The following is a 72,089-nucleotide window of genomic DNA, read 5'->3' as shown; positions in this document are numbered from 1 at the left end:
AAATAGTTTTAGGATTAATGGAATCAATTAAAAACATTCTCTGTTCGTGCTTAAACTGAAACTTATCAGTATGTTTTTTATGTTTTGTAAAACTATTTAAAACATGATGTTTGCTTACATAAATCTCTATTTAAAGCCATGTATGTAATGTTAACTGAACTTAAGCATGGATTGGGAATGTATTGGGATCAGGTTGCAGCCTCTGGAAGTCATGGCGTGAGGTTGCAGAGGTGTAAAATAGAGACAGAAGGCGAAGAGACGAGGCAGAGAGGGGGAGAGCTGGCTCTCCTTTGGAGAGAGCCGGCTCCCTTTGATGGGAGGTGGCTCCCAAGGATGTGGGAGCCGGCTCCAAGGGCAAAGAGCCGGCTCCACACTCGTTTAGAGCAGGCTCTTGCTCCAGTGATCTGTTATTTTGATTTTTCCGTGTGTTTTCCTTCAGACAATGAATGGGTTTGAATTTTCTAGGATGTTCAAGGATTGTAAGTGGAGATTTAGATGAGTTCGCTGGTGGTATCAGAATTTTAGAGGATGTAGGAATGAATATTAAGTCACTTAGGATTGCTACGTGGAACATTAATCAGTCTCTAGCAAGTTATGCAAACTGTTGTGACTGCAGGTTGTTCAAATTGTTTAGGTTGTTCTATGAACTGTCTGTGAATGGTTATTAAATATTAATCATGAGGGGTATCTGAATTACACTTGTTTAGAATATGTTGGTGTTGAAGAATAATAATTCTTAAACTTAGCACTAATGGGATTTTGTAAAACAACCTAAACAAAGCATGTATATATGCATACTGTAATTTTGTCTTGATGCTTGCATTAATACTGTTAGTATCAACTGTTGGAGGAATGGACTTTATTGATGTTTACTCTAAAAGTCTGTAATATCAACTGCTGAGTGTTGAATGATAATTTGAAATAATCTTATCATTATATCAGATTTAATGAAACAACCTGAATTGAGTAGGTTTGTATATATATGGTGACAATATTTCTTGATGCTTACATTATGACTGTTAGTATCAGTGTTGGATATACAACTGAGCATGTTTATGTATATAGCTGATTCTGTTTATTGATGCCTACACTGTGCTTGTTAGTATCAGTGATGGAGATATGGATTTAGTTGATATTTTCTTTAATTGTTGATATTATCAACTGCTGGATGATTGGATAGTATACACTGGTATGGGACGGTGGGATACTAAGGATGGTTTGGATTCAAAATACCAAAACCTACCTACTCTGGATTTGGAAATGGATTAACTATAAGTTAAGTCCTTTTAAATTGTAGTGTCATGGGAACGACTAGTTGAGCGGCACTACTAGGGATTCTAGACGGATTTTATATATATTATTATAGTACCTCAATATGGGATTGAGTCTCAGGATCGATGGTTAGGGAGCGTATATGCATTAGGATGCATAGATGGATACGATGGTCGGAGGTGTACCTTGTTTAGGTTTTGGTACACATGCCCACTTCGTGTGCATTTTAGCATGTTACCTCTATTCAGGTTAAGACTGGCCTGTAGTCCAGTGAGAGTCCTGTAGTGTGACTATATATATATTTATGGACTACTAGGTATTGTTGAATTGTTTAGGATGTACGTGCGTATCGGAACTCTGTTCGGATTGTAGTAGTATAGAACTTTGCGCATGGGCCTAACCTACTTCTATTTTTCAGGTATACGATAGTTCCAGACTTAGATGTATTCGTGCTGAGTAGAGGTTTCTACTCACTCTACCGATGACGTAGGATTTCTCTCCATAGCTTATATGAGGATGTTCTTTCAGTTGTTTTATTTCAGTTTGGATTTTTATTAGGGGTCCACTAGAGTTGGATTCCCGAGTTGTTAAGATTATGGAGTTTTAGATTGTCAGATTTTCAGTATTCAATTTTTAAAGGATTTATATTTAGTTTCTTTCAGCTTTTAATATTTAATTTTATTTCATTTTGTATTCTGTGTTCGTTTTAAAGTATTAATTGTTTGATATCCCTCGGGTTTGGGCTTGGGCCTGATCAACCCGTGTCTCGAATCCGAGGGGTATCACAAGGTTCACCACTAGATCCTCCACTCACCACATTTCACCTTATCTTTTTCATTTCCTTTGTTCTCAAAAACCCTAACCTAGCCACCATTTAAGAAAAGCTTGGTTTAGAGCTTATTGTCTCATTTTGGCCTCCTTCCACTCACCTTAGACCTTTAACCTTGGAAAGTAAACGTTTCCTCTCACTCTCCTCTACAAAACCCTAATTTTGTTTTCCATTTTAAGCTTGGTTGCTTTAGAATATAGAGATTCAATTCTCTATTGAGGTAGGGGTGGTATTATGTTTATGCTTTAAGTGTTTTATTGTCCTTTGGGGTTAATATATATTGTGTACATGCTTTTAATGTTATAGTCTTACATATTATAGGAAATCCTCAGATTTAGCTTAGGGTTTGTTGATTAAAGCATGTATGATATATATTTCTCTTGTTTAGAGTTATTAATGGTATATACAATTCTTATTGACTTGAATTGCTATGCTTATTATGATTATAATTCTATATATCCTTGTTGATTACTATTTATGATTATTTTAGAAGTGCATTACTAAAATGTTAAGATTTAGTGTCTATAAAGCTTATTATTGAGGCATGATTTAAATTGATAAGTTAGTGGTATTGTATTGTACATTATATCATGATGATGACTTGTCATTTGGTAAGCCATTTTAGACTTGGAACCCTAAGACATGGTTTATATGGTTTCAAAATACTTGCACATGGAAGGTGGTTTATATGCCTTAATTATAGTGTATAAGTTTTGAATTTGATTATGATTTTGGATTCTCTTGACATTGTTACAATTGACATGGCTAGAGTTTGGCTCTAGTGCGGGAGGTACGAGTTCTCCTCACTTTTAGTGTGCACTAGGGTGGTATTCCAGCGGGTTAATGCCCGAAATAACCGTTTAGGTCTTGGCTTTATCCGAGATTTGATGTCCAAGTTTTCCACTAATTGATTTCGCATTCAATTCCAAGTTGACAACCAATGTTTAACTTTAACTTGTAATTTTTGTTATTGGTGAATTGATGTTGTTAAGTACATTGATGTCGATATTGTGTTGTTAAAGAATCATTTAAGTTAGCTTAAGATGATCCCTTAGAACACCTTGAACATTGACGTTAAGTGGAATGATCTATTGTATTCGTCTATATTTATCTTGCAATGATGTTGAAACTTTAGGGTATACACATATGCTTCTTCCTACGAGTAACTTCATTACTTACCCTAGTTGGTTGGGTTATTTTACAGGTAAGGAGACTATGTTCTCGGATGCTCATCATCTTTAGTGGCTTACAAGCAATTTGGAACATTTTTGTATATTAACATGCACTTGTTTAACATGCTTTACTTTTGGATGATATATTTTGTGTACCATGGATGTATGGTATTTTAGAAGCTACGATGGCTTCCTTGATGTGTAATGTGTATCTAAGTACACTTTTTGATGCATATTTTGTATGTATAACATGAGGCCAAGGGCCATTAAACTTAAAGTTCACAAGTATGTTTTTAAAACTCAAGTTTAGCCATAATAGCCTATTTTGTGGAAATTGGAGGGTTGGTATGTCAAATTTTGTAAATGGATTGCGATGAGGCCGTAGGCCATTGTAGCGCGTCTAAAATATCATTTTATGTTTGCGGGCATGTTAACTTCTCATAAAACTCTTAAGTTCTAACTTTTGAACTATTTTTGGACAATTTATGGATTTTATGCAAAAATTCATGCATTTGAGTAAGCTTCAAGCTTCCTTTTGGTTTAACATGTGGTTTATGCTTGATTGAGGCTAGGAAATGTGTTTAAACTTGTTTTAGATCAATTAGAATGCATGTATAGCTTTAAGGTTGGACCGAAAACCTTCCTCATGCATTGCAGCAGCAGCTTTTGCTGCTATCTGCTACGTCGGTTGGTTGATAAGAGCCATCAGCTGGCTGACACATGCTCGAGACTAATTCCAGTAGCCTTTTTGTGAAAAAATGTCATTTTGGCCAGCTGATGATTGGGGTTCAGTCGGTTGATAATCGAGTTTCAATCGTCTGGTCTTTGAGTCGGTTGGCTGATCCTCCCTGGAGCTTTCCCTTTTCAGTTTTCCTTAGACAACTTTCTTGCACCAACTTCAGAGGGCCATAACTCTTTCATTCCTAATAAAAAATAGGTTGTTCTTGAGTCTAAATTTAAGAACTTGAAGTTAGCTTTCCAATGGTACCAACCACATATCAAAACTCCAACCGTAGTGAGGGTTAATACAGTTTTAGTGAGATAGGTTTGTGGAATCTCTTAAACGGAGAATGCCACTTTGTTCCATTTTCATATCTTTTCCGTCCGGACTCCGAATTAGGTGATTGTTGAGTCTAACTTCATTCATTTTTCATTGTATTTCTAATGGTATGCACGGTGGTATCCATTTTAGTTTGAAATGACCATTTTACCCTTGGTTTATTTCTTATCGAGTTTGAAATCCTTGTTTTAGTACTTGTCTCATTTGAGTTCCGTGGCTTCATGGAGAGTCATTTTGGTGCCTTAGGGGTGACATACATCTTTAGAGACCATTTTACATCTTTTGCTTCCGCATTTCAGATCCATTATCAGGTCATCTTTTGGTCAGTACTGACGCACCGGGTTTATAAAAACTTGGGCCGTCACAGAAGCCAAGGAAATTATCTGTGAGGAACTTCGATCGATCGAAGGTAATCCTGATCGATGGAAGTTAAGGCAGGGCCAACTCAGCCAAGTGGATAAGGTCAGAAGATATTTTTGATGCCATGTCATCTTCGATCGATCGAAGTTAAATGTTTGATCGATCAAAGATCTTCGATCGATCGAATAGTGTGCTGTCTAATTCCTGAGTGCGTTGAACCTCACCTAATTTTTATAGCTGCGAATTTCCTCCAATCATAGGTTATTTTTCTAACTTGGTGGCTACTAAAAAGAGGAATGTAATGAATGAATTGAACATCTATCTTATAAGATTGAAGGAGATATTTTATATTTTTCTCTCTAGAACTAGAGTTTTGGGGAGAAAAACAAGGATGAAGATGATGATGCCAACCTCAATGCTAGCCCTTGAGGGTTCTATGACCACTATAATGAGTGGCTAAATCCTTCACTTGGGGCTAGAGATAGTCCTTAGGCTTGCTTCCTAAACCTAGCTTTTGTACATTTTTGGGGATTTTAGTTGTAATAAATGTTTTGAACTTGAATAAATATATATCTTGTGATTTCTACTTGATTTGTATGGATTAATGCTTTCAATTGATCATTTATTTCTATTCATCTGTCTATATATGTTAGAATGAATGTTCATGTACTCTTCTCTAGATTTAATGAAATTAATGCATGTCTATATGTATTGATGTTGTTAATCTAGTGATGGTCAAAACATAGTGCTTAATTGAATACCCTTGTAGTTTATTTGATGGTTTATACTTGTTTCTTGATGGATTGTGCCACATCTTTAGTTTAATTAGTTTAATTTTCATGTCTCTAGCCTAGATGTAGTATAATTGCTTAAATTTCTTAGATAGGTGGACAATCCATTCTTGTTTCTTGATGTTCCATGCTTATGAGTGCAAATAGTACATTTCTCTAGAATATGGTGTATGTTCTGATTGTGGTTGAATTGAATAGGTTATGATCTCATTTGGTAGGTTGTGCTATTCACTAGATTGACTAGACAATCTATACTAATTTGCCATCCATGCTTAGCTTTCAATTAGTGACACACACACTCACACACACATTTTACAACTTAAATGTCCCCATTAATTTACAATTGCTAGTGTTTGGTGAAGTGAACTTAGTGGTGAACTCTAAGCCCCAAGACCTCTTTCACTTTTTTTCTCTCTAATTTCTAGATTGTTAATTGCATTGTTTTAATTGAACATTAGTTTAATCAAATCACCCCTCTTTTGATCATTCAACTTACTACTCCATAATTGATTCCAAAGCACGACTACTTTCCCTTAGGACGATCCTACTCACTCTTGCTATGTTTTAGTTAAAAGTGGTAGCAGCATTCTATAAATTTAAACTTGGCCACACTTTTATGCAACTCGGTTTAGGCGACACCAAACTGATTTATGTTTATAAGCCAATCCATGAATAAATATTCAACTACCCTAGTTCTTGGGATTGATAATATAAATTAAATTGATTTTATGTTTGTAGTAGTTGAGATTTTATGTACGTACTTCTTTTATTTTGTTACGTATTTATTGGGATGTTGTGTACAATACATATGTGTAATTTTAGGTAAAATGAAGTAGTTGTCTTGTTAGTCTCATATCCTAAATATATAGTCTTTATTTTATATTTCATTAAATTTTATATCTAAATTTGAAGAAAATAATTTCGGACATATTTTTTTTCAATTGATATAAGTTGAATAGGTTTATGAACTTATATCCTTGCCTTTCATTTACCAAAAAATTTTAACAAAAGGAGGTATTTTAGAATACCTCCTTTTAGAGGTTGGCAACCAAGGATACTGAGACTGAAACCTAGGGCAAAGGGTCAATGATTCATGTCATTGATCCATGTAGGTAAAACAATGTAGGAATGTTTTCTACACATTAGTTTATTTTTCTCCTACCTTGTCATGTTTTCTATAAAAAAATAAAAAAAATAAAAACAAAAGGGAGGTATTTTAGAATACTTCTTTCCCTACTTGCCACTCGATGGTATTGAGAGTCGAACCCAGAATAAAGGGTCAACATTTACCAACTCCTAAACCAAGAGTCTATTGTTGCTCTCAGTGTTCGATTGGTTCATTTTTTATCCTTTAAGTAACATACAGACTGTTGTGCAAAGGTGAGTGTTTAAATTTGGTCGATCATATATCTGGCTTTATATTTATGGCTTGACTGCTCTGTCATATTCACCCTGCGCCCTTATGCATATTTATGGCTTAATGAGAAAGACTACAATTATGACGGGTTTAACGGTAGAGTTTTTCGAGTGACTGTGAATTAACAGCCATTTCCAATCAATTTAAGTACCAAATTATCACCATTTAACTCCCTATTTATGGTAGTTTAGTCACAATTTAAGCTATCATACATATATAATTTTTCTTTCCTTTTCCCTCATCACTTGTCTAATATTGTTCTTATTCATCATTTTTTTTCACACTGCCCCCATGCATATATATAGTAAGGTGAATTTATACATATATATGGCTTTATATTAATGACTTCATATAGTAATGTTCACATTGCATAGCTAGTAACGTTCATTTCTAAATATATATGGCTTCATATATCATTTAATATCATACATCATACACATAATTCTTACACAAAAAACATACAAAAAAAAAAAAAAAACACCATCATATAAACATACATAGAAGGTCCAAAACTAACACAGCAAAATAGAGAACCTTCCAAATACTCCTTCACACCAAACTTCCGCACATCGATAAGGGGTTCTTCACAACCAGCTGCCTCCAAAACAGGCATCCTTCCTCAAGTTCCATCGTCGCTTGTGGCATCATAGGAGTTGAGAACTTCCAAGACCTGGTTGTTAGACTCATCCTTCCACAGCGCTTCAAGCTTTTTCATGCACCGATCCACCCTCCTTACCATACTCAACAGGCGAGTCAGGTCACTCCAAAAATTATCTATGCGCATAATAAAGTATTGTAGGGTAGGGGGAGGATCTGGAATAGAGGGTGCTTGACGCATAAAAATGGGACAGAAGGTGGGGTAATTGGGTTGGTTGTGCATCTTCTATGGTTTGGTAGTGCACCATTGGTTGATAAGCGTTAAATATTGCATATTTAAGCGCCTTTAATTGCATTAGTTAAGCCCATTATTTGATCTGTGTATATAGATTAACTACATTTTTATGTTTATATGTTTTTGTAGGTTTTATTGCTAAAAAGGAATAAGAATAAGGTTTGAAAGGTTTTTAGCACAAGTCATATCAGGCCTACATATCAAGTCATTTTGAAGGAGAAATGACCTAAATAGGCCATTCCTTACGTCTGGACGTAAGACCACTAAGTCTGATTTTGTTCTGTCTTGAGTGAAAATTCGAATTTTGAACGAGATTTTGTATTATGAAACTAACGTAAGGATAAAGGAGGGGGAAAGACTTGAAGAAATTCAGTTAGTTTTGGTTTTTGAAAAGATATTGTGAGGGAGAGGATTTTCTTAGGGTTCTTATGCTAAGTTTTGCAACAACGGTGAGATGAGAGATTTTCTTCTCTTCTTCAATCCTAGAGGTTGCTGCCATATCCATGAGAGGCTAATTCCTTTTCTAGGGAGTTGATGTAACCTAGACCAAGTAAACATGTGTTAAATTATATTTCAATTTGGGGATTCTTATTGTATATATTCAATTTCATAAATTAGAAGTGTTTACATTGAATTAATGTATTTTACATTGAATTGATGTATTTGATTATCATTTGAATATATAATTTTGTTGATTTGTTTATCTTGTCTTAGAAATCACATTGACACAATTATACACTTGATTTCCTATAGTGACAATGGGAAAGAATTTATGGAATGGTTATATTGGCATGTAATTGAGTATTTAGATAGGTTATACTTAAGGAAGATAGACCATGCTACACCTTTAGATTAATGTAGTTAGGTAGATAGTCTATACCAACTGAAGATAATCTATGATATTTAATTAATTTCATGTCTTGCAACATACCATTGAAAGACCTTGATAGGCTATGCCTAAGGAAGATGGTTCATACCATAACCTAGTTTAGGTGGATGAACCATGTTAACCAAAGATGGGTTATGCTTAGTTTGTATGATCTTCTTGATGATGTTGTGGTAGTTTTATGCTTCTACACATCATTTTTTATATATAATTGTCTATCCCCAAGTTGAGTGCAATTTACCATGTTTATGAGATTGAGGTAAAGTCAATTCCATAGCCTTCTCTTTATAAGTTCAATCCATTATAATCACATTATTTACTGTTTTATGAAATTTAAATTTGTAGGTTAAGTGACAAACTAATCAAACTATCATCTCTATTATCAAATTAGGAAATAATTTTACAATTCTATTTGTCATAAACTAGCAATCCTTGTGGTTCGACAACCCCCTACTATAGCATTAATTTGCAATAATGAATGTGTTGTTGTTATAAGTGTTATTTTTAAGTGGTACATATTTGTGCGCATCAACTTTTGGCACCGTTGCTGGGGATTGCATACGGTTTTGTAATCAGAATTTAAAAATTACTTTATTGTTTGATTGTATATATATTTTTATGTTTTTGATGTTTTTGTGTTACTAGGGAATAAGAACTTTTCAGGAGATTTAATTGTGAAATTTGAAGTCTTAAAGACTTTGGGTAAGTTTTTGAAGTTCCAAGTTTATTCCTTGTTTGGCCTTTGTCGAGGCTATTGCAATTTCTTGTTTTATTCAGAATATAGGTCCTTTTCGTGACCAATTTAATCTGTTTGCATTATTGTTGAATTGAGGAGAAAGGGATCAATGTATGTGGATGTATTAGTGAAGGGGTGTTATGATTGTTGTGTTTGATAGTTGATGGTAGGTCGTAGATCATTGTCTTTACCACATCTTGAGGAACCAATTGATATTGCTTCACTTGAAAGAACTCTTAGACAACAAAGAAGGAACCTTAGGGATCCCAAAATTTTAAGAGAACTTGAAATTTAAGTAGACAAAATGGCTAATGAACAAGATAATCTCAAAATTCTTAGAGTTGAAAATGAAAATTTAGCCCCAATGACTCTAAGGGATCATTTTGTACCTTCTACATATACATCTCCTTCATGCATTGTCATGCCCAATGTTAAGGCTCATCATTATGAGATCAAATCTACCACAATTCAAATGCTTCCAACATATCATGGATTTGATAATGAGGATCCTTATAAACATCTTGATGAGTTTTTAAAAATCTGCTCCACAATCAAGATGAGGGATTTCCCCCAAAATGCACTTCATATGCTTCTCTTTCCATTTTCTTTGAAAGATAAAGCAAAATATTGGTTGAACTCTCTTGTTACAAATTCCATCACTTCATTAGTCCAATTGCAACAAGAATTTCTTAAAAAGTATTGTCCTGTGAGTAAGACCAATCAAATGCGTTGATCCATTCTTATCTTCTCCTAAATTGATGGGGAAATATTCTATGAGACGTGGGAAAGACTTCAAGATTTTCTAAGGAAGTGTCCGCACCACCAAATTTCAAAATGGCAATTGGTGCAAGCCTTCTATAATGGTTTAACAGAACCACATAGACAATTACTTGATTCTTCGTGTGGAGGTATGTTCATGTCCAAAAATCCAAATGATGCATGGACTCTACTTGAGAACATAAGCGAAAATTCTATGCAACATAGTTCTCGTAGAGCCTCTACATCTAATGTGGTTAAACCCTCAAATCCATGTCAACCACGGACTCTTAGGGAAGAATCTTCTCAAGTGGATGCCATAGCGCACAAAGTTTTTTAGCTTGTGGCACCCCATCTCTCATCTTCTCAGGATTCTTCATCAAGTGCCATGTGTGCACATTGCACAAGTACTTTTCATAATGCAGAAGATTGCCCCACACCGGAGCAATTTTATGAAGGTATGCCAGAATAGGCCAATGCCATGTTCTTTCGCCCAGGAAATAATCATTATTCCAATATATACAATCTGGGTTGAAGAGATCATCCAAATTTCTCGTGGAGGCAACAAGCCCCACAAAATTCATCATTTCAAGGTCCTGGGTAATCAAATCAATCTAATTCTCAGTCCACGAACCAGCCATTTCAAGCTTCTTCAAGCTATCATCCTCTTTCATATAATGCGAATTTTTCCAATCAAAATCCTGTTCTTTCTCAACAGTCTTAATTGGATGAGCTAGTAATCTCCAATAAGCAGATAATGGCTACTCTTCGTGGTATGCAGTCAACTGTGCAATTGGTTAATACTCATTCCCAATCAATAGCCAATATTGAAACCCAACTGGGACAAATGGGTAATTCAATAAATCAGCTTCATAAGAAGGATACGGGAAAACTTCCGGCCTAACCTGTGGTGAACCTGAAAGGGCAATGTATGATTGATGAGATCACTTCTCCGAGTGGATCAAATCTTAAGCAAGTTCAAGCAATCACCACACTTCGGAGTGGAACAATTGTGGACAATAAGGTTGATGAAAATATTGAAACTCTTGCTCCCAAGGATTCAACTTCTTCATCCAAGAATCTGAAAGATAGTCCAGAAATTCCAAATCCGCCAATCCAAAATGTTGAGACATCGTACGAGCCCAAGGCTCCTTTTCCTTAACACTTCATAGAGTCCACACATTTTGGGAAAAAGGGCAATAAAATTCAGGAAATGTTTGAAGTCTTTAAGCAAGTAAAGATCAACATTCCTCTCCCTGATGCTATTAAGCGAATTCCACCTTATGCAAAATTTCTTAAAGATTTATGTACTAAAAAACGCACTTCTAAGAGCAATATTCTTAAAAAGGTGAGGCTAACTGAGCAAGCAAATGCTATCATTCAGCATAATACACCTCCAAAGTTTAAGGATCCGGATGGCCCGACAATCTCGTGTGTCATTGGAGACAATGAGATAAAAAAGGCCCTCCTTGACTTAGAATCAAGTGTAAAACTGATTCCTTACTCAGTATACTTGCAACTTGGCTTAGGATAACTCAAATCCACTTCGGTTGTCTTGCAACTTGTGGATAGATCTGTAAAATAACCTCGTGGAATCATTGAAGATGTACTTATCAAGGTGGATAATTTCTACTTTCTGGTAGACTTTGTGGTTCTAGATACTGAACTAGTCCATAATCCAATAAAACATATTCCTGTGATCCTTGGTTGGCCTTTCTTAGCTATGGCTAATGTTTCAATTAATTGCCGAACTGGGGTGATGGATATTTCTTTTGGAAATATGAAGGTGAAGCTTAACATCTTTAGTGCTTCTCAACATCCTCAAGGGGAATATGAGTGTTTCTCTCTTGACATCATTGATGAAATGGTTGAAGAATTTTTCCTATTTATTTTAAGTGAAGATCCTCTTGAAACTTGCTTGGCTCATTTTGACTTCGAAAATTTTGATAATGATTAATCTATTCGTGAAGTCAACTCTTTGCTCGAAGCTAATGTAATCTTAGACTTTCCTTCTTGGAAAGTGCCAAAGGACCCTCTTCCATTAATTTCCAGCACTCTTCCTGTCCCTTCATTGAAATCTCCACCTCAACTTGAGTTAAAGCCACTCCCGGTTAATCTCAAGTATGTATTTCTTAGTGTAAACAAAACTCTTTCGGTCATTATTGCATCGGATTTTTCTCAAGACTAAGAAAATAACCTTTTAGTGGTGCTACAAGAGCACAAAGAAGCTATTGGTTGGTTGATGGCTGATTTAAAAGGAATTAACCCTTCCATTTGCATGCACCGTATTCTTTTGGAGGAAGAAGCTAAACCTTCCCGAGAGGTGCAGTGTCGGTTGAATCCTAATGTGAAGGAGGTTGTCATGAAAGAGGTAATCAAGCTATTAGATCCGGGGATTATCTACCCCAACTCGAATAGCAAGTGGGTAAGCCCCACTCAAGTTGTTCCAAAGAAGTCCAACCTCACTGTTGTTGAAAATTCAGCGGGAGAACTTGTGCCACAACGCATCACCACTGGTTGGCGTGTGTGCATAGATTACCGAAAACTAAACTCTGCAACTAGGAAATATCATTTTCCACTCCCATTCATTGATCAAATCCTAGAAACGTTAGTTTTCCAAAGTTACTATTATTTTCTTGATGGTTATTCTGACTATAACCAAGTGGCTATAGATCCTCAAGATCAAGAGAAGACCACCTTCACTTGTCCTTTTGGAACTTTTGCTTATCGTCGCATGGCCTTTAGGTTATGTAATGCACCAGCCACTTTTCAGAGATACATGATGTCCATATCTTCTGATATGGTTGAAAATTTTCTTGAAGTATTCATGGATGATTTTTCTGTCTTTAGATCGTCTTTTGACTCTTGTCTCCATAATTTATCACTCGTGCTTCAAAGATGTAAAGATACAAATCTGATATTAAGTTGAGAGAAGAGTCATTTCATGGTACAGAAAGGGATTGTCTTGGGACACATTATCTTTAAAAGAGGAATTTAGGTCAATAAGGCAAAAGTTGAATTAATTCATAGCCTTCCTCCTCCATCTTCGGTGAGACAAATTCTATCTTTTCTTGGCCATGCTGGCTTTTATCAACGTTTCATCAAGGATTTTAGCAAGATATCTCGGCCTTTATGCCACCTTCTTGAAAAGGACACTAATTTCAACTTTGATAAAAATGTTTTGAAGCTTTTAAGAAGCTCCGTTCACTACTCTCTTCTGCCCCAATCATGAAACCACCTAATTGGTCTATTCCCTTTGAGATCATGTGCGATACATCCGATTATGCATTAGGTGCTATTTTGGGCCAGCATGTGGATAAAACTCCTTATGTTATTTACTACGCTAGCAAGACTCTCTCAGATGCTCAAATGAAGTATACAACAATTGAGAAAAAGTTGATAGCAGTTGTCTATGCCTTGGATAAATTCCGTTCATATCTTCTTGGATCCTAGGTCATCGTTTTCACGGATCATGCTGCATTAAGACATCTACTTGCAAAGAAAGAGACCAAACCGCGACTCATTCATTGGATACTCTTACTCTAAGAGTTCAACATTGAGATTAAAGACAAGAAAGGAACTGACAATATGGTCGCAGACCACCTCTCTAGGCTTCTTATTGAGAACACTTCTGATTTTTCTCTAGTTCATGATTCCTTTCCGGATGAATAATTGTTCCAGATTTCATATGTGTCATCTCCTTGGTTTGCTGACATTATCAACTATCTTGCGGTTGGAAAAATTCCACTAAAATGGTTTAAGCAAGAGAAAGATCAGTTTTTCGCTCAAATCAAAAATTTCTTTTGGGAAGACCCAAAATTGTTCAAGTATTGCTCGGATCAAATAATCCGGAGATGCATTCCTGAATCTGAAGTCCAAAATATCTTGAAATTCTGCCACACTCTTGAATATGGAAGACACTTCAGTGCCAAAAAAACTTCATCGAAAGTCCTTCAAAGTGGATTTTATTGGCCTTCATTATTCAGGGATGTTTATAACTTTTGCAAGTCTTGTACGCGATTTCAAAAGCTTGGGGCCATGTCTAAAAGGGACATAATGCCAATGAACTCCATTCTAATTATCAAAATCTTTGATGCATGGGGAATAGATTTTATGGGACCATTTCTATCTTCATATGGCTATGTTTATATGCTCTTAGTGGTGGACTATGTATCTAAATGGATAGAGGCTGCGGCAACTATAACCAATGACTACACTGCAGTGGTCCAGTTCATTCAAACGAACATATTCAATCGGTTTAGTAAACCTAGAGCACTCTTAAGTGATGGAGGGTCTCATTTCTGTAATCGTTATATTCGATCTGTTTTACTTAAGTACTCTGTTACTCACAAGGTTGCCATGCCTTACCATCCTCAATCAAGTGGTCAAGTGAAAGTCTCAAATCGGGAAATCAAAAATATTCTTGAAAAGATGATTCGACTGGACCGCACAGATTGGTCTTTATGACTGAACGATGCGCTTTGGGCCTACCAAACTTCATTTAAGATGCTAATTGGCATGTCACCATACCGGCTTGTTTACGGTAAGGCATGTCACCTTTCGGTTGTATTAGAGCATCGTGCCTTTTGGGCCATAAAAAGGTTTAATTTCAATCTTGATCAGGTCGGCTCTAACAAAAAATTGCACCTCAATGAGCTAGAAGAAATCCGGAATGAGGCTTATGAAAATGCCAAAATTTATAAAGCAAAGACTAAAAAATTCCATGACAAACATATCATCATTAAGTCTTTTGCTTCAGGTCAAAAAGTTTTGCTTTTCAATTCCCAATTGCAACTCTTCCCAGGGAAGCTTCGTTCACACTGGGAAGGACCTTTTCTAATCACTTCTGTCTTCTCCTATGGTGTAGTTGAGCTGTAAGACCCAAAGAATGGAAATCTTTTTAAAGTCAATGGTCAGCGGCTTAAGCCTTACATTGACAACCTAGTCTCGGTCGGATATATGAATTACATCATATTGACAAATCTAATTAATGAGGACTAGAAAGATTCCCATTTCATCTAGCTATCGACATTAAATTTAGCACTTCAAGGAAGCAAATTCTTTCCATTCTAAGCTTCCTTATATACTTGTTACCATGAACCAAAATTCTCTACAAATGGCTGAATAGAATTTCCACTTCGCATTCTTCAAGAATCATTTACATGTCCATTCAAGTGGCTATAGTGGGTTTTTATAGTCATACAAAGGTTTGGTAACATTTTTGGGCGTCTTTGATCAACAATTCATTAAAGCAACTGAAACATCTCGTGTTCGAATGCCATTTCTTACGTTCGAATGCCAATTACTGAATACCCCACATCCTGACGCCAAATAGTGTGTTCGGACGCCACCACCTGGAAGCACTCGCGTCTGGACACCACCATCGGCGTCCGGATGCTAACTCCTGCTACTATACACGTCCGGACGCCAAAATGTGCGTCCGGACACCATTCTGTCATCATCAGTCCCCAGTGCGCATATATTCCTCATTAAGAGCCCCGCTACAGTCCATGTCCGGACGTCATGTTTCGTACTTGGACGCGAAAGCCCATGAAGCTAACCCGAGCCTAGCTCGGGATTTTATAAATTTCATTCCTTCATTCCTCATTCGTAACCTACACCTCCCAACTTCTAACCCTACCTTCCCATACCATCTCAAAATCATATTTCACTCTCTCCATCTCCATTTTTCATCAATTGATCATCTTTAATTATCCTCTTCCATCATCATCTTTCAATCAAAGAGGGCAAAGTTTCAAAGTCCAAATTGAGGTAAGTTCTTTTCTCTTTTATATTTTAACTTTTGGATATTTCATAGAGATTAGAACTTGATTTTGTAGGCGATTAGTTTATTAAGTGAGAAATTGTTGTGCTTTAATTCTAGATTCATGTTTGTTGGATTCAAATAATCTAATCTTCACAAGTGTTCTTTACTTTTCAGTCTTGCAAACCACGTGTTCGACAAAAGTCCTGAACCAACTTCAATCACTCACATAGCCTCTTCCTCCGCTTTTAAGCATCCTTGCAGATCTAAGGGATTTTCTGAGGAAACTACCGATCCGGATTGGTCTAAATGGCCCCTTCAATTTAAAACTACATTCGATGTTAGGAATGTCTTTCGTAGGCATGCTGACATAGACTGGGCAGTCAAAAATCTCAGGAAACGTGACCTAGCATCCATATTTCAGCCATGTCATAATGAGGTTCATCCTCGCTTAGTTCGTCAATTTTACCAGAATCTTTCATACAGACCTCAGGAACCAACCATGCTTTCAACTATAATTGATGGCACCATGCTTTTGTTTACATTGGGTGATATTGCAGTTGCATGTGGATGTCTCATTAATTCCCTAGTTGATGTGGATGGTCAGCCTCTCTATGCTTCCCTCCCGGACATTCTTAATTTTTTGGATGACCTAACAGATATTTTAGAAGAAGTAACACATAACAATCTCAAAAGGTTAGGTAGCACCTTACCTAAAAGGTCCTTTGTACCACCCCGCATTCGGTTCATTGAGGTTTTACTAGCTACGAATGTTCGTTCAATTGGCAAACCTACAGTACATAACATCGTCCTCTTGGATTCTCTCTTTTTAGTGGAAAATGACTTTTGGATTTCTGTTCCAACTTTGATTATGAATCAAATTTTAAAGGTCTATAACAAATTGATTGTTCGTAAAAAGGAAAGCTCCTTGGCTTGGTCATTTCTATTTCCTTATCTAATCATGAAGATGATTAAGGACCAAGGGTTTGTGATTCCATGTAATGAGAAACGAGAAAAGTAATACCCCTCGATTCTAGAGCCACGGGTGATCAAGTCCGAGCACAGATCCGAGGGATATCAGACAATCAATATGTAAACAAGCAGGAATAAAACTGAAGTAAGATTTAAATAATAATAAACAGAAAGAATACTAATATGAAAATCCTCAAACCTTAAATAATAATTTAATATAATTTAAATCTGTACAACTCGGGAATCCACCTGGTGGACCCCTAAATACAAATCTTTAGATAAATTTACAGAATTAAAATCCAAAACCTTAATAGGAAGGAAATCCTATGTAACCGGTAGAGTGAGTGTCTGTATCTGCATCAACACGATCAAACTCTAAGCTGGAACTGGTGAATACCTGAAAAATAAGAGTGGGTCAGGCCCACATGCAAGTTCCAATCTACTACAATCCGTACATAAACCCGATACGCAGATACATGCTAGATAACTCGGCAATATCTACAATAGTCCATAGATATATAAATACACACTATAGGATGCTCACTAGCCTATAACATAGTTCAGCCTGGGTAGAAGGTGACATATTAAGCGCTGAATATTGTATATTCAAGCGCCCTAAATTACATTAACAAAGTCCAGTTATTAATTATTTTATGTAGATTAACTCCATTTGCATGTTTTTATGCATTTTCAGGTTAAAGTGCAAAAAGGAAGCAAAAATGATGCCTTGTGGAATTTTGAGCAAAAAGGATGCCATTACTGAATTTCTGGCAGCAGTGATCCTGACTTTTGTTGCCATTTTCGACCTAGGAAACTCAAGAACTAGACTTCCATCATAACATGAAAGATTTAGATCTCTGAATCAGCTTTCCAAATCTTCAAGTGGTTCATCATTCGGAGTTCGGAGCAGAGAGTTATGATCTTCGTAACAGAGGTGAGCAGAACTGCCTGGCAGCACTGAAGTACTGCCTTTCTCCCCATTTTCGACCAACCAGACTTGAGAATTGGGTCTTCATCAAAACATGAAGTTTTTAAAACACTGAATCAGCTCTCCAAATCTTCAAACAGATTATCATTCGGAGTTCGGGGCACAAAGTTATAGCAGTTTTCCCAAAATAGGTCAGCGCTGAGCAAGAGGAACATGTTGCACATTGCACTAAGTTAGAGTGCTCGAGATCACTTTTCGAGTGCTCAAAAATCAGGCAGATTGCACTCGGAAATGGCTCAATTTCAGTCACTTGCACATTGGTTTCCTCAATGCCATCTTCCTTCTTTATGAAGTGGTTGGAGGTGTTCCTTGGAGGAGAGAGAGGGTGTGTTGGAGAATAAAAAGCTACCCAAGGGCCACACATTATTTATCTTTGATTTTTGCAAGATAGAGGAGGGAGAAGAGAGCAAGAAAGGAAGGTGTTCTTGAAGCTAACAAAGGGGAGCTCGAAAATTGGAGATGGAGTTCAAGCTTCTTCTTCATTCTAAGGCTCCAATGGGTAACTAACTCCTCTTCTAGGGAGGTGATGAAACCCCTCCCTTGTAAGCATGTGTTAGTATAGTTTATTTTTGGGGATTACAATGTATTTTTGATAGTCTTTCCATGGTCAAGAGCCTCATTTTTGTTGTAATGAATGTTGAATGTTTATAAATGATTATTGTGAGTTATTCATCTTGTCTTGGATGGTTACTTTTCGTAATCATATTGCTTGCACTTCCATGGTGACAATGGAAGTTAGATCATGGAATGGTTTCAATGGCATGGAGTTGGAGAACCTAGATAGTTCATGGCTTAGGGTTTCCCTTTGATGGTCTATACTTGATTCTTTGCTTTATGTGCATTCACCATTTAAATTAGGGCTTGATAATCCTTGACTTAGTAAGCATGTTCTAAGCTACATTTTAGTTTAGGTAGTTGATCATGTGAACCTTTGATAGTTTATTCTTGCCTTCCTATTTAAATGAACTTCTTGAGGATATTATAGCAACCTAGTATTGTTATGTATCATGACTATCATATATGTTGTTTTTCCCTTAAATTATTCTTAACCTAGCATGTGTATAGGGATGGAGGTGGATTCATTTCCCTAGCCTTCTTTACTTGTACTTCACTCCCTTGAATTCTTGCAATTTATTGTTTTATGCACTTTTAATTTCCTAGCTTAAGTGACATCCAACAAACCTCTATAAACCCCTTATCATTCTAAGAACAATTCTAGACACTTAGGTTGCCATAGACTAGCGCAGTCCCAGTGGTTCGACTTACCCGACCAATAGCCCTATTTTACAATGATTCGTGCTATTGCGAAGGTTGATGTATAGTTGATCAACCGATCATTTGAGTTCGTAGCCTAACCATTCCGAGTCATTATGTCCTTAGGAGTGTCTTTACACTTAATGCCCTAAGGCCATATGGTTTTGGAGTCGTTGGCTCAACGCTCGTTACATGGAGTGGTTAGAAAGCTTAAGGAACTTAGACATTGCAAAAGGTCATGCAAAAAAAAAAAAAAAAAAAAAAAAAATTGTGTTCAAATAAATTCATGCCTTGGATTATGATTTCAAAAGATAAATTAAGGATGTGGAAGACATTGTATGAGCCATAAAAGGGTTAAAAGTGCATTTTTAAAAGAAAATAAAATTTCGGTTCACTTCTAAGGAACTTGAGATGAAAGTCTATTATAAATAGGATGTTGAAGATCATGTATGTGGACTAGTCTGTTGATGCATGAATGCTGGGAATTGAATTCTATTTTGAGATATTATTGTATGCATACTTGTTGTAGTCTTCGTGATAGAGTTTTTCCCTAAAGTCACATGTTTCAATATATACTGGAATGAGTCGTGTGCTTAGTGTTTGTGGGTATCATTTCTGGTAAACCCTCACGAGACTTCACTCGTCCTCTAGGGATACTTAGGGGTTTAAAAGGCTTGTTCCATATACTAAATGCAATCGTCACTCCCACGAAAGAGGAGAAATTTGTGCTTCAACAAATGTAAGTTTGGGGGTTTGATAAGTGTCAAATATTGCATATTTAAGCACCCTTAATTGTATTAGTTAAGCCCATTATTTGATCTGTGTATATAGATTAATTATATTTTTATGTTTTTGCAGGTCTTATTGCTAAAAAGGAATAAGAATAAGGTTTTAAGGGTTTTTGGAGCACAAGTCATATCAGGCCTACATATCAAGTGGTTTTCAAGGAGAAATGACCTGAATAGGCGATGGATGCAACCAGAGCTAAAGAAAGAAGAAGATGTCAAAGTAGCATGCCTCACGTCTGGATGCAAGAAGTGGCGTCCGGATGCCACCTTTCAGTACCTTGCGTCCGAAAACCAAACCATCAAGACCTTGCATCCGGACACCACTTTTCGCGTCCTGACATAATACCACGGGCCCCCATTTTAATTAAGTCCAATTTTGTTCTATCTTGAGTGGAAATTCAAATTTTGAATGAGATTTTGTATTCTGAAACTCACGTAAGGATAAAGGAGGGGGAAAGGCTTGAAGAAAGTCAGTCAGTTTTAGTTTTTGAAAGGATATTGTGAGGGAGAGGATTTTCTTAGGGTTCTTATGCTTAGCTTTGCAACAATGGTGAGAGGAGAGATTTTCTTCTCGTCTTCAATCCTGGAGGTTGCTGCCATATCCATAAGAGGCTAATTCCTTTTCTAGGGAGTTGATGTAACCTAGACCAAGTAAACATGTGTTAAATTATATTTCAATTTTTAGATTCTTATTGTATATATTCAGTTTCATAAATTAGAAGTGTTTACATTGAATTGATGTATTTTACATTGAATTAATGTATTTGATTATCATTTGAATATATAATTTTGTTGATTTATTTATCTTGTCTTAGAAATTACATTGACACAATTATACACTTGATTTCCTATAGTGACAATGGGAAAGAATTTATAGAATGGTTATATTGGCATGCAATTGAGTATTTATATAGGTTACGCTTAAGGAAGATGGACCATGCTACACCTTTAGATTAATATAGTTAGGTAGATGGTCCGTACCAACTAAAGATAATCTATGATATTTAATTAATTTCATGTGCTGCAACATACCATTGAAAGACCTTGATAGGCCGTGCCTAGGGAAGATGGTTCATACCACAACCTAGTTTAGGTGGATGAACCATGCTAACCGAAGATGGGTTATGCTTAGTTCTGAAATGTATGATCTTCTTGACGATGTTGTGGTAGTTTTATGCTTCTACACATCATTTTATATATATAAATGTCTATCCCCAAGTTGAGTGTAATTTACCATGTTTATGAGATTGAGGTGAATTCAATTCCCTAGCCTTTTCTTTATAAGTTCAACCCATTCTAATCATATTATTTACTGTTTTATGAAATTTAAACTCATAGATTAAGTGACAAACCAATCGAACTATCATCTCTATTATCAAATTAGGAAGTAATTTTACAGTTATATTTGCCATAAACTAGCAATCCTTGTGGTTCGACAACCCCCTACTATAGCATTAATCTGCAATGATGAATGTGCCATTATTATAAGTGGTATTTTTAAATGGTACAAATTTGTGCCCATCATTGGTTGGCCTAGAGGAAGGCATTTTCTTATGGGTGCTTCTAACACTACTTATGACATATATTTATAGCAGAAGTGGTGGCGCTATGGGTGGGAGTGGTTGTTGAAGCCATTTGTAATTCTAATCCATATTTCAATTAATATTGAACTACCCCAGTACACATTTACATATTATATTGATTTTATGTACGTATGTGTTGTGATTTTATGTACTATAAGTATAGGGATTTTTTGTACATATGTATTGCGATTTATTGTACAAATTTCTTAAGGTATTATGTACGTACATGTGTGAATGTTATCTACATACGTCTTCGCACGATTATTCTGGGATATTTTGTACAAATTCTATTGACAAAATTACGTATTTATTGCGTTGTATTGCATAAATACATCTGTATATGTTCGTACGATTCTGGCAGAATTAAGTAATTGCCTTGTTGGTCTCATACCATAAATATATGCTCTTATTTTTATATCAATATAAATTTTAGCTTCAAATTTTTTAATCTATATGACTTGTACAACTTTATCAACTTATATCGTTGCCTTTCATTTACCATAAACAAATCAAGAAAAACAGAGGTATTTTACAATACGTCTTTTTAGATATTGCTAGCCAGGGATAGTGAGAGTTGAACCGAGGGCAATGGGTCAACATGTGCTAACACCTAAGCCAACATTTCATTCTTGGTCTCAGTATTTGATTGGTACATTTTTTATCCTTCAAGTAACATAGTCAAACTTGTGCAAAGGTGAGTGTTAAAATTGGGGTGAATTTTTGTACAACATTTGCTATTGTCTAGTTACAATTGCCGATATAAATGATTCATGTCTTTGATCTATGTAGGTAAAACAATGTAGGAATGTTTTATACACATTACTTTATTTTTGTCCTACCTTGTAATGTTTTGTACAAAAAAAAAAAAAAAAAAAAAAAAAAAAAAAATGAAGAAAAAAGGAGGTATTTTAGAATACCTCTTTTTTGAACTTGCCACTCGATGATACTGAAACTCGAACCCAAGACAAAGGGTCAACATTTGCCAACACCTAAGCCAAGAGTCCATTGTTGGTCTCAGTGTTTCATTGGTACATTTTTTATGCTTTAAGTAGCTTGAGTTACATTAATATTTCTGAACAAACAGTCTATCCAATTTGACAGTGATCCTCATGTCTTCCTTGCTTACAAAACATAGTCATACCCAAAATAAGACTTATATTTTGTAATGTTCGAAGAGTCAATTTACAAAACATGGTGATACTCCACATGTGGAAAATATTAGAAGGATGCACATAATGAATACAAGGTCAATTACATGACAGCTAAAGGTAATAATGCTAGCCGAAGTAGGCCATAAACTTTGTACAAGAAGTCCAAAAGGTTACAAAGATACACACAATCAATGAAAAATCAATTACATGACAAGTTTCTTCTTTATTCAAAGAGTTGATACTGAATTGGATGATTCATCCTCGACGTCATTGCTATTCGAGATGTTGGCGTCACATTCGCTTGCCCAGGTGTCTGCAATTAACCAGAATGACAACAAATGTAATCCATCTAAGTTTACTAAACTGTTTTCTGCGTTACTATAATAAGAACAATGAAATCAATTAGTAGAGAAGGAATAAATGATTACCTTATCACCTCCCAAACGATAAGCACTTGATTCGTTATATGAAGAGGGAGTGCTGAACTGTTGAGATGACAACATGGTTGGATCGCCAATATCTGCCTGAAACATTTATATTGTTGACAATACATATTAAGGTAGGATGAAGGGAAGCCTTAGGCATCCTCCCAGACTGCTATATTATTTTAACCATACCATTGATCAGCTTAGTTTATCTGATATTCCAGTGGATAATGGATAATATACATGGGGTAATAAAAGGTTTAGTCAGAAAAGAATTTATGCAACACTGGATAGAGGTCTTATGAACCATGATTGGGATAATGCATTTCCAACTTCACACATTATTCTTACTCCACAACATTGATTTTCAGATCATGGGGGACTTCAACTAAAAATATATTCCTTTGCAGCCTTTTGAGTTTTTGTTGGTGTGGAATAAACAGGAAGTGGTTGGCAACATTATCTCTGATGTGTGGAAGACTAATAGTCATGGGAATCCATTCCAGAAGCTGCTGTTTATTTCAGTTGGTTAAAAGGGCTATCAAAAAATGGAATGTTGAGAAGTTTGGGTTTGTTTTTGAGGAGGTTATTGCTATTATGATGTCTCTTGAGCAAGTGCAACTTAGTTTAGCTAAGAATCTTATGAATGATGTTTTCATTAAGGAGTAGGATATTAGATAACAATTTAAATGTGCTAGCTCTAATGAAGCAATTCTTTTGTCTTAGAAGACAAGAATTACATGGATGAAAGACCAAGACAGGTGCACAAGGTTTTTGCATCATCAAATTAAAGAGCATACGGTTCTAACCAATATAACTGTCATTCAGGATGTGGAAGGGAATTTTATACATGATTGTGGGCATATGAAAGACAATAAGGAACTTTATTTGGGGGCATTATGAAGATACGAGAAATTTAGAATGGAAGAAGCTTGTTGTTCTTAAAGAAGAAGGTGGTTGGAATGATAGAATGATAAATTCTCCTCTCCAAAGGATTTGGCAAATTGTATTGAGTGGGAAGTTATACACATTTTGGGGGTATGCCTCCAAGATGTGATTACTGTTTTGCATTAGGTTTTAGTGTGACTTTTTCTAATGTTACCTGGTCTGGGCAGACTTTGGTGTGGGATATGTCCCATGTGACCTTTGTAATATATTACTAATATGTAAATTTTTTTTTTTCAATTTAGGAAAAAAAGAAAAAGAAAATAATGTATCTTATTTAACACACTTACATGGTTGGTTAATGAAGTACATGGTTCACCAATATTAAGCTATCTGTTGTGGAATACAACTGGTGGTGTTACATAAGATTCTTCATTCAGAAATTGGACGGGAATTTCTGCACCCTAAAATATTTCATATGAACACTATCAACGCACTTTTGAACATAATCAATATGTTAACTGATGAGCGCTGAATATTATACCTATGTTAAGGCCTAAAATAATACTTCTAACCATATTTAGATTGATTTATGTTTAATATGTGTTTGTAGGTACTTTCCCAGAGAAATGGTTAAAACCGGAACTTTATGATGATATCGAAGCTTACAGAGTCATTGCCGGTCATCCAGAGCAAGCCGAGAGCTTAAATGGTGAAGTTTGGAAGAATTCAAAACCCAAAGCTTGAGCCCAAGTCATGAGGCTCGAGCCTTACAAGTCAAAGAAGATAAAAAATCAACAAGGCATTAAAGCTTGAGCCTTGTACCTTCAGGCTCGAGCCTGAACAAAAGGTGCTCAAGCCTGACCATAGGGTGCTCGAGCCTTGACCCTTAAGCTCGAGCACAAGGCGTCAGAATTTGAAGAGTTGATTTCCAAGCTCCTAGACCTCGTGCCTAACCCCAAGGAACGAGTACCATCCATTGAAGCTCGAGCCTTGAGAACCAAATGCTCGAGCCTGGTACCTAGTGCTCGAGCCAATGAAGCTTGGATCGAGCAATGGTAAAAGATTTCAATCCCAAGAATATTCTAAGTGTTGAGGAAAATGACATTTCGGAAAGTAATTGAAGAAATTTGGCTAAGTGTCAAAGTGAAGATCGAGCACCAATTCTTGAAGCTCAAGCATTAATCCAGAAAAGCTCGAGCCTTGTTCCTTAAGCTCGAGCCTAAACCTTAAAGCTCGAGCCTTTATTCCTAAAGCTCAAGCCTTCCCTGACATGTCAGATTTAAGTTATGGAAAATTCTCTTTCAAGCCATATCTCATTCCAGATAGGCCAGAAGACCTAAAAGCCCACCATATCCTTATTTTCTTCTATAAGAGAAGGCTTAAGCCTTGATAGAAGAGGTTCAAAATTTTAAGTGCTTTTTGCCGTGTGATTCAAAAGGCCAACTGTGGTGGCTTTTAGGGTTTTCACAACCTTAGAAAGTGAAGATCCTGAGAAGAGAAGTGCCGTTCGTGACGATGGAGACAACTCTAACACAGATGATATCCGACATTGTCATGAGTAGCCAATTCCTCTCTTTGGGCACTGATGTAACCCAATCTAGTATTATGGTTTGATTGTTTTAACTTTGGGATTATTTTAATATATTATGTTTCCTTGATTATATGGCTATGAGCAATTGAGACAACTTAATTGGTTTTCATGCTCTAATAGATTATAAATTGTTATTACCTTGTCTTAGATATAATTGTTTGTCTTCTATTCTCAACCTATCTTATTGGATGGTATCTGGCGGAGCCCTGCCAGACATGAGAATAGAGGTCATATAATGGTGTTCCAATGTTTTTGTAAAAGAATGTTTTCATAATCTATGCTTAAGAAAGGTGGATTGTTTGCAAAGTTATTAAAGTAGTTAGAGTAGGTAGGTGGATAGTCCATGCTAACTGCAGATAGGTTATAGTTAACTGAATTTTGTAAAACATCTTTCTTTAAAACCCGAATTGAACGAATGTTATTGAGTTCAATTCATTTGAAAAACATAATTGTTAAATCTCCAGAGTTGGTATAATTAACCATAGTATGATGATTGTGGTGAAGTCAAAGCCATAAGATTTTTCTCTCTGATTATTTAATTTACTTTAGTTTAATATTTTGCTTTAATTTTAGTTCATTTTTTATCATGATAACCAACAAAATTTTCAACCAGTTACCTGTAAACCAATGAAACTAAATGGAAAACTAAATACTAATCTCATCTCGTTATGGGTTCGACACCTCTCTTTATAGCATTATCCTACCGGAATCATACTATTGCGAGTAGTAAAATTAGACACATCATTGACCAATAGTAATGAATACTAACTACTTATCTATAATATACTTGCAATAATACTCACATTCACATTCACTGTACTTCAAGAGGTAGTTCTGCCCTCATGGAAGTTTGTGATGTTCAGAAGGTTACTCTTAATGATGTTATTACTTAGAGTTGAGTGTGATTTTTTGTTTTTGTATTGCAAATGGGCATATTCATTAGGCCTTGTTTTTAATACTATTTTTATTTTCCTTTTCTGAGGGTATGCCCTCTGTGTTCCTATATTCATGTTGATTTTTTGAGCTCAATACAACACCAACTAAGAAAAAAAAAATACTCACATTCACTGACACGTAAGATGGGGTTGACGGACTATCGCTGCCATCGGCCTCTCCTATATCAGCGATTTCATTTGATATATAAAACATAGAAATATTTTAGTTTCTTCCATTAACGAGTGTTTTATGAGGAATGATATAATGTTATGAAATCAAATTTATTTCTTTCGCATGTTCAAATAGTTAAACAATGAAATAGCAGTGCGTGCGATAGTAATGTATACCTGGCTTGTTGCTTTCGTTAACTTCCTCTTTTTCCCACTATTTAACTCTATGATTGGTTTCAGACTCTTAAATCATCCTTTAGAGGTATCTTTAACGTTCAGGGACATGGGAATTATTCCACTGCTACTTTTGACCCTTTTTTTTTCCCTTACCCCTTGCAATTTTCTATGCAAACCTACAACCACAACATATTTGTACTGTTCTTTTCCAGTCTAGTGTTTTTTTCTAATAGATCATTATATCCTTTGGGATCGTGTGATTCAATGGAAGATATTTAGTCAGTACATGGCAAAGTGTCCTATGCCACTGCCTAATATCAAGTTAAGGATCTGGATTCACGTTGGTGGAAATAATTTCGTCCAACCTGCCATCTTTAGCATTTCTAGTCCACTATTTTCTTATATATCAGGAAGGCAACTCATTCACAAACATGCAGTCTTTAAGGATTTTTAGATTGTGCTTGCACAAATAACCATCTATTTCAAATTTACAACATGAGCATGACAATTCATCTTCAAATGTCCTGATGACATGATGTTGCACCCCATCCTCACTAGTAACTTTATAAACACGGTGTCCATTGTTATCCAAGTCACTGTAACTAATAACAGCTTGACTCGCAAGAGCAGCTAAAAACTCCTCCTGGAAAAGCTGAAATATTGCTTTGTTGTACACCTTCGCCGCTTGATGTAATATATGGCACTTTGTTTTTAGTTCCGGTTGCCTCTCCACCAAGTCATACTCGGTTTCATACTCCTTATATTACTTGTCCGATAACAATCTGTCAAAATGTGTGAAGAATTTTAGTAGAATAAGTTGTCTGGAAAGGTAATACTTCAATTGACCATTGAAGCTTTCAGTCAATTGCATGCTACTCATTCCTACAGATCAGTCGTGTTTGACAAATGCCAGGGCCCATTTATGTCTCAAATCTAACAAAGTGGAAAGCCACTTCTTACTAGCAATACCATACTCTGCAATCATTAAATCCCATTCCCTGATAAAATCATCATCTTCCTCAATTTGGAACATTAATTTTGAGATGACCTTCTATATTCCTTCAACTCGTTTAAACAGAAATATTAGGTTCTTCTACGCATTATTCATTAAGTGCCAAACACATAAATGATGCTTCGTCACTGGTATGACCTGCAAGATTAATTAACTTAATATTCGTGTTACAATATTGCAAATAAAAAAATACGACTAAAATAATATGATTATTTTAGCATGAAAGTGACAAGAATGAAGATGCATGAAAGTTATTCACCTGCTTTAATACCTTCGCCATTGCAGTGTCTTGATCTATAATAATCGTCTTTGGCGCTTTTCCGCCCATCACTTTCAAGAACATTTCAAATAATCAGACAAACGAATCCGCTGTCTCATCATATATTAAGGTTGCTCTAAACACAACGGTCTGCTAGTGATGATTCATACCCAAGAAAATTGCAAATGATCTATTACCGTGTACCACTTTATACGCTGTGTCAAAACTGATAACATTTCCAAAATGGCCATAATCAATGATCATTCTATAATCTGACCAGAATATGTTCGTAATCATTTGCTCAATATCCAGTTGCAAGGAATAAAAAAAGGAGAGATCTTCACAAGCACGCGTCTCTAAATAATCCACAAGCCATGCCGCCTCTCCATAAAAAAACTTATTTTGTCTTCGCGTCCTTAGATAATTTTTTAGATCCACTTTCAAGTACCCAACTGATTCTTTGCCACCAAATTGCCTTCCCATAAACTCATATGCATTACAAGCCGGAACTCCTGAATCCGAAGCCAACTCAATATCAATGGCCTGGACTGAGGAAATTCGTCGCTGGGACAGCATCATGTGGCTGCATTCAGCAATTATGAATGGATGGTTATGACTTTTTACAAATTTAGAAACTACGTACTTTGCCTTTGTTTTGTCATATCTAAGAACCATTTTGCACCACAATTGGTTCGTGTTTTAGCCCGGGGAGTCTTTCTAAATACATCCCATTTGTCAGTCCCCTTCACAACTTCCTTGCTACAAACTAACACCTTTGATAAAATTCTTCCATGAACTTTATTGCCGTACTCCTTCCGGATGCTAAAACCAATTCGACCACCATATGCATTATAAAAATCATATGCCTCTTTCTCATTATCAAACTCCATTTTATACCTTAGTTTCCATTTAATCACTTCCGGTTCTACAATAGGAACGTTTCATCCATTTGTTGTGTCTTGAATATTATTTACTTCACCATCCATCTGAACGGCTTAAATACAAAAATTTTTCTCACATATGCACAAAATATTGAATTTAACAAAAAAAATAATTTTACTTCTATATCCCAAGTATGTTCCATCTCAACAGCTCAAATACAAAACCTTTTCACTTGTATGACCAATCAAATAAAAAACTTTTCACATGTATGAGAAATTAAATTTGACATATATCTCATTCATTTCTTTGCATGTATCAATCATGTATATTCCAGACAAACAAGGATAAAAATCCTTGTTGCCACAACAGAACATATATGTCCAACCAACTGATGCTAATTTCACATGCACTTTCTGAAAATGTTGGGATGAATATTACGCAAAATTTGGGATTTATGTTAGTAAACAGTTGTGATTCACCTTAAAAAGTAGTTGGGACTCACCTTAGTAAAAATTTAGGATGTACCTTTTGAAGAAGTTAGGATGTAAATTACGAAACCTTTGTGATTCAAATTAGGAAAATTTTGGGATATATTTTACAAATACTTTGGGATTTATATTATGAAAATTTTAGGATGTACCTTACGAAAATGTTGTGACTCACTTTACAAAAAATATTGGAATATAGATAAGGAAGAATTTGGGATGCTTATTAGGAGAAAGTTGGGATGCAACTTAGGAAAACGTTGTGATGCAAACCCAACGATCAAACATTTTCTTAACATTGTAACACTTTGAAACACTCTTTTCTAGCCAGTCATGTACCCTACAAATCCTCTCATTTTTTATCCTCACAAATAAACATTAAAACCACTAATAACTGCATAATAAAATAACGATCAATTCAAATTCAACAATAATTTTCTATTTCTAGGTGTCTTACCAAAAATGTGTCTATATATTCTTACTAGTTATATATATATTTTTTTGCCATTCAGTTCTTATGGAAATAAAGACGATTTCCTTCAAAATCAAATTTCAAAATTATAAATCGTACCTACTTAGGGTTGGAAATAATGCGATCTCCTGCTTCAATTTGGAAATACACTTCTGCTTAACTTTGGAAATACACTGCTACTTCTTTTTGGAAGGAAATCAGAATCTATAATTTTATTGCGACTGACAAAAGCGCTGCTTCTATTTGGAAACAATTTGTTGCATCCAAATTTTGGGTTGATTCACACAACAATCGCTACTTCCGGATTCTATTTGGAAAGAAATAAATTTCTAAAATGGCTTCATTCATATTTTGGGAGAGAAGAAGGCTAGTGGCGGGATTTGATTTCTATTTCAAATGCTGCCTGAAATGAAGGAGGGAAGAGGAAGAAGAAATAAGGGAGGGAACAAAAATGGTGTATTTATCAACAGTATATACATATATACTTATATACACAAAAATTCTATATTACAAAAATATATTTTTTAACCAAACATGGTAAACACTGTTCATTGACCTAAAATGGAGCATATGGGGCACCGTGGGACTGGAGGTGATCCTGGTCCAGAAATCATAGTCATATGGCCCAGTATTTCGACTCTTCTTTGGTTCACCATTGGAGTCATATTCCACAATAACCATATTGATGGGGAATGAATATGACGACACAATTTCTACCTTATTCAGAGGGGATGCATAAAAGAGACAGATGCTCACTTATCACCATCATAGCTTATATTATGATTGAAAGGAGTGTAGTTGTTTTTTGCGTACTATAACGGTAATATGTCATAAAGTTAAGAAGATATAGACAAATAACTTGCACATAACATTGATATGGATCATCATTAGTCCAATAATAAAACTTCTAGTTTTTCCAAAGGAAAGTGAAGAGTTCGACTTAGGTAAAAATAAATTTACGGTTGTTACCTAAGAAGTATGGTTTTTTATATGAGAAGGACGTATTGTATCAGATACGTGTCAGGTATTGATATTCTTTGTATATGTGTCCGATACTTGTTAGAGGTATTTATACTTTTAAAATACATATTTCAATTTCTAACAGGTATCCGAACTTCTGATATACGTTGATTGCGTATCTGATACTTCATAATACATTTTTAACAAATTTTGAACATTAAAATGTAACTTTTTAAATAAAAATATCATAGTATAATTGATGAGAAAAATTCAAATTTTATTAAGTGATGACTAAGTGAAACAGGTGGGTGCTTATTCATTTACCCAAAAGCTTAAGTTTTTGGGTAAATAGGCAAGCTCCCACTCATTACAATTGGTATCAGAGTCAAATTCAGTCTTTGCTCCGGTGTTATGCCAAGCGCCTGGTCCAAAAAGAGTCCTAGTGTGCTACCCGGGTAGGCAGGGTGGCCTGATCGCAATAAGGGCATTACGAGTTCGGGTTGGGGAGAATATTATAAGGAATGACTTGTCCCATATCGGATACAAATGGGAAGTGACATGTGTATAAATGGGTGGGTATGCAGCACTACCCACTAGCTTAAGCTTTTGAGTAAATGGACAAGCGACCACCCGTTATACTAAGGATGCTAGTTTTATATATTGTGAAACTAAATCCTATGCTATATTAATTAGGGTAAAATGCAAAAAAAACCCCAGAACTATTAGTAAACTTGCAAAAAACCCCTTAAACTACCAAAATTGTAGAAAACCCCTTGAATTATACAAATTTGTTGCAAATCACCCCCTCCGGCTACCGGCGGGTTAAATATTACTGTTCATGACTGACAATTTAAAATTAAAAGACTATAATGCCCTTATGAACATTAAAAGACAACAATACCCTTATTTTTAACCTTATACCCAAACAACTTAATAACTCTTATCTTTACACCCAAACACTACCTAGCCTTCACCCCAAACCCTCCTCGACCATGACTGTATCCAGCATGAAAAGGAACATCAGTGGTTGCATCGGAGGAGGAGAGGAGTTAGGGCTATTGGAGTTTAAGAAGAGGATATGTACATGAGTGTATATATGTGTAAGGTGGCGGTGGTAGTTGCGGAAGTGAGGTGGTGGCAGTGGGCTTGTTGGGGTTGTGGTAGTGAAATTGTGGGGCTTAATTGTGTTTGGTGGTGTGTGATTTAGCATGAATTTTTTGGGTTTCTAAGATGATTGAGAGAAGATCGTGGTTTGTGAAGGAGCGGTGATGGTGGTGGCGGATTGGATTTTGTGGATCAATTTGGTTTCACAATGTGTGGTTTAGCATCAAATCATCAATTATTTGAGTTTCTATTACATTGAATTGGGTTGGGTTGGGTGTGGTTATGGGGTGGGGACAGTGGTTTTGTGGGGTAGTGGTGATGGACATAGCTGTAATGACCCGGTCATTTTCCTTCATTTCCTTTGTCTTAGATTTTCACGGATATTTTTTTTTTTCCCGTTGATCTTTCCTTTTCTGAGTTCGGTTTCTCATCACTTAGTGTCATCTCGAGTGTTCGGGAATGGTTTCTGAGACTCTTTTCCTTGGATTGACAACTTCCTTTAAGGACCACGTCATTTCCACCTTTTCATTTTTTTGACACTATTCACTTTTCGTCCTTTTCCCTATTTTGTCTTTTCCCCGTTTGTCACTTTTTGGTACAACCTCACTTTTTGTGTTCGGAGTTGGTTTTTGACTTCATGTATCCTCATTCTAAGTGGTTTCCACGAAATTCGTATCTTTACTTTTGCAGAAAAGTACTCTGGTTGCTTTCGGTGTCCATAGAGGCATTGATGCATGGTTTTTTTAGAAATATTTTATTTTCTTGGAGTGTTTTTTCATGAATATCTTTTAAAGATATTTTATTTTAGGAGTTTTTAATAAAATATTTTTGGAAGATATTTTCATTCTGGGTCATTAGTGTAGTTAACCCTTTTTGGAGGGGCCATTTTGTAATTAATGAAAGTTATTGCAAAGATGTCTCGTTTTGAGCCTGGATCCTCATACGGGATTCATTTTCACTTTTCGTCAAGTTATGTACTCTTAGAATTGTCTTCTAGTCGTTTTCCCCCAGTTTCAGGGTTTTTGGCCTTGGTTGCCGCCGAACTTGTTCGGGGCATAACTTTCTGCTTGGAACTCAGTTCTCGATGACGTTTCTTCCATTGTTCATCTTTTCTCATTTTGGTTCTTTTTTCGTTCACAGAGTTTTGCCGTTTGAGCGCGTCTGCGCGAATTCCACTTTTTCGGACCCTGCGGGGCACTTTTAAGGTTTTACTATAAATAAAATACCTTAAAGTGAAAAATTACTTTTTCACCTTTTTCCTCCCTCTCTTGGCCGGATTCCATGGCCGCCAAGGGGCTGCCACCTTCTCTCTCTTCTTTTGGACTTCTTCCCTTTGTTAAAAAGTTATAGTGCCTTCGTGTTTTATGTTTGTCATGACTACGCACATCTTTTCCCCCTATTAGAATCCATTTTTGGCCCTTTTTTGAGTTCGGGTTTGAGGTCAACTTTGGATTTTGGTATGTCCTCTTGGGAGTTTAATGTTCACCGTGTTGTCCTCGATATAACCTAGGAGTATCGTTGGATTCGGAGCATTTTTCTTTCGGTGGGGATTTGAGATTTCATCTCAAATGGATGTAGGGGATGTTATAATTTATATTTTTGTTGTCTTGCATGCAATTGATGCTTATACATCTTGTATGCATACTTTTGTTCATAATCTAGAATTTAATTTAATTATTTTCTATGTTTAAGATTTAATTCTCATGATGATATTCAACATAGAATTAAATTGTGGCATGCTAGTAAACTAGGTTTTGGTATGTTTGTTAAGATATATTAAATTGGGATTATTTGAATAAATATTGCAACTTTTATTTAATAATTTTCTTTTGTGAAAGTTTAATTATTATGGTCATACCTTGCATGAAATTAACTCGTAATATGTTTTTAAATTAAGTCTTGGCATGCTCTTTAACATAATTTAATTTTGGAGCATTTGGATGAGTTTGAAAATCTAGTAATTTTAATTAAAAGAGTTAATTAAAATCGATTTATAGGTTCCATTGGATTAATTGAGTTTTAAACTTGATATTTGAAATGGTTAGGACTTGTCTACTAGTATATATTAATTTGGGACCATTTGAAGTTGCTTTAGAAGTTAGAAATTTAATTATCATGATTTAATTAAATAATTAAATTTTACTTTGTTGTTCCATTGGCCTAATTAAGATTTTGAATGGATGTATATAATGACCATGCAATGTTGTTTAACATGTGTTAATTAAGGGTCATTTGATTGAGATTTGAAACTTAGAAAAATTAATTAGTTTATTTAATTAATTTCTGTTTCTATAGTGTTACTGATTTAATCATATGTTTGGCATTGGTTATATGTTTAAATCATGATTTTGGACTTGTATTAGATTTATGAGTTTATGTTTCGAATATTGAGTAACATTGTTATAGCGTGTAACGAATCGCACACTGAAGATTCAACATTTGTCATGCCGTTGTAGTTGTGGACTTAGAGCATGTATTGTATGTGTTTCCAAATTTGGTTGTGCGTGGTAGGTAGTTGATTATCTTGTGTATATATGTTGATATATACGTTGTTGTAGAACTTGTTGATTTTGGAAACTTGGGGATGTCGTTGTTTGACTACGGCTAGGACATGGTTTTAGTACGGGGGATTATCCCTCTATAGTCTAGTGCGCACATAGGGAGGTTACCTATGGGCTAGTAACCCTAAAGTAACTATGGTGTCGGTCTGATCCGGCGTGATGTCCAAGTATCCACCTTGTTTGATTTGACTTTTCATTTCAAGTTAATAACTAGATGATATCGTAACTTGTTGTTCCTTAATTGATTTCCCATTTTGAGTTTCAAGATGTTAACTTTGAGAAATCATGCTTTATGTGTTGTATTGGAAGTTCCAATGTTGGTTAAATTGCATCGATATTATGATTTGTGTTTTGATGATCAAATGTAGCTTAGGAACGATCCTATAGATTCATTTAGAACATAGACGTTGGGTGGCATGATCCACTTTAGTTGTTTTCGTGTTTTAGATTTCAAGTTGAGAATTTTGAGAATCTATATCTTGTTGCTTTGTATAACTTGCTACCATGTTGTTAAATTGCATGAATGATGTGATTTATATTAGAAATGATCTAAGGTAGTTTAGGATGCTCCCCGAGTCTCATCTTGACATAGACGTTAGGTGGTATGAGTCCCTTTGACTTATTTCACCTTATGGTGATAATTTTGCAAAATGCTAGGTCAATGCATGCTCATTTCATACGAGTAGGTTTATGTTACTCACCCCAAAATTACTGAGGATTTGTTTCAGGTATAAAGACTTGGTTCGTGATGCTCATCATACTTTGGATGACTTGTAACTTTTAAGTTTCCATTTCATGCAAATGTTAGCATGACATGTCATTTTGTAGCCTTATATGTCTAAACTTGTATCTTTGTGCAAGTACTATATGAATTTATTATTATTATTTTTTTATAAATTAAAATCTAATTATTTAATTAAAAGTTTTTATAATTTTGGCATAAATCTTATTGATGTTTGTTCAGAAAGTTAGATAAAAAGTTTCTTTAAATAACTAGTTTTTTTTTTTTTTTTTTTTTTTCAATAAATTGACAAAAGTTTAGATATATATACTTTTGTATGAATATAATGAATAGTAAAATATTTTTGCCTACATAATTTTTTTTTTCAAAAGTTCTAGCTACGTAATGTTGTTTATAATTTTGCCCCCCACCTCAAAATTCTGGCTCTGCCCCTGCTTATGGGCGGGGTGTGTGTGAGCATGTGTAGGTGGCACTAGTTGTGATACCCCTCGGATCCGAGACACGGGTTGATCAGGCCAAGGCCCAAACCCGAGGGAATATCAAACAATTAATATTTTATAACGAATACGGAATACAAAACGAATTAAGAAATGAAAGTTTAAAGCTGAAAAGAAAACTAAAAGATAATCCTTAAATAATTAAATACTTAAATTTGATAAACCAAATATCCATAATTTGAGCAACTCGGGAATCCATCTCTAGTGGACCCCTAATAAAAATCTCACACTGAATGAAAGTAAAATGAAAGATAAAATCCAAATCTAAGATCTGGAACTGACGTACACCTGAAAAATAGGAGTGGGTCAGGCCCACGAACAAGTTCTATCCTACTACAATCCAAGCAGAGACTCGATACGCATGTACATACTAAATAGTTCAACAATAACTAATAATCCGTACATAAATATATCCACACTATTGGACTCTCGCTAGGCCATGAAGGGGGTCTCAACCTGGATAGAAGGCATCACACAATACGCACCTGAGTGGGCATGAGTACCTAAACCTAAACAGGGTATACCTCAACCTTCACAGTCAGCTACACATCCAACTGCATATACGCACCCTAACCGTCGACATTGAGATTCAAGCTCATGACACGGTAACATAAAAATATATCTAAACTCCGTTTCTAACCATCCACAAGAAATCCAGTAAGTCACTCGGCGTATTCAACCGTACCGACTTATATATATAAGGAGGATTGTATTTTATAACCCGTGCCCCTACTCCAAAATAGGTAGGACTTAGCAATTTGAGCTAATCCAAACCTAGTATGTCACCGTTCCATACCGGTACATACAATCCAATCTGTCCAATAGTTGATAAAGCATATACAAGTACATAACAATATCAACGAGTCCATATCAAGCATATCAGAATGTATTAACAACCGTTCTTGAATAGTCCCAACAAATTGATTAACATTGGAAACATAAATATCAATATTAATTTCTCTATTCCACACATTTAAATAATTTATAAATGCCAAAACCAACAATTCCAACCTAACCATGTTAGAATAGATTAACCATCATGCTTCAATAAATCCAACCATTGATTAAGTACTAACAGTATTAGTGTCAAAACCCACAGTTCCAAACTAAACACATTAAAGTATATTAGAAAAACATGCTTAATTAATCCAACAATAAGCCATTACCTGATCACCCACAGGACTGTGTCTGTAAATATAAGTTTATTCCCGGTATCCATAATTAACAGAGCTTAAACAAATGTTATAATATTTATTTCCATGGCATGCATAATAAATCTAGACAATTTATTATACTGTTAAGCTCCTATTCAACAAAATTGATGAATTAAATGTTAAGTTTAATCATTAATTAATCTTTAGCAAAAATACAGATTCCTTGTATGTATGTATATTCTAAGAATTTGCAATTAGTAGCGCACAAACTCTCACAAGAAATTTTACATTATAATCTAGAAGTTAGAAACTCCAAATCCACCCAAGTCTACAAGACATTCGTAATTAACTCCATGTAATCCTAATGATTAATGCTTTGTGTCCAATTCTATATTAATCTGATCTTTGAATATTTATGTTTACTCTAGACCACTCCTAAACCATCCATTACAGTATTCATTCTCCACTAAAATATATTAAAACAATCACTATGAAGCCTAATCACTGAAAAGTGGAAAAACAAACAACAGAACCAAAAACCCACGTAGAAAACAACCTGGAGCCGCCTCCAATGGCCTTGGAGCCGGCTCCTGGACCATTGGAGCTGCCTCCAATCCAAGGAGAGCCGGCTCCAACCCAATAGGAGCCGGCTCTCTCCCTCCTCTTCTTCGTGTTTTCCTCTCCAGTCGTCGTTTACGCCTCCGACACTTCACAGTATAGGTTTTCAGAGAGTTTAACTTAATCCCAGAAGATTCCAACCCTTAATTCAGTCCTTATTATGCTACTAATATGGATTAAACCAAGAATTAAACAAGGAAGTTCAAAGTTATCCAGTTTAACAATTTTAAAACAAATTCAGTTTCAGTTAAACTCTAAACATGAAACAGATAACGTTTTTATTTTTAAACATGTAATTCATCCTGGAACTATTGAGTATGCAAAGAACATGAGTATAAGGGAGAGAGTAAGGTTAGAACTTGCCTTTTGAGATTTTTGTTAAAAATCTCTACGTTGTCTTCTACGATCTCCGGCGATTCCTACTACAACTTCCTCTATTCCTCGTTTCTAATTCCACAGACGTGTTTTGGTTTTATTATTGTTTTTTCCCTAAGCAGACTTATCTTATATATTTATAGGCAACCAAAACCCTAAGTCCAATTATATCTAAAGTCTGAAACGCGGCCCATAAACACAACCTAGTTTATAAACCCTGTCGGCTCATTAAATTAAACCTAAACAGAACTAACACCCTAACCACACTTTTATACATAGTCATAAATTAAAACATGTAATTACTAATTCAATTAAAGAAACAATAAAATTCCAAGTTAACGTAAAACAGAAAATAACATACAATTTACAGAAAATTAAAGCCAAATAAATAATTAAAACAATTAACTTAAATAATCACAATTATCACAATTAATGTAAATAATTCAAATAATTAATTATACCAAAGAAAACAAATAAACCAACTAATTAATTCAAATAACACAAATAAGTCAAGTAAATCAAATAATTAAAAAGTTAATTAAAACATAATTCAAAACAATTAATGAACCAAAAACAATTAATGAACAAAAAAACAATTAAACAAAATACCGAGACTATCCTTTTGAAAATTAGGGGTATTACATTCTTCCCCCCTAACAAAAGGAATTCCGTCCTCGGAATTCGCTCTTACCTATTTCCAAAATCCCAGGAAACTGCGAGCGAATGACATCTTCCCGTTCCCAAGTAGACTCAGCCTCATTGTGATGACTCCACTGAACACGAACCAAAGGAATAACCTTATTACGAAGAATCTGATCTCGTCGGTCGACAATACGACACGGTGGCTCTAAATAAGTTACATCCGGTTGCAACTCAATCTCCCCAACATCGATATGCTGACACCGATCCTCATCTCGCAGAAATTTCCGCAACATGGAAACATGAAACACGTTGTGAACGCGATCCAAAGTATTCGGAAGTGCCAACCGATAAGTGACAGCTCCAACTCGATCCGTAACCATGAATGGACCGACAAACCGCGGAGACAACTTCCCTTTCTTCCCAAAACGCATAACACCCTTCATAGGAGATACTTTAAGAAGAACCTGATCTCCAACCTGAAACTCCAAAGCACGAGTGCGACAATCAGCATAGCTCTTCTGCCTACTTTGGGCAGTACGCATGCGATCTCGAATAAGAGCAATCTTTTCAGAGGTATCCTTGATGAACTCAGGACCTAAGAATCGATTCTCTCCAACCTCCATCCAACAAACAGGTGATCGACACGGTCGACCGTATAATGCCTCAAAAGGTGCCATCCCAATAGTCTTCTGGAAACTATTGTTATAAGCAAACTCCACAAGTGGCAAATATTCCTCCCAGTGGCCCTTGAAATCCAGAACACACGATCGAAGCATATCTTCCATAATCTGATTCACCCTCTCAGTCTGTCCGTCAGTCTGAGGATGATACGCAGTACTAAGGTGTAACTCCGTACCTAAAGCCTGCTGAAAACTCTTCCAAAATCCAGATACAAAGCTTGAATCCCTGTCCGATATAATAGACAATGGAATGCCATGTAGCTTCACAATCTCTGAAATGTAAAGCCTCGCCAACTGCTCCGAAGTGTAGTCAGTGCAAATAGGCAAGAAATGAGCTGACTTGGTCAACCTATCCACAATGACCCATATGGAATTATGCCCCTTGAAAGAATTTGGCAACCCTTCCACAAAATCCATAGATATGCTCTCCCATTTCCAATTCGGAACTGGTAGTGACTGTAGAGCTCCTGGCGGCCTCTGATGATCAATCTTAACCATCTGACAAGTACTACACTGAGAAACAAAAAGAGCAATGTCCCTCTTCATACCTGCCCACCAAAACTGCCGTTTCATATCCTGATACATCTTATCGCCTCCTGGATGAACAGAGAACTCAGAGTGGTGAGTCTCAGTCATCACATCCTTCCTCAAATTATCAGCAGAAGGTACCACTAACCGTCCCTTGTACCTTAAACCTCCATCAGCCCCAACATAGTAGAATGGAACATCTCCGGAAGCTACCTCTGCGACCTTATCGACACACTGCTGATCGGTGAGTTGTGCTTGTAAAACCTTGTGAATGATGGAAGGTGTAACCACCATGTAAGCCATAAAAGCATCTGACAACTTATCTACATTCTTCAAAGCATTCCACTCAGTAGTGAATAGAGCAGAAAGACTACCAACAGGTCGGCGACTGAGTGCATCCGCCACCACATTCGCTTTCCCTGGATGGTACTGTATAGAAAAATGATAGTCTTTTACAAACTCCAACCATCTGCGCTGTCTCATATTCAGCTCCCGCTGAGTGAACAAGTACTGCAAACTCTTTTGATCACTGAATAATCTGAAGGACTCACCCAACAGATAATGCCTCCAAATACGCAAAGCAAAGACCATTGCTGCCAATTCCAAATCATGTGTTGGATAATTAAGCTCATGAGGCTTAAGTTTCCGAGATCCATAAGAAATCGGTCGCTCCTCCTGCATCAATACACATCCAAGACCCTACAACGATGCATCCGTGTAAACAAGATACTCTATCCCGCTCTGCGGAGTAGCCAGAACCGGTGCAGAAGTCAGCTTCCTTTTCAGTTCATCAAAAGCTCGCTGACAGTGTTCATCCCACACGAACTGTACACCCTTCTTGGTCAGATGAGTGAGTGGTCCTGCTATCTTGGAGAACCCCCGGATGAATCTCCTGTAATATCCTGCCAGACCGAGAAAACTCCGAATCTCTGTAGGTGATGTAGGCTGTCCCCACTCAACCACCGCTGAAACCTTGGCCGGATCCACTGCGATCCCCTTTTCTGACACCACGTGACCCAGAAATTTCACCTCCCGCTGCCAAAATTCACACTTCTCAAACTTGGCATATAACTGGTGTTCACGAAGCGTCTGCAAGACTATGCAAAGATGTTTAGCATGATCGTCCTCCGACCGAGAATAGATCAAGATGTCATCAATAAAGACAATAACAAACTGATCCAAATAAGCCCGGAAGACTCTATTCATTAAGTCCATGAACACTGCAGGTGCATTAGTCGTCCCAAACGGCATAACACGAAACTCATAAGAACCATATCTCGTGAGAAACGCTGTCTTAGGAACATCCTGCTCCCTAACCCTCAGCTGATGATACCCAGAACGCAGATCAATCTTGGAGAAGTATGTGGCTCCCCTTAACTGATCAAACAAGTCATCAATCCTGGGCAAAGGATACTTGTTACGAATCGTAACCTTGTTCAACTCCCTGTAATCTATACACAGACGAAGCGAACCATCCTTCTTCTTCACAAACAGAACTGGTGCTCCCCAAGGTGATGTACTCCTACGAATAAAACCCTGGCTGAGTAACTGCTGAATCTGATCCCTCAGCTCTCTTATCTCTACCGGTGCCATCCTATAGGGTGCCCTAGCAATAGGCACAGTGCCTGGAGCTAAGTCTATCACAAAATCAATCTCGCGACTAGGTGGCAACCCTGGAATCTCCTGAAATACATCCGGGAAATCCTGTACAATTGGTATGTTATCCAATGACACAGTAATCCCCTCATCCTTTTCCTCCTCCACATGGAACAAATAGGTGCTACCACCTCCTTTAGAACGTGGCATAGCTACTACGTACATATCCTGACCAGGTATGGTAAAAATAATAGATCTATCAAAACAATCAACTTGGGCATGGTAGTGAGACAACCAATCCATCCCAAGTATCACATCATAAGTGTGCATGTCCAGGACCAGTAGATTGGCTAGAAATCTGAGTCTGCCAATATCTAGTGTCACAGGCCCATCACTCTCATGTATAATAGCTGTATCACCCAATGGTGTAGAAATACCCTGAGGTCTAGTGCATACCCTCGTCCTCATCCCAGATAAAGCAACAAAAGTCCTAGCTACAAATGAGTGTGTAGCACCCGTATCAAATAAAACACGTCCATGTAAACCATGAATAGGAAACTTACCCTCAATAGTCTGAGGTGCCTGAAAATCCTATGGCTTGGGGTTATACACCCTGCCATAATGCAACTGCTGTGGTGCCTGTCCCTGAGTTTGCGGCGGTGCCGGTAAAGCCAGATGTGTCTGTCCCTGAATTCGTGGAACCTGTGGAGCTGGTAGAGCCACTGGCGCCCTCTGTCCCTGCTGCACATACTGTCTCTGTCCCTGTCCCTGTCCTGCTTTAGGACACTGCCTGGTGGTATGACCATACTATCCACAAGTGTAACAACTACCCTGGAAAGTACCAAATGGCCTCCTCTGTCGGTTAGCCTGTGGCTGACCCTGTCCTGCCTGTGGTCCCCCATTCTGTTGCCTCTGAATAGGTGCCCCGTTCCGATGAGCATCTGACCCCCCCTTATGCTTCTTCCAAGGCTGTTGTCCCTGGAACTTGCCTTTGTCATTCTGCCGGTGGCCATTGCCATTCCCCTTTTCAGCTGACTGATTAGTAGAGTCTTTATCACCTCGCTTCTCACCACGAGCCTGTCTGATGTCCACAGTCAACTGATACTGTTGTAGAGCAGCGTCTACCACCTGAGCATAGGTAGTATAGGCTGGACTACCTGTAATAGCTCTCTTGATAGACCACATCAGTCCCTTGACAAAACTGTTACGCTTCTTCTCCTCTGTATCTACCTCCTCCAGTGCAAAGAGAGACAAGCGTGTGAACTGCTACTCATACTCTGCCACTGTCATGTTTCCCTGCTGCAGACTTAGAAACTCGGTCTTCATAGCTGCCCTGACTGCATAGGGAAAATATTTCTCATCAAAGCGAGCACTGAACTCATCATAAGACAATGTCATCCTCTCCTCTGAGGTGGTAACTGACTCCCACCACTGTAGTGCATCCCCAACTAACTTGAAAGTAGCAAGCATTTGCTTCTGAACCTCCGTGCACTGAACCAAACGAATATGACGCTCAATGTCCTGTTTCCACTGGTGAGCTGCTCTCGCATCGGTTGAGCCTGAGAACACAGGTGGACTCCCCTTTGTGAAAGAGCTCCTAGCCTTTCCCCAAGAATCCGTCTGAACCACTGGTGCTGGTACAGGTGCCTGCTGAACCTGTGGTTGGTTTCCGAGTGCAGCTGTTACCCCAGCCTCTATAGCCCGAGCAACGAGGTCATTGAGGTGAGGAGGAATCTCTGGATCTCTGACCTGGTCCAGAGTCTGTTGAACATTTTCCTGTTCCTCCTGAAACTGAACCATGTCATCTTGAAACCCAAGCCTTTGTTGCTCTTCCTCCATTTGCTGACGCTGTAGGAGATATTGTTGCCAACGTGCCACTATCCTTTCCTTCCTAGTTCCTTGCATGTTCTGTCCATTTCTAGCGTTAACCATCTGTTAACACGAAAAGACAGACATCAGTACCATTTCTATACGAACCATAAGGAATACAATGAATCCTAACTTAAGCTCTATTCAAGAGAACGCTACGCGGAAGACTTAATACGAAAACATCCTAGAGACACTTGAACCTGGAGTGCTCTGATACCAACTGTAATACCCCTCGGATCTGAGACACGGGTTGATCAGGCCAAGGCCCAAACCCGAGGGAATATCAAACAATTAATATTTTATAACGAACACGGAATACAAAACGAATTAAGAAATGAAAGTTTAAAGCTGAAAAGAAAACTAAAAGATAATCCTTAAATAATTAAATACTTAAATTTGATAAACCAAATATCCATAATTTGAATAACTCGGGAATCCATCTCTAGTGGACCCCTAATAAAAATCTCACACTGAATGAAAGTAAAATGAAAGATAAAATCCAAATCCAAGATCTGAAAAGAAATCCTACATTGTCGGTAGAATGGAAGATCGTCTCTGCTCAGCACGAACAAGCTCAAGCCTGGAACTGACGTACACCTGAAAAATAGGAGTGGGTCAGGCCCACGAACAAGTTCTATCCTACTACAATCCAAGCAGAGACTCGATACGCATGTACATACTAAATAGTTCAACAATAACTAATAATCCGTACATAAATATATCCACACTATTGGACTCTCGCTAGGCCATGAAGGGGGTCTCAACCTGGATAGAAGGCATCACACAATACGCACCTGAGTGGGCATGAGTACCTAAACCTAAACAGGGTATACCTCAACCTTCACAGTCAGCTACACATCCAACTGCATATACGCACCTTAACCGTCGACATTGAGATTCAAGCTCATGACACGGTAACATAAAAATATATCTAAACTCCGTTTCTAACCATCCACAAGAAATCCAGTAAGTCACTCGGCGTATTCAACCGTACCGACTTATATATATAAGGAGGATTGTATTTTATAACCCGTGCCCTTACTCCAAAATAGGTAGGACTTAGCAATTTGAGCTAATCCAAACCTAGTATGTCACCGTCCCATACCGGTACATACAATCCAATCTGTCAAATAGTTGATAAAGCATATACAAGTACATAACAATATCAACGAGTCCATATCAAGCATATCAGAATGTATTAACAACCGTTCTTGAATAGTCCCAACAAATTGATTAACATTGGAAACATAAATATCAATATTAATTTCTCTATTCCACACATTTAAATAATTTATAAATGCCAAAACCAACAATTCCAACCTAACCATGTTAGAATAGATTAACCATCATGCTTCAATAAATCCAACCATTGATTAAGTACTAACAGTATCAGTGTCAAAACCCACAGTTCCAAACTAAACACATTAAAGTATACTAGAAAAACATGCTTAATTAATCCAACAATAAGCCATTACCTGATCACCCACAGGACTGTGTCTGTAAATATAAGTTTATTCCCGGTATCCATAATTAACAGAGCTTAAACAAATGTTATAATATTTATTTCCATGGCATGCATAATAAATCTAGACAATTTATCATACTGTTAAGCTCCTATTCAACAAAATTGACGAATTAAATGTTAAGTTTAATCATTAATTAATCTTTAGCAAAAATACAGATTCCTTGTATGTATGTATATTCTAAGAATTTGCAATTAGTAGCGCACAAACTCTCACAAGAAATTTTACATTATAATCTAGAAGTTAGAAACTCCAAATCCACCCAAGTCTACAAGACATTCGTAATTAACTCCATGTAATCCTAATGATTAATGCTTTGTGTCCAATTCTATGTTAATCTGATCTTTGAATATTTATGTTTACTCTGGACCATTGGAGCCGCCTCCAATCCAAGGAGAGCCGGCTCCAACCCAATAGGAGCCAGCTCTCTCCCTCCTCTTCTTCGTGTTCTCCTCTCCAGTCGTCGTTTACGCCTCCGACACTTCACAGTATAGGTTTTCAGAGAGTTTAACTTAATCCCAGAAGATTCCAACCCTTAATTCAGTCCTTATTATGCTACTAATATGGATTAAACCAAGAATTAAACAAGGAAGTTCGAAGTTAACCAGGTTAACAATTTTAAAACAAATTCAGTTTCAGTTAAACTCTAAACATGAAACAGATAACGTTTTTATTTTTAAACATGTAATTCATCCTGGAACTATTAAGTATGCAAAGAACACGAGTATAAGGGAGAGAGTAAGGTTAGAACTTGCCTTTTGAGATTTTTGTTAAAAATCTATACGTTGTCTTCTACGATCTCCGGCGACTCCTACTACAACTTCCTCTGTTCCTCGTTTCTAATTCCACAGACGTGTTTTGGTTTTATTATTGTTTTTTCCCTAAGCAGACTTATCTTATATATTTATAGGCAACCAAAACCCTAAGTCCAATTATATCTAAACTCTGAAACGCGGCCCATAAACACAACCTAGTTTATAAACCCTGTCGGCTCATTAAATTAAACCTAAACAGAACTAACACCCTAACCACACTTTTATACCTAGTCATAAATTAAAACATGTAATTACTAATTCAATTAAAGAAACAATAAAATTCCAAGTTAACGTAAAATAGAAAATAACATACAATTTACAGAAAATTAAAGCCAAATAAATAATTAAAACAATTAACTTAAATAATCACAATTATCACAATTAATGTAAATAATTCAAATAATTAATTAAACCAAAGAAAACAAATAAACCAACTAATTAATTCAAATAATACAAATAAGTCAAGTAAATCAAATAATTAAAAAGTCAATTAAAACATAATTCAAAACAATTAATGAACCAAAAACAATTAATGAACAAAAAAACAATTAAACAAAATACTGAGACTATCCTTTTGAAAATTAGGGGTATTACACTAGTAGGCTACCATATTAGGTGAGCTACAAGTGTACAATCCTACATCACCTGGGTGTGGATGGGGCAAGTGTTGTATGTAGATTCAACACCCTTCTATGACACAATACGTTTTAAAGCCATGATGGGCGTGAACCAACCAGAACTCTAGAGTTAAGCATGCTTAACCTGGAGTATTACCAAGATGGGTGATCCCATGGGAAGTCTTTGGTCTGGGGGAGCAAAAAACAGACAAAATTGTGTTTGGGTTGGCTGAGAGTCGTTACAAATGGTATCAGAGCCTAACCCAGCCGGAAGTGTGGCCAACGAGGACGTTAGGCCCCAAAGTGGCGACCTTATGGGCGGGTGTGTGTGACCTTATGCAGGTGGCACTAGTAGGCTACCACACTGAGTGAGCTACAAGTGTACAATCCCACATCACCTGAGCTTGGATGGGGCAAGTGCTATATGTAGATTCAACACTCTTTTATGACACAACGCGTTTCAAAGCCATAATGGCTGTGAACCCACCTGAACTCCAGAGTTAAGCATGCTTAACCTGGAGTAGTACTAGGATGGGTGACCCTCTGGGAAGTCCCTGGTCCGGGGGATCCAAAAGCGGACAATATTGTGTCTAGGTAGGGTAAAGGTTGTTACAAAATTGAGCGTGAAACATTTATTCCCTCTGCTGCCAAGTAAAGATAAAATTCGACGATATATGAGTATACCATACACTTGTTAGGGAGTTTCAGAAATGCCTTATTTTCAATAAAGAGTTTGGTAAAAGCCTCACTTTTAACCAAGGACTAACATCGAACTCGCCACATTGAACTATAAAACGGGAGATACGTTCTACGGTTGATTGGTGTCCTACACCACTAAAGGTAATGAACTCAGTGTCTTTGTATCCCTAGGGAAAGTCTATTAGATTGGGTGCCCCTAAATAAGGCTTTTATAGGCTTTGGTTGGCTAACCCACCCAAGGTTAAGATCGGATTCCTAATTGATAATATCAACTAACTGACCTTTGTCTACCAACATGGGCTAATTAGCGACTCATTGAGCTTGATTCGCCACTAGCAGCTAGTTTCCCAGACCAACCTTATTGTTTATTAGCCACTGGTTGCCTTAGATTTATCAATGATGGCTGATTTACCAATAGTGGTGGCTTATATTCAAGCCATCCATATGGCTGATTCGTCGGCAGTTGCCCCACAAGTGCCGAAGGTGGCGGTGCTATAGCAGAATATGAATTAGAATATCTCCATCCAATATCACAGCCCCCCGGGTTCGAAGGTTCTCTTCCCGGATGTTTTTCTAGTGTTACCTACAACCATGGTGGATGGAGATACGATTGGAATAGTGGCTAATGCACTTTAGGTAGTTGCTAGTACATTGAAATGCTTGGTTGATTTCCTTTACCATTGAAGTTCACCAAGTTAGGAACCTTGTATCCTTTAAAAAATTCTATATGGTCGATAATTTTGGAATGTGATATGTTGTACCTTAGTCGGCCAAACACTTCACCAAGAAAGTCTATCAAATCATTTATGTTCACAAGCATTACTTGCCTCGACTGATTGAACTTGATTCACCATTGGTAGCTGATTTAATGCCTGTAACTGATAGTGATTAGGCCATTGGTAAAAAAAGATAAGTGTAGTGCAATTAGAGAAAAGTGGAGTACAAATATCGTCTCCCTATATATAATCTAAAGGAAAGTGATTTAATTGACGACTATAGAACCCTTATAAAAACTGACTCACATAAAAATTTAATGTGGCTATCTTAAAATAACAATTCAAACACAATTCTTTTCATAACGTGACTATCTTAAAATCCTTCGAACTTAAGCGCAATTTATTCCATAACCTTATTATCCTAAAATTACATCTCTTGTACATGATTCTTTCCATAACCTTATAAGAATTCTGTAAGAAATTAATTTTTACAAAATCTAGAACAAAAATTTCATTTGAAGTTTTGAATATAAAGAAAAATCATTGAAGAATCTAAATTCCTTTTTTTTTTTTTTTTTTTTTTTTTTTTTTTTTTTTTTTTTTTTTTGATAATTACTGTGTGTCTTATTTATTTATTTATTTATTATTTTTAGCTTTCTTAAATTTGAATTGGATTAGAGTAATTAGTTGTGATTTTCTTAATATCTAGAAAAGTTGAATTTCTCAAAATTTTACTTGGTATATTGTTGTATTGATTTTTAGTTTATAAGAATTCATAGCATTCTTTTTAGATTCAATATCTGCATTTTTCAAAATTAATATTGTAGTATAGTTTTGTTTTGAATCTCAAATAAGTTTCTAAAAAAGTAACAATTCTTATTTATCACTTTTTCTTTTTTTCCTTTTACTTGCCAATATTCTTTGATTTAAGTTAGTCACAATTGATTTATCGTTGTTTAGTTTTTATTGATCTATCGTGTAATGATTATTAATTTGTGCAAGTACTACATGAATTTCTTATTTTTTTTATAAATTAAAATCTAATTGTTTAATTGAAAGTTTTTATAATTTTGGCATAAATCTTATTTGTGTTTGTTCATAAAGATTGATAAAAAGTTTCTTTAAATAACTAGTTTTTTTTTTTTTTTTTTTTTAATTTAAATAAATTGACAAAAGTTTAGTTAGATATATTTTTGTATGAATATAATGAATAGTAAAATATTTTTGCCTACATAATATATATTTTTTTTTCAAAAGTTCTAGCTGGGTAATGTTGCTTATAATTTTGGCTCCCACAACCTCAAGATCTTGGCACCGTCCCTACTTGTGGGTGGGTGTGTGTGAGCGTGTGCAGGCGGCACTGGTAGGCTACCACACTAGGCGAGGTACAGGTGCACAATCCCACATCGCCTAGGTGTGGATGGGGTAAGTGTTGTATGTAGATTCAACACCCTTCTATGACACAACACGTTTTAAAGCCGTGAACCCACTAGAACTCCAGAGTTAAGCGTGCTTAATCTGAAATAGTACCAAGATGGGTGACCCCATGGGAAGTCCTTGGTTCGGGAGAGCCCAAAGCAAACAATATTTTGTTTGAGTAGGGTGAGGGTCGTTACAAATGGTATCAGAGTTTAACCCAGCCGGAAGTGTAGCCAACGAGGACGTTAGGCCCCAAAGGGGGGTGATTGTACTGACCTTATGGGCGGGTGTATGTAAGCGTGTGTAGGTGGCACCAGTAGACTATCACACTGGCTAGCGAGTTATAGGTGCACAATCCCACATCGCTTGGGTGTGGATGTGACAAGTGTTATATATAGATTCAACACCTTTTTTATGACGTGTTTTAAAGTCGTGATGGTTATGAACCTACCAGAACTCTAGAGTTAAGCGTGTTTAACCTGGAATAGTCCTAGAATGGGTGATCCCTAGGAAGTATTTGGGCGGAACAAAAGGCAGACAATATTGTGTTTGGCCTCATTTTCAATAAAGAGTTTGATAAAAACCTCACTTTCAACCAAGGACTAAGACCGAACTGACCACATTGAACTATGAAGCAGAGATGTGTTATACGGTTGATTGGTGTCCTTCACCATTAAAGGTAATGAAGTCAGGGCCTTTGTATCCCCGGGGAAAATCTATTAGATTGACTGCATCTAAATAAGGCTTTTATAGGCTTTGGTTGGCTTACCCACCCAAGTTTAGGACCGGATTCCTAATTGATAATATCACCCATGACCTTTGTCTACCAACATCGGCTAATCAGCGACTCGTTGAGCTTGATTTGCCACTAGCGGCTAGTTTGCCGGACCAACCTTATTGTTTATTGGCCACTGGTTGCTTTACGAGTACTAATGCTTGTTACTGATTTATCAATGATGGCTGATTTATCAATGGTGGTGGCTGATATTCAAGCCATCCATATTGCTGATTCGTCGGCGGTTGCCCCATGAGTGTCGAAGGCGGTGGTGTTGTACCTGAATATGGATTTGAATATCTCCATCTAATATCTCTCCATCCAATATCACAGCCCCCGAGTCTGAAGGTTCTCTTCCCGAAGGGGTTTCTAGTGCTACCTACAACCATGGTGGATGGAGATACGATTGGAATAGTATCTGATGCACTGTAGGAAGTTGCTAGTACATTGAAACGCTTGGTTGATTTCTTTTGCCATTGACATTCACCAAGTTAGGAACCTAGTATCACTCTAGAAAATTCTATATAGTCGATCATTTTGGAATGTGATATATTGTACCTTGGTCGGCCAAGCACTTCACCAAAAAATTGTATCAAATCATTTATGTTCACAACCATTAGTTGCCTCCACTGATTGAACTTGATTCACCATTGGTAGCTGATTTAATGCTTGTGATTGATAGTGAATGGGCCAACCGCGGCTGATTGGACATCGGTTTCCCCCCGAATATCAGCGGTTGCGACTGATATTATGGCTAAATTGTTGGCAAATATCCTGGGAAGCTTTATTGGCTGATTTGGCCAAGTCCAAACTACTGGCTGATTCAACCAAGTTTGTTGTACAGTCATTGGTCGTTGAACCACGAGTGGCTAGACAATAAATGGTAGGATAAAATACTAGGACATCAAATGATAAGCCGATTGGAGAATGGCAGATAACTCGGACAAGGACCCTCGCAATTTGTCAAAATTAGAATCCATCCTACTAAATGTATTCACCAATGATGGTACCTATGCCTGAATCATTCATAAATCGGAACATATAGCTAATTCATTTGTAAGGCCAAACGGTAGTGCACTTCTCTTGACACTTAGGTCCCACCAGGTATACCAAAATATGTTCAAAATATGTTCGACTACTATATATTGGCCGAGCTAGCCGATTAGTGTAAAGGCTAATACGGACGTGCCTGAGCCAGTAAGATCAGCTTAATAAGGATGGTTGAACTATGCTGGCTTGTAAAAAATGATGATAGACCAATCGATTACAAAAGGAGAGAATCCTAACTCTTTTGAAAGGTTCAAATCGCCCCACAGGACTTTAAAAAGAAAGTGAAATGTAAAATTAATTACTTGAATGTAAATAACGTGAATGTAAATGCATAAAATAAAGTTGCAAGAATAGTCAAGGAAATTGCATTGCACAAGGAATGAATTGTTTTTGGTCCTGCACCTTTACAAAATTGCATAGTCTGGCAAAACCTTTCAGACGAGGTCTCAAACTCTGGCAAGGAACGAAACCGCAGTGGACAAAATTCAGGTATGAACGTCTTCCTTCCCTCTGTTTTAATTGTGGTAGAGTAGGCCATGAGATCCGTTCCTGTACCTCCAAAATTGAGGAACCCATTGATGAACAACAGTTCAGTGTATGGCTCAAAGCTTCCGGTTAGGCTGGCAAACTTCAGAAAATTTATAAGAACTCCAGGTCAACAAGTTCATCTCCATCTCAGAGTTCCCACTCTACATCTCATCACCATCTGATGCCGGAATTTCTCTCCAGCGAGGTTTGCAGCGGTCACGGCATCCCAGTCCCATTCTTTGATTCTCGAGCCCACGTGGACCAAGTGATGGCCGAGGAGGCTTCAGGTTCTGGCCCCCAAATCCCTCTGATGGAACAATCACCTCTTCCGGATAGGACAAGACCGAAGGATATTGCTCAGTGTACAGTGCCCCATCCAAAGGTTTCGAGGCATTCATTTTCCAGCAAATCCCAGCTTCCCAATGATATTACTTGGGCCGAACAACGTCTTTTAGCCCATCTTGTTAGGCCATCATCCTTGGCCCATTTACCACTGCTATTAATTTGCCGAAGAGGGCCGACCCAATCCAACAACCAGTTTGTCTTGATGCCCCAACCCCTCCTTATGAACCAGGTGATGAGGCCTCTTCAGATTATAGGCATACCACATATTTGGGGACTCTTCATCCTACTGGCTTTAGCCCAACTCTATTAGATTCGGGTGTAGCATCCTCGCCTCCTATTTCTGCCTCAGGCTCTCCTAAAAGTCACTGACCTTGGAAGAGGAAAGCTCATTCTATCCATGAGAGTTCTAATACGGCTTGTCCCTCTCCACAGAAGAAAAAAGAAGAAGGTATTGATGACTTGCCCCAGAAAGGTCCTAAGAAGCAAAGGTTTGAGGTTTTATGCACACAGGTTCCGGCCAAACCCGTTGAACTGTCTGTCCCGTCTTCCAATTCGGTGGTGGTAGCCAGCCTAGTATGGCCCCAACCCCCCTAATGAGGGTTTGGTGTGGAATTGTCAGGGTTTGTGGAACGCCCTAACAGTTTCCTAACTGAGGAGAATAGTTCATCTCCATTCCCCTCCGTTGATTTTTCTTTCGGAAACAAAGAATGTCGGTGATCGCGTGGAAAGGATTCGCCTTTTTTTGGGTTCGTATGATTCCTTTGTGGTTCCGTCGGGGGGTAAGGCGGGTGGTTTGGCTTTACTCTTCTCAAATGACTGGGAGATTACCATTATAGATTTTTTAGAATTTCAAATTACGTGTAAGGTGGTTGGCGGCAAAGGAAATAACCCTTGGTTTTTTACTGGGGTTTATGGATCCTGTACGGAGAAGGAACGCACCCATCAATGGAGTTACTTACACAGTCTCAAATTTCAATTGGGTCCTAAGTGGATTCTTATGGGAGACTTTAATGCCTTATTGCATAGGGACGAGAAGCGGGGAGGCCGATTAAAGCAAGCTTGGATCCTGAAGGACTTTAAATATTTTGTGGAAGATAGCAACCTCATGAACATCCGCTTTAAGGGGTCCCCGTTTACTTGGAGTAATAAAAGAGATTCCGGTGCCCTTATTTTTGCCCGTCTTGATTGAGCCCTTTGTTCTAACCAGTGGCTCCAGGACTTTCCCAGCTGCATGATTCATCATTTTCCGGTTCATGGGTCCGATCACCATGCTCTTATGCTCTGTCTCAATGACTCCATTTCTCACCATCAAAGGAATTTACATTTCGATGCTCGGTGGGTGAAAGATGTAGAGTTTAAACCTCTACTTGAAAAGGTTTGGATTTCTCCTTCGTTGGGTTTTCCTATGGCTGCAATTAATCAAAAGTTAAGTCATTGCAAGTCGGCGCTTAAGGTCTGGCGAAAACGAAAAGATAACAATGCTTCGGTGACAATTAAGAGAATAAAAGGGCATCTGCAGAAGCTTCAGGAGATGGTTACGATAAATCAGAATTCTTTAAGTTAGAGCAGGATTTGGGTAATCCCTGGAGAGAAGAGGAACTGTTCTGGTTACAAAAATCTCGCATTGCCTGGCTTAAACATGGTGACAAGAACACAAAGTTTTTCCACCGGAAAACTCAGATTCGTTGCAAGAAAAACAAGATTTTTGGCCTTGTAGATGATGGCGGTCAGTGGTGAGAGTCTAAAGATGAGGTTCGTCGCATAGCTGAAAATTACTTTCATGCTCTTTTCTCTCCTTCTTCATCCTATGATGATCTTGACTTTTGGAATTTGATTCACCCGAGGTGACCTCGGAAATGAATTCTGATCCGTTAAAGCCGGGAATAGTGGAGGAGTTACGTTTTGCTCTCGCTTATATGGGTCCTTACAAGGCTTTACTCCCCTATTTTTTCAAAACCAATTGGGAGGTCCCGACCTTCTTACGGGTTTTGTGATACTACTCGGATCCGAGACATGGGTTGATCAGGCCCAGGTCCAAACCCGAGGAAATATCAAATAATTAATATTTAAACGAACACAGATGACAAAATTAATTTAATAAATAAAAATTTAAAAGCTGAAAAGAATACTAAAACATGATCCTTGAAATTTAATACTTAAAATCCCACATAATAAAGTTATAATAATCCAACTTAAAAACCTCCAAGGGTACAACTCGGGAATCCATCCAGTGGACCCCTAATAAGAAACCAAACTGAAATAAAACTAGAAGAAATTCATAATTAAATTATTGAGAGAGATCCTACGTCGTCGGAAGAGTGAGTGGCCTTCTTTGCCCAGCACGAACAAGCTCAAGCCTGGAACTAACGTACACCTGAAAAATAGGAATGGTTCAAGCCCACGAACAAGTTCTATCCTACTACAATCCAAGCAGAGACTCGATACGCATATACATTCTAACCAACTCAACAATAACTAAATAGTCCGTAGAGATATATATATTCATACTACAGGACTTTCACTAGACTACAGGCCCATCTCAACTTGACTAGTAGGCACCATGCAAAGCGCACCTAAGGTGGGCATGACTACTTAGACCTAGCAGGGAACACATCAAACCATCGTAGCCAATTATGCATTCCCATGCATATATGCTCCCTAACCAGCGACTCTAAGACTCAGGCTCATATCGTGGTACCATAAAAATATATTTAAAATCCGTTCCAATCCATCCGTAAGAAATCCAGTTTAGTCGTTCAGCGTAATCAGCAGCACAGACTAACATATAAGGAGGACTCTATTTATTAAAATCCGTATCCTTATTCCAAAATAGGTATGACTTAGCAATTCGAACTAAACCAACCCTAGTATGTCACCGTCCCATACCGGTGCATACCATCCATCCATCCAGTAGTTGACATTACAAATAAGGACTGTAAATATCAAACTAATCCATAACTACAACAATTGATAATATAGCAATGTAAATATAAATATCAATTGTTCCAAAAATACATAGTCAATGCGTATAGCAAACTGAACCAAAAGAAGCATACACAAAAATTTAAACTAACATACTTACTCCAGTAACTGATAAATCTAAAAAATGAGATACATCAATCAATTTCATGACAAGCATAATAAAAATAGACAATCTATCATGCTCATACTATACCAACCCACTAATTGATGCTATAAATGATAAAAAGCTACACATCAATTAATCCTCACTAAACATGACAAAAATATAAAATTTGACATGCATATTTTACATCATTGATACATAATTAGAGATGTATAATCCTTGACAAAAAATTGCTAAATTAAGTCACAGCAATTTAAACATCCATAGTCAAATTCAGTATAGGTAAGTTATTAAGAAATTCCTGTTATTCAAATTTCTAACAATCTAGAACTGGGTACACCTTCTGTGTTTTAAACCACACTTCTAAACCATCCAAAACCTACCATCACAGTTTCTAACTTAAGTCTGAAAACCCAAAAATCCATTCACAGTAGCTCAACCTCGCTGGAAATAACAGAAAAATAAAAAGAAATAAAGTTCCCAACTTAGCAGGCTAAATTCCCAACTTAGCAAGCTAAGTTCCCAACTAAGCCAACTAAGTCCCCAACTGAGCAAGCTAAGTTCCTAACTTAGTCGGCTCGGTTGGTGATGTCGTCTTCTTCACTTTCCTTGAGTCCGGTGTCTTCCCGATGAACTGTCCTCCTTACCTAGGGTTCCTAAGATCTAAACTAGACTCCAAGGTGTTCCAGAAATAATTAAACCCTTTGTTTAATAATCGACAACAATTGCAACCCGAACTATGCAATAAGGATTTAAACAAAACAACTTACAGTTCATTAACGTTTACTGTTTAAACAAATCAACCATGAAACCCAGACTTATTTTAATATTTACCTAATGTGTTCCAGACTTAATTCAGTTCCTTATTCAATAATTCGTCGTCAATTTAAATCATGAATTAAGCAAGAAAAATAAAAAACAACCAAGTTTACGCTACATGAAACACATATTGATTTAGTTACCTCAGACATGCAAACCAAATTAATGTTTATATTTCTTTACCCCTGAAGTTGTGTTTAGAATGTAAAGAACACAAGCAAAGGGAAAGAGTTAGGATTAGAACTTGCCTGTAAGATTTTGGTTCAAAATCTTAGCGCCGTCCTCCTAAAGTTTTCGGCAATCCTTACTGTAATTCTCCTCTGTTCCTTCTCTGCCTCCATAGTCGTGAGTAGGTTTCTAAAAATCCTTGGTAGAACCTTATACGTATATTTATAGGCCAAACTAATCCTAGGTTTAATTAAACCCTAAACTGACTTACTCGACCCATAGACCAACCCATGTTAGATATATGTCGGCTACATACGTGAATTCTAAAAATCCAAAAAAAATAATTTAATAAATAACACCTTTAACCATTAAAATAAAAATAAAATTTAATTTAATAAACAACTAAAATAAATAAAATCCAATTAAATAAACATGAGATTCAAATAATTAATCAAATAACATAAAAACAAAACCATATAATTAAATACACAATTAAATAAAACAACCACATAACACAAGTAATAATGCACAATTAATAAATTAAACCGCAATTCAACAATTAAATAAATTCCAGAACTATCCTTTTAACAATTAAATAAATTCCAGAACTATCCTTTTAACAATTAAATAAATTCCAGAACTATCCTTTTAAAATTAGGGGTATTACATTCTTCCCCCCTAACAAAAGGAATTCCGTCTTCGGAATTCGCTCTTATCTTCTTCCCATAATTCAGGAAACTGCGAGCGAATGACATCCCCCTTTTCCTAAGTAGACTCAGCCTCATTGTGAGGACTCCACTGAACATGAACCAAAGGGATAACCTTACTACGAATGATTTGATCTCGACGGTCGACAATCCGACACGGTGGCTCCAAATAGGTTGCATCCGACTGCAACTCAATCTCCCCAACATCGATATGCTGATACCGATCCTCATCTTGCAGGAATTTTCGCAACATGGAAACATGGAACACGTTGTGCACGCGATCCAAATGATCCGGAAGTGCCAACCGATAAGCAAAATCCCCAACGCGATCTGTAACCATGAATGGATCAACAAATCGTGGAGACAACTTCCCTTTCCTCGCAAAGTGCATGACACTTTTCATCGGCGACACTTTGAGGAGAACCTGATCCCCAACCCTAAACTCCAAAGCACTAGTGCGACGATCAGCATAGCTCTTCTGCTTACTTTGGGCAGTACACATGTGATCCCAAATAAGAGCTATCTTCTTAGAAGTGTCCTTGATGAACTCAGGACCCAAGAATCTACTCTCACCAACCTCCATCCAACAAATAAGCGATCGACACAGTCGGCCATATAACGCCTCAACTGGTGCCATAACAATAGTCTTCTGGAAACTATTGTTAGACGCAAACTCCACAAGCGGTAAGTAATCCTCCCAGTGGCCCTTGAAATCAAGAACACACAAACGAAGCATATCTTCCATAATTTGATTCACCCTCTCAGTCTGCCCATCAGTCTGAGGGTGATAAGCAGTGCTAAGATGTAATTCCGTACCCAAAGTATGCTGAAAACTCTTCCAAAATCCTGACACAAAGCTCGAATCATTGACCGATATAATAGACAAAGGAATGCCATGCAACTTCACAATCTCTGAAATGTAAAGCCTCGCCAACTGCTCCGAAGTGTAGTCAGTGCGAATAGGCAAGAAGTGAGCTGATTTAGTCAGTCTATCCACAATGACCCAAATGGAATTGTGATCCTTGAAGGAATTTGGCAACCCTTCCACAAAATCCATAGAAATGCTCTCCTATTTCCACTCCGGTATCGGCAGTGGCTGTAGAGCTCCTGGCGGCCTCTGATAATCAATCTTGACCATCTGACAAGTACTACATCGTGAGACAAATAGAACAATGTCCCTTTTCATACCTGCCCACCAAAACTGCCGCTTCATACCCTGATACATCTTATCGCCTCCTGGATGAACAGAAAACTCAGAGTGGTGAGTTTCAGTCATCACATCATTACTCAACTCATCAGCAGAATGTACCACCAAACGTCCCTTGTACTGCAAACCTCCATCAGCCCCAACATAGTAGAATGGAACCTCTCCGGAAGCTATCTCTGCAACGTTATCAATGCACTGCTGATCCGTGAGTTGTGCCTTCAGAACCTTGTGAATGATAGAAGGTGTAACTACCATACAAGCCATGAAAGCATCCGACAACTCATCCACCATCTTCAAAGCATTCCACTCAGTAGTGTATAGAGCAGAAAGATTACCAACAGGTCGGCGACTGAGTGCATTCGCCACCACATTCGTTTTCCCTGGATGATACTGTATAGAAAAGTGATAGTCTTTTACAAACTCCAACCATCTGCACTGTCTCATATTTAGCTCTTGCTGAGTGAACTAGTACTATAAACTCTTGTGGTCACTAAACAACCTGAAGGATTCACCCAACAGATAATGCCTCCAAATACGTAAGGCAAAGACCATAGCTGCCAACTCCAAACACGTGTTGGATAATTAAGCTTATGAGGCTTAAGCTTTCGAGATCCATACCAAATCGATCATTCCTCCTACATTAAAACACATTTAAGACCCTACAACGAAGCATCCGTGTAGATAAGATACTCTATTCCGCTCTGTGGGTAGACAAAACCAATGCAGAAGTCAACTTAGTCTTCAGCTTATCAAAAGATGTCTGACATGTTCATCTCACACGAACCGTACACCTTTCTTAGTCAAATGAGTAAGCGGTCCCGCTATCTTGGAGAACCCCTGGATGAATCTCCTGCCAAACCGAGGAAACTCCGAATCTCAGTAGGTGAAGTAGGCTGTCCCCACTCAACCACCGCTGAAACCTTGGCCGGATCCACCACTATTCCCCTTTCTGACACCACGTGACCCAGAAATTTCACCTCCCGCTGCCAAAATTCACATTTCTCGAACTTGGCATACAATTGGTGCTCATGAAGTGTCTGCTAGACTATTTGAAGATGTCTAGCATGATCGTCCTCTGACCTCGACTAAATCAAAATGTCATCTATGAAGATAATGACAAATTGATCCAAGTAAGCCCTAAAGACCCTGTTCATTAAATCCATGAAAGCCGCTGGTGCTTTAGTCAACCCAAACGGTATGACACGAAACTCATAAGAACCATATCTCGTGAGAAACGCTGTCTTAGGAACATCCTGCTCCCTAACCCTCAGCTGATGATATCCAGAACGCAGATCAATTTTAGAGAAAAATGTGGTTCCTTTTAATTGATCAAATAAATTATCAGTCCTAGGCAAAGGGTACCTGTTACAAATAGTAACCTTGTTCAACTCCCTGTAATCTATACACAGGCGAAGCGAACCATCCTTCTTCTTCACAAACAAAACGGGTGCTCCCCAGGGTGAAGTACTCCTACGGATAAAACCCTGGTTGAGTAACTGCTGAATCTGATCCCTCAGCTCTCACATCTCCACTGGTGCCATCCTATATGGTGCCCTAGCAATAGGCGTAGTGCCTGGAGCTAAGTCAATCACAAAGTCAATCTTTCAACTAGGTGGCAACCTTGGAATCTCCTGAAATACATCTGGAAACTCTATACAATTGGTATGTTATCAATGACACAGTAGTCCCCTCCTCTGTTTCCTCCCCCATATGAACCAAATAGGTGCTAGTGACCCCGCTAGAACGTGGCATAGCAATGACGTACCTATCCTGACTAGGTACGGTGATCACAATAGACCCATCCACAACAAATAACTTGAGTATGGCAGTGATAACCAATCCATCCCATGTCATAAGTGTGCCTGTCCATAACCAAAAGATTTGCTAGAAATCTGAGTCTACTAATATCTAGTGTCACAGGTCCATCCTATATGGCAGTATTGCCTAAAAACAAATATCCTAAGGTCTATTGTATAAGTGTATCACCAACCAATCTATAAAAAAAAAATTCCCTGTTTCTGAAAATTCTATAAAGCAGAACATATAAAGTAAACAAAATACTCCAAAATCTTCCCATTTTAGACTATTGTTCTATCCTGGGAATTCCTCTTTCTAAACCAAACCTACCATATTGATTTACACAAGTTCTCTCACAAACTCCTTGGTAATCATCCCGTCTCAACATAATGTACCACAAGCAAATATCTGTTTGCCTGAGCAAAACCAATCATTCCACTGTGATAGACATTTATGAGCCCAACATAACCATTCTAATACAGCTTAATAAAACCATATGTGTATAAATCGCCAAAAATGCCATCACAAAACACAATAAAATAGCCAAAACCGTTAGATCACTTTATTAAGAACTTTTCCAAACCACAACTGTCAACCCAATAATCGTAAGGTATTCTTTAACATAATCCTAATGTACGTGATTAAATCCGTACTACATTCTTACTAATACCTCCTCCACTACTAGTAATTATAAGTACTCTTAAAAGAGCAGTCATCCTTGAACTCCGGTGCCCTCCATCTTGGATGCTCTGGTATCTCCTCTATCCTGATCTTCTTCGGGGTCTTCCTCTCCGCTTGGTTCAGCTTCGAGCACCACTGAAGTTGTGTTGGGTCCATAATATGGTGGCCAATCCCGCACACAAAAAATCTTCCTTGACTTGTACTCCAAAGCAATGCCTATCGGAATCAACTCCCTGGTCTCCAATTCCGCCTTATTGGTCTGCCTTCGTAGGGGAATCACCGGAGTAACCTTCCTCGGCCTTGGGCTCGTCTTTGCTTTCATCGCGGACCCTATCCTCTTCCTAGTGCCAAACATTCTGCAATTACAGAATTAACTTGACATCAGTACTTTCTAAACGAACCGTAAAGGAATACTATGAATCCTAAACTTAAGCTCTAATTAAGAGATAACGCTACGCGGAAGTCTTAATACGAAACACTCTAGAGACACTTGAACCTGGAGTGCTCTGATACCAACTGTGATACCCCTTGGATCCGAGACACGGATTGATCAGGCCCAGGCCCAAACCCGAGGGAATATCAAACAATTAATATTTAAACGAACACAGATGACAAAATGAATTTAATAAATAAAATTTTAAAAGCTATAAAGAATACTAAAACATGATCCTTGAAATTTAATACTTAAAATTCCACATAATAAAGTTAAAATAATCCAACTTAAAAACCTCAAAGGGTATAACTCGGGAATCTATCCAGTGGACTCCTAATAAGAAACCAAATTGAAATAAAACTAGAAGAAATCCATAATTAAATCATGGAGAGAGATCCTACGTCGTCGGAAGAATGAGTGACCTTTTCTGCCCAGCACGAACAAGTTCAACCTGGAACTAACGTACACCTGAAAAATAGGAGTGGGTCAGGCCCACGAACAAGTTCTATCCTACTACAATCCAAGCAGAGAGTTGATACGCATATACATTCTAACCAACTTAACAATAACTAAATAGTCTGTAGATATATATATATATATATATATTCACATTACAGGACTTTCACTAGACTACAGGCCCATCTCAACCTGACTAGTAGGCACCATACAAAGCGCACCTGAGGTGGGTATGACTACCTAGACCTAGCAGGATACACATCAAACCATCGCAGCCAGTTATGCATCCCCATGCATATACGCTTCCTAACCAGCGACTCTGAGACTCAGACTCATATCGTGGTACCATAAAAATATACTTAAAATCCATTCCCATCCATCCGTATGAAATCTAGTTTAGTCGTTCAGCGTAATCAGCAGCACAGACTAACATATAAGGAGGACTCTATTTATTAAAATCCGTATCCTTATTCCAAAATAGGTATGACTTAGCAATTTGAGCTAAACCAACCCTAGTATATCACTGTCCCATACCAGTGCATACCATCCATCCATCCAGTAGTTGACATTACAGATAAGGATTGTAAATATCAAACTAATCCATAACTACGACAATTGATAATATAACAATGTAAATATAAATATCAATTGTTCCAAAAATACATAGTCAATGCGTATAGTAAACTGAACCAAAAGAAGCATACATAGAAATTTAAACTAACATGCTTACTCCAGTAACTGATAAATCTAAATAATGAGATACATTAATCAATTTCATGACAAGCATAATAAAAATAGACAATCTATCATGCTCATACTATACCAACCCATTGATTGATGCTATAAATGATAAAAAGCTACACATCAATTAATCCTCACTAAACATGACAAAAATATAGAATTTGACATGCATATTTTACATCATTGATACATAATTAGAGATGTATAATCCTTGACAGAAAATTGCTAAATTAAGTTCCAGCAATTTAAACATCCATAGTCAAATTCAGTATAGGTAAGTTATTAAGAAATTCCTGTTATTCAAATTTCTAACAATCTAGAACTGGGTACACCTTCTGTGTTTTAAACCACACTTCTAAACCATCCAAAACCTACCATCACAGTTTCTAACTTAAGTCTGAAAACCCAAAAATCCATTCACAGTAGCTCAACCTCGCTGGAAATAGCAGAAAAATAAAAAGAAATAAAGAAAACAACTTAGCAGGCTAAATTCCCAACTTAGCAAGCTAAGTTCCCAACTAAGCCAGCTAAGTTCCCAATTTAGCAAGCTAAGTCCCCAACTGAGCAAGCTAAGTTCCTAACTTAGTCGGCTCGGTTGGTGATGTCGTCTTCTTCACTTTCCTTGAGTCCGGCGTCTTCCTGATGAACTGTCCCCCTTACCTAGGGTTCCTAAGATCTGAACTAGACTCCAAGGTGTTCCAGAAATAATTAAACCCTTTGTTTAATAATCGACAACAATTGCAACCCGAACTATGCAACAAGGATTTAAGCAAAGCAACTTACAGTTCATCAACGTTTACTGTTTAAACAAATCAACCATGAAACCCAGACTTATTTTAATATTTACCCAATGTGTTCCTGACTTAATTCAGTTCCTTATTCAATAATTCGTCGTCAATTTAAATCATGAATTAAGCAAGAAAAATTCAAAACAACCAAGTTTACGCTACAGGAAACACATATTGATTTAGTTACCTCAGACATGCAAACCAGATTAATGTTTATATTTCTTTACCCCTGAAGTTGTGTTTAGAATGTAAAGAACACGAGCAAAGGGAAAGAGTTAGGATTAGAACTTGCCTATAAGACTTTGGTTCAAAATCTTAGCGCCGTCCTCCTAAGGTTTTCGGCAATCCTTACTGTAATTTTCCTCTGTTCCTTCTCTGCCTCCACAGTCATGAGTAGGTTTCTAAAAAACCTTGGTAGAACCTTATACATATATTTATAGGCCAAACTAATCCTAGGTTTAATTAAACCCTAAACTGACTTACTCGGCCCATAGACCAACCCATGTTAGATATATGTCGGCTACATACGTGAATTCTAAAAATCCAAAAAAACTAATTTAATAAATAACACCTTTAACCATTAAAATAAAAATAAAATCTAATTTAATAAACAACTAAAATAAATAAAATCCAATTAAATAAACATGAGATTCAAATAATTAATCAAATAACATAAAAACAAAACCATATAATTAAATACACAATTAAATAAAATAATTAAATAAAACAACCACATAACACAAGTAATAATGCACAATTAATAAATTAAACCGCAATTCAACAATTAAATAAATTCCAGAACTATCTTTTTAACAATTAAATAAATTCCAGAACTGTCATTTTAAAATTAGGGGTATTACAGGTTTTAACTTATTCATTCAAGGGGGATCTTTGCCACAGAGTCTTAATTCTATAAATTTGGTTCTAATCCCAAAAGTTCAGCATCCCACTTCTATGACAAATTTTTGCTGAATTTCTCTATGCAATGTGGCGTATAAGATTTACTCTAAGGCCCTGGCAAATGGCCTTAAACCTTTTCTTTCATCGTTGATTTGTGAAAACCAAAGTGCTTTCATTCTAAACCGGCTTATTCATGATAATATCGTTATTGCTCATGAATTACTTCATGTTCTGAAATAAAAAAAGCACGGTGATTCTTGTTTTATGGCGCTCAAGTTGGATATGGCCAAGGCTTACGATCGCATCAATTGGTCCTTTCTGTGTCACTTTATGAGCCATTTGGGTTTTGACTCCGGCACAGATGAAAGACCAATTTCGGCACTCTCTGGGCATACGCAATGTAGATTGGTCGAATAATTATCTGGGGCTCTCGTCTTTCCTTGGTAAATAAAAAATTGCAGCTTTCAGCTTCCTTTCTGACAAAGTCTCTTCTAGAACTAAGGCTCTAAAAGGGAAGTTGCTTTCTAAAGCTGGCAGAGAGGTTATGGTTCAAGCGGTATGTCAGCGATCCCAACATACGTTATGCAATGTTTTAGGATTCTAAAATCTAATTGCAAGACTTTGACTAGCATGTTTACCAACTTCTGGTGGAGCGAAGAAGAAAAGTCTAATAAGATTAAATGGCTCAGCTGGGATACCTTATGCAAATCTAAAGCTGAGGGGGGTATTGGCTTCAAGGATGTGGAGGCTTTTAACCTTGTTTTTCTCGCTAAGACAACATGGCGGATGGAAACGGGAGATGACTCTTTACTGGTAAATTCCTTCAAGCAGAAATACTTTAAGGGTTATGCTTTTGTGGATGCGCCTTATAAATCCAATGCCTCATGGGCATGGAAAAGTATTTTCTCAACTAAGGAGGTCATCAAAAGAGGAATCTTATGGCGGATTGGCGACGGCTCTTCGATTGATTGCTGGTATGATAATTGGCTTCTAGATTCTCTTGATTTCAAAGTGGCATCAAAGCCAAACTCTGCTCATTTTTCCTTAGTATCGGATCTTATTATTCCTTCTATTCACTGTTGGAATACTAATTTGGTACGTCACCATTTTAATGAGCGGGATTGCAAGTCTATCTTTTAGATTTTGTTGAGCGATCGGGGTGGTACGGATACTAAGATTTGAGGCGGCACTCCTGATGGTGGTTTCTCTGTCAAGAGTGCTTATAGAGTGGCTTTTTCCATTCTCCATCCTCCTGCTCAATCTCTTCCTAGGGAAGGGTGTAGTTTTGCGGTATCCAGTGGCGATATGTGGAAGGGGGTGTGGCGTCTTCGGGCTCATAAGAAAATTCAGATCAATATTTGGTTGAGCCTTCATGAACGGATCCCGGTGAACAATCAACTTTTTAAGCGCGGGGCGTCTCAATTCTCTGGTTGTGTTTTTTATGGGTAATTTGTTGAAAGCGTGGATCATCTTCTTTGCACTTATCCATTTGCTTGTAAGGTTTGGAAATTGAGTCCTCTTCGTCTGGATTTCAGTGGCGCGTTTCCTACTACTTGGCAAAAGCGTTGGGTTGAGATGTGCGACAGATGGAGTTCCACAATGCAGTCGCTGAATGTAGTGGATTGGCGGCTTTCATATGTTGGTCTATCTGGAAAAGCCGAAACAACCTGACTTTTTGCAGGTCGAGTAGCGATCCTTTTGAAGTGGCTCAGAGGGATTTTAGGGATTTTAATGAATTTTTAGAGGTCTCTCGCCAGCATCTTCTTCTTTCTTTTCCTTCTCCCTCTCACCGTGTTATTATTTCGAAGTGGGTTGCTCCGGCTGAAGGATTTCTCAAGCTCAACTTTGGTGTGGCTTTCAATTCTTTTTCCAAGACTTGTGGTGGCAGTATTATCTTGAGGAATCATTTGGGCCACCCAATTAAGATTACATCAGTGGTATTCGATAATGTTAGCAACCCATCTTTGGCATAGGGTTTGGTGTTGAGAGCTTCTTTTCTTTTGTTAAAGGATTGGGGTTATCAGTTTGTTGTAGTCGAATGAGACTGTCAGTCGGTGCAACGTCTTCAACCTTCAGTGGCATCTCTTTTTGTGGTCCTGCCGGATATTACTATTTTTATTTCAGTTTGTCCGAACTCTTCCCTTGCTTAGACTCCTAGAAAAGGAAATGTTGTAATTCATTTACTGAGCAAAAAGGCTCTTGAAGTCGATTGTGGTGATTTGGAGTTGAGCATATGGCCCCCGTGGTTGTAAAATGGTACTCCATGAATGTATCGTTTCTCCTATTCTATGTTAATTCTCTAATTGGTGTTAAAAAAAAAAAATAATAATAATAAAAAAATTATTTATAGAATTCTAAAGCAAACTAATCTCCTAATGTCATGCAAAAAAGAATTACATTCACTTGTGATACACCCAATCTTGATGACTTTATCTAGCCACGTACCCCACTGCCAATTAACACCAAAACTCCTCAAGTCTTATTATCCTTCTTCACACACACTGACACATATCTTTTTTTACTTTTAACCTTCGATAATACTCTTTAGTTATCCATTGCAATAAAATATCCATCCACGCTTACTGGACTCCAAGTCATTTGCCACCTCATATCACGTCATCTTTTTTAAACATCTTCACCCAGAACTACTCAAAAGCTATATTCACAAGCTTTAATTGCATACATTTTCCTCACCATAAACCTTTAATTAAAACCATGCGGCACTTTATCCTCTCTCCATGTGTACGTCTAGCCATGTTTGGGTGTCAACATAAATAGAAGTTGCCCCCACATAGTTTTGTGCACATGTACTTGGTGAAATTGCAAACTTACGGAGAAAAACCAGTTTATTCTTAAATATATTTACCAAATTTCACACCAAATAGTTCCATGCATATATATATATCTAAACTATATATATACATATTATACAGAAGTACAACATCCCTTATGTATTGAAAAATTACAATTACCTCCCTTCTAGTTTGTGACAAGTGTTTTTTAGTTTTTTTTAACTTGTAAAGACACTTTTGTCCAATCTTTATTATGCAAAAAGGCAATTGTAACCCATTCTTTCTTTCCCTTTCATATTTTTATTTCTTTTTTTGAGGTACTTCACGACCCATATATGGGCAACCAATATTATTATTATTTTTTTTGTCTTGGCAAAAATTATTCTTGTAGAATTTGGCCCTATAAGAGCTTTGAATCTTTAATTTTTTATCTTAAGAAGTTGAGGAAATATCACTAAATTACTATAATTGGATTTTAATATCACTTTTGTAAGGATGATTCAAATGAGAAATCTGCTATGAAGATACCTTTATGTGAACTTGCACTTTCTGTTATAAGTATATACATATTTTTGGACATCTAATTCTACTAAAGTATTAGAGAACCATTTAATGGTTTATAAACAAATTTAATAAAACAGTAATGTGAGATATAAATTTTGTAATTGGCAAATTTTGGTGTCAAAACAAGTCCGACCGAGTTGTAATTTTATTGTTTAATTTTGAGTCTTGAATTCAGAAGCAGAATTGAAGTATTGGGAACATGTCAACATACTCCGATTCGATGAGAATGACATATTAGAAAAGATAAGTATGCGAGGACATATATTGTTAATCTTTGGTAAGATTTTAAGGTTAGGCACTTACGTAAATATTTTCAAAAATATTTCTTCACAAAGTGAATTGCCAAAGTTGGACTAGTTGCCAAGTTTCCCAACTGGTCCAAGTTTCCTAAAACTAAAGGTTTTGAATTAGGGGCCAGAACAACATTGCTGATTGAGCTAAACACTGCTAAGAGCGGTCGGTGTAAGGCCAAATATTTGGCAAGGAATAATAGCTGTGTAGGATGGCTAAAGGTGGGTCCCCACACAACTGCTGGCCTAAACACATGCCACAGTTAGCATACGTTTTGGCTAATCACAAAGGCCGAGGGACGGGGCCAGTGTCTACCCAGAGGGGCACATGTATGCCCCCCTACCTAGCCCACCCAGTATATTATATAGGACAATACTTAAGTCCTCACTAGTGAGGATCTATACTATCATCACCGCTTATGTGGTCCAATGAAAAGAAAATACTATCATTTTTTATTAAAAAAATAAAATAAATCGGATCATACTCGAATGAGATCTTGTAAAGTGGGTTCAACAATTTTTTTCTTTTTTCTTTTTCAAGGGAGTTTAACGTCACTCTCTACTTCTCTCTCGTTCCAACACTGCCTTCAGCCCTCCCTCTTTACCATTTTCTTCCTCTCAAGCTTCCAATCATGGACATCATTATTCAATTGGCAAGAATTGTAACGACCTAAACCCAGGGGTCCGAATCGCTAACCGGGTGCTTACTCGAACCCGAGGTCGTTTAAGGGCATTACTGTCCTTTTCGGTGTTAAGGCACCATTTACTCAACATACCAAGGTCAATACATCATAACTATGTCAAATACAAGCTCCATGATGGTCCAAGGTAACATCCCATTCATTCAAAACCATAGAAATGCATATCTTATACAAAGTCTCATCCTCATATACAAGAATTGTACTTAATTACATCAAATTACAGTCTATGAGGCATAATTACAATGACAAGAGTCCCTAAGTCACAATACCGAATACAACAAGCTAAGGTTTTACAAAATAATGCAACTTAGATACAAAAATAACAAAATGGTCTTCTAATCCAAACTAGGCTTGTGATGGAACATCATCCACCACTTCCTTTCCGTGTCCTCAAAGTGATAAAAATAAGGGGTCAGCACAATAACTCAGTAGAAGTCGCCTAAGGCGTCAGCTTTGGACTCCCCCGAGCCAAGTAACACATAAAGGGAGAAAAGAAATTGGGGACATGCATTGGGAGTCCACAAAATAATATTTGTATTTCGAACAAACATTTATTCTAACAACACAAACATTTCAACAATATACCATGTATGATATGAAATGCAATGCACCCCTCCTCGTACTTGATCTCTACTGACCTAACTTACAATTTTAAAAAACCGCTAACTAACTTTAACAAGGTGAGATTGATAGCTATCCCCGATTCCAATTCTGGCAACCATTTCGGGCCTTGCAACCGTTTTGGGCCTAGTATCAACTTTTTCATGCCCTACACCACGCCATGCTCCCTTTAGGCCAAGCTAGCACCAAACTCGCGAAATCCAGTTCATTTAAAAAAACTTCCCTTTTTTTTAAAAAAACTTTTCTTTTATAAAACTTCCTTTTTCCAAAACCATTTCTAAACCCCTTTCCCTTGCTATGCCATGAAATGCAACATTATTCATACTATTAACCGCAAGGGCATCACAACAATGTTAATAATACCAACATGGCATTTACAATTCCATAGACATAAATAAGGTATTTTAATACAAATTTTCAATTATAATAATGACATGCTCATCAAGTAACCACAATAACACAATAGCATTTTATCAACTTACAAATCAATATAATTTCCACATAATAAAGTCATGCATATCTTTTTCACAAAATTTGAATTTAATCATACTTTAACACTTAAACATGTTATTAACACCAACAAGGCAACAATATCATTTCATATATACAAATCTCAAAACATTAAAATATATATAATTGCTCAATCAAAGACAAAGCTTGTGGTGTTAGGAAGACCCCTACCTCAAATAGAGAACAACAAAGCAAAGCCCCAATTTTTAGCCTAATTTCCTCAAAATTCGAAAATGGCAAGGTGCTCCAAGCTAAAATTTGCTTCGATCAAAATGGAGCTCTCGTTGTGCTCATCGACTTTGCCTTCAGTGGCAAAGTCTAAATCTCAAAGATTTGGAAGAGATCTAAACTTGAAATTGTGGAGAAAAAGAAAAAAAAAAAAGAAAGTGAGAGAGAGAGATTGAGATTGAGAGTCTTTAATGACCTTAAGGTCATTATAAGGCTTATAACTCCTGTAGGTCCTATAGCATAATAAAAATCTCATTAACATTATAACATACATACATATGTATATACACTAATCAAATTACAATCACCAAATAAACATGTAGTCACATAATTATACAAAATAGCAATGCATGACCCAAAAAAAAAAATCCCCGTGCTCAACAACTCCGGTAGCGGGTCTTACCTGGGACCTCCCGGCCCAAAAAATGAAAAACTGCCGAAATGATAATCAATGCATTTTCAAGAATCCTGAACTCAAGGAAATGTCCCAACCAACTCAGAACCCATCCGGCACACCCCACGATGTCCGGCATGTAAAACGAAATAAGACTAAAATAACCCCAAAATTTTTTTTTTAAAAAAAAAAATCACAGAAAATGAAAAATGAGAAAAATCAAAAGTATCACATTCTACCCTCCTTAAAAAGATTTCTTCCTCGAAGTCTACCTTCCTTAATGAAGGAGGCCCACAGCCCTACACGTTCCCGATTAACGCCTTACCAAAAAGCAGGACTAAGAGCTCAACAACCTTATTGTCTTTGACACTTAACGCCTATAGGCAATCACACACCATCGCTACTAAAATTCAATTCTTGCCACCCTATGAAGGTACATATCACTCACAACATAACAACACAAAACCAACTGGATTCTATACCCGATTCAGAACGGACATCGGTCCACTCTACACTACTATGCAAGGCTTCGGAGCTCGAAAGAAGAATGGTCACAAGACCATTGAACATGACAGCATCCAATCTCGACTTATTCTTTAAAGGACACATAAAATCTCAAACAAGGAACCCCATCTATCTCACAATCAAGCTCAAACTCAGATCTACACATCCCTGTTAAACCAAGCACTCGCTATTTAACACATAGCTACACCATCACATATCGGTACAAATGACCACCAACTGCACCATTCAATAATCGTTATACTAAACAACTTCAAGATGACTAAACAACATATCTCCCAACATTAAAATGTATTATCCTGTACCCAGGACCCAAATCCTCAAAACGAGATTTTCAATCATCAATGGTCATAACACAAACCCTTAACGGATACTCGGTCCTACCTAACATACCTCGTCACCGAGACAAATCATCTGAATTCATAAAGCACTATAATTCCAATGGAGGTCCTTCCCAGACCAGATCCACACTATCACACTGACACAACGCACAATACCATACTTTCATTGTCCCTGACAAATCAAAACAATCATTGACCTTTGACCCAACATCGTGCTAAGAAGGGACTGATTTAGGAGAAATGGTTGGCTAGGCCATTCTCGTCATCGATCTGCTCTCAACACAGACATCGTTCCTGTCCTCAGGCCCAAACCTCAAACACAATCTCACACAGTCCACAAAACAACCATGAGATCCACTCACTCATAATCCATCACTTCATGTAATCCTTAACAATTATGTAGTCATAAACCTGCACTAAAAATCTCAATCTACTTTAATCACACAACCCATAACAAGCTAAAAACAACACGATACCAAACGTCACAATCATCGACCAACAGGAAAGCTCTCTAATCTCCTCATAACACCCATACCAGGTAAAAAACTCCATAACATCATTCAATTCAATTCTTACTTTGTCAAAACACACAATACAACTATCTCATGTGTGATACCCCTCGATTCTAGAGCCACGGATGATCAAGTCCTAGCACAGATCTGAGGGATACCAAACAATTAATATTTAAACAAGCATGATTACAAGAAGAATTTAATGAATAAATAAATAAGCTGAAAGAATTCTAAAATAACAATCCTTAAAAGTTATATAATCCAATATAGCCAAAACCTCCATTAATTGATATAACTCCGGAATCCACCTAATGGACCCCTAATAAAACCTAACTGAAAGTAAATAACTAAAATAAAATCCAAAGCTAAACCATGAAGGGAAATCCTACATACTCAGAAGAGTGAGTGACAGTCTCTGCTCAGTATGATCAAGCTCTAAGCTTGAAACTGACGAACACCTGAAAAATGAGAGTGGGTCAGGCCCACGAGCAAGTTCTACTCTGCTACAATCCAAACACAGACTCGATACGCAGATACATCCTAGATAACTCAGCAATAACTATATAGTCCATATATGTATAAATACACACTATAGGACGCTCACTAGTTCATAGGTCTGTCTCAACCTAAATAGAAGGTAACATACAAATCGCACGTAAAGTGGGCATGTATACCTAGACCTACCAGGGGATTAGGTGTCTACTATGTCTAGTTATCCATCCTAGGCAATATACACACCCTAGCCATGATCCTGAGACTCAAGCTCATATCATGGCTCATAACTGTATATATATAAATGTAATCCATCCTAATCCAGAACATAAAATAAACATCCTATATGTCATTCAACTGTTTTAGTTGACCTGACATAAATCTATGTAGGATTTAACTTTTTAGTTAATCCATTCCATTATGTATGAAAAGTTAGGAATTAGCGGTTTGATCTAATCCATCCCTAATATGCCACCATCCCATACCAATGCATATTATCCACAAATCCAATAATTGATGCTATAAATGACAAACTTAAACATCAATTAAAATCCAGAAC

At 37.1% G+C, this 72,089-nt stretch overlaps 2 protein-coding genes across 2 annotated transcripts; one reads left to right on the top strand and one right to left on the bottom strand.

Moving 5' to 3' along the window:
* Nucleotides 1-22,894: 22,894 nt before the first annotated feature.
* On the bottom strand, nt 22,895-29,019 carry LOC132280935 (protein FAR1-RELATED SEQUENCE 5-like). Its single transcript, XM_059782686.1, has 5 exons — nt 28,802-29,019; nt 28,327-28,712; nt 28,130-28,200; nt 23,100-23,195; nt 22,895-22,984 (listed from the first exon to the last, which is right to left on the bottom strand). Exons 1-5 carry the CDS (start codon nt 29,017-29,019, stop codon nt 22,895-22,897), a joined length of 861 nt encoding a protein of 286 aa, XP_059638669.1.
* A 35,174-nt stretch (nt 29,020-64,193) lies between these two features.
* On the top strand, nt 64,194-65,012 carry LOC132280934 (uncharacterized mitochondrial protein AtMg00310-like). The gene is made up of 2 exons (XM_059782685.1): nt 64,194-64,658; nt 64,779-65,012. The coding sequence occupies exons 1-2, from the start codon at nt 64,194-64,196 to the stop codon at nt 65,010-65,012; spliced, it is 699 nt and encodes a 232-aa protein (XP_059638668.1).
* Nucleotides 65,013-72,089: the final 7,077 nt, after the last annotated feature.

This window comes from Cornus florida, unplaced genomic scaffold (genome assembly GCF_030987335.1).
Source record: "Cornus florida cultivar Cherokee Brave unplaced genomic scaffold, ASM3098733v1 CherokeeBrave_3.0.0_Hap2_Chr11, whole genome shotgun sequence".
Classification (NCBI taxonomy): Eukaryota; Viridiplantae; Streptophyta; class Magnoliopsida; order Cornales; family Cornaceae; genus Cornus; species Cornus florida.
Note: the sequence above shows the minus strand (reverse complement) of the source record. Positions and strands in the feature narration are given on the sequence as shown.

Excerpts from the sequence above, each read along its gene's own strand:
- LOC132280934 (XM_059782685.1), top strand. The coding sequence starts at position 64,194 with ATGTTTACCAACTTCTGGTGGAGCGAAGAAGAAAAGTCTAATAAGATT. Across the intron at positions 64,659-64,778 it reads ACTGTTGGAATACTAATTTG|AGTGCTTATAGAGTGGCTTT; the intron begins GTACGTCACCAT and ends TTCTCTGTCAAG.
- LOC132280935 (XM_059782686.1), bottom strand. The coding sequence starts at position 29,019 with ATGGAGTTTGATAATGAGAAAGAGGCATATGATTTTTATAATGCATAT. Across the intron at positions 23,196-28,129 it reads TGGCGAAGGTATTAAAGCAG|GCAGATATTGGCGATCCAAC; the intron begins GTGAATAACTTT and ends TAAATGTTTCAG. Across the intron at positions 22,985-23,099 it reads ATCGTTTGGGAGGTGATAAG|ACACCTGGGCAAGCGAATGT; the intron begins GTAATCATTTAT and ends GGTTAATTGCAG.